The sequence below is a fragment of the Balaenoptera ricei genome, chromosome 1 (assembly GCF_028023285.1).
Source record: "Balaenoptera ricei isolate mBalRic1 chromosome 1, mBalRic1.hap2, whole genome shotgun sequence".
Taxonomy (NCBI): domain Eukaryota; kingdom Metazoa; phylum Chordata; class Mammalia; order Artiodactyla; family Balaenopteridae; genus Balaenoptera; species Balaenoptera ricei.
The window spans coordinates 103,623,367-103,684,314 of NC_082639.1; the positions used below are offsets into that span (position 1 = coordinate 103,623,367).

Below are 60,948 nucleotides of genomic sequence, written 5' to 3' on the forward strand. Positions count from 1 at the left end.
GTAGACATGCCATTTGCTGAATCACACTTGAAACCCCATGCAAGTGGCATTACTAAGAAAGTAAGAAAAAAATACAAAAATGAAACTGTACGTACAATGAGACACTGAAGATAATTTTTGAAATGTTCTTTCTGTTGAAATATTCTTTCTGAGATTTATTGAGATTATACTCTATTCATTTGTGCAAAGAACAATTTATTTCTCACACAGTTCACCTGAAACCTATGCTGTTGTTCTCGTCTGCCCAGAAATCATAAACTCACAAGGTTGGAGGAGGCCTTGGAGATCATCTCGTCCAATGCCCTCATTTGGCCTACAAACACAATGAAATTGCTTCTGTTTTATCTTTATCATAAATTCTATATGCCACAGTGTTCTGAATGCTTCCTATGGGTTCCAAACGTAACCTACTGGGTTTTATAAAACTGCAGGGAAAATTAATACATGGTGATTCTTTGGATAATACAAGACAGAAAATAATACCAGAATCAGTTCTGTAAAGTGGAATTCTGCAAATAAAAGACCACAGACTCAAAATTTTAAATTAAGACTCTGCATGCAGGAAGGATTAATAGGAGAAGAGCCCAACAGCAATGGCTTAACTCCCAGATTCCTCAGCACTTTGGAGATATGCTGATTCTTTCATCCAACTTTTTGGAAACTAGCTTAGTAATTTAATCAAATAGCCAGAGACCTCTTTATAAGATCTGTCTTTGTGGCTGGAGATCTCTTTGTCCAAAACCTTCTTTTTTTCCCCCTGACAATTGGGAATTTCTTACGGCACTGCAAAGCTATGAGCAGGGGCACCTGGTAACACAGGGGAGTTGTCTTCTGGGGTCTCTGGTGATACAGGAGAGTTATGGGTGCTCCCAGAGAGGGGGAGTGGAGTCTTCATTAGGTGGTGGAGAAGATGAGGAAATAGAGGAAGGTGGCAGAAAAGCAAATATATTATAAATGGATGCAGATAGAAAACTATTGAAAACCAGAATGAGAAAATAGCCTCTGGTTCAAACTCACTAATCCCTCCTTCAGCCACGTCAGTTCCACCTTTATCTGAATTCTGTACATGTATTAAGATTCCTTGCAACATTTTGTTTTAAAAAGAGTGGTATTAAGGGGTGTTCAAAAAGACTTGAAAACCATTGGTCTATTTTGATTCCCTCAATTTACATCAATTAAAAGACATTAAGTAAGCATCTGCTACATTTTGTGAATTATGCTAGTTTCTGGGTTTATAAAGATGAATAAGACACACTTCCTGCTCTTCAGAAGTTTATCATCTTGTGGGAAAGACAGAGTCATCAATCACAACAGAGATGATAAGAGCTATGGGTACACAAATGAAGAAGCAATTAATTCAGCCCGAGAGAGTCAAAAAAGCTATAAAAAGATAACATTTGAATTGGTCTTTGAATATGTTAGAAGTTTGTCAGGTGGGCAAAGAGGATAGGAGCACTCAAGGGCAAGTATGCCTGGTGTGCGGTTGGAGTTAGATGCCTGCCAGGGTAGTGGAGGATGCTGGGGACGCTCCGGAGAGAGATGCTGCGGCTAGATGCAGTGAGAGACGTGTTGTCACGAGGTGTTGACAGTATTGTTTTAAGAAGAGGCATGAAAAGATCAGATCTATGCCTTAAATATGCAACTTTGGAAGCAATATGGAGGGTAGAAGACGGAGGAAACCCAGTTGCTAGGCCCGAAAAGAGTCTAATTGGAGGATGATGAGAGCCTGGGCTCTCAGCAGGTCTGGATGGGAAAGAACAAGCACTTCCAGGTGGCGTTGGTTGTAGTTAGTGACAGCTGGGTATGAAAGGTAAGGAAGAAAAGGGAAAAACGTGGAATCATAGGGCTACTTCTTGGGAAAGGGGTGGTTATGTTTCTATCATTCTGTCTGCAAAGAACAGACACTCAGCCTGGGCAAAGTGATAAATATATTACCCTGATAATCCAAGTTTGGGTTAAGACACCAAACTGCAGATGCAGCCAGGCATCTAGAATGAGAGAAGTAGATACCATCTAAATCCGTTCTTTCTCTTGTTTTCCCTCCCTCCTATACATACATTCCTCGTTTGTACTTATTTCTGGGTTAATTTTTCACCTCATCTCTGTCTTATTTTAAAACAGCTTAGTTGAGGTATCATTGACATAAAATGAACTGTACATATCTAAACTGTACAATTTGAAAAGTTTTGGAATATGTCCCCACCTATGGAATCATCACCACATTCAAGATAGGGACCATATCTATCACCTCCAATTTTCCCTACGCCTCTTTGTAATTCCTCTCTCCCACCCCACTCTACCTCTCCTCACCCGCCTCTTCCCAGCAATGACTGATCTGATTTCTGACACTCTAGATTAGTTTGCATTTTCAAGAGTTTTGTATAAATGGAATCATATGGTAGGTGCTTATTTTTGTCTGGCTTCTTTCACTCAGGCTGATTCATGTTGTTGTGTGTATCTGTAGTTCATTCCTTTGTACTCTTGAGTAGTATTCCATCATCTCTGCCTTTTTCCTCTGTGTTGGTTTTATTCCTTCACTGCTGCCTGGCTATCTTATGTAGAAGGAAGTCTGGCCTGTGGAACTCCCAAGGTTTACCTTTTATGGCTGCCTGATTGATTCTCTTCTGGCCCAAGTTCAGAAATTTCAGAGAAGGGCTCTGATTGGTCTATCTTGGGTCAGATGCTCACCTCTGAGCCAAAGGACTGTGGTTGGAGGGGCAGGGACACATGAAGAACATGGCAAAGCTATGAGAATCTTCTGAATGTGTTTGATTCCAGCCTTCAGCCCACATGGGAACATCCTTCTGACCTTCCTCCTTGCCCTACCTTCCAGATTCTCACTGATATTGTAAAATGCATTACACTAGGATCCATTCCAAATGAATCAAATAAGAAGGGTAAAAAATAAAACCTAAAAAGAAAGCTCCTATATAAATTCAGAGTAGAAAAGACCTTCTAACTGTGATATAAAATCTAGATGGCATAAAGTAAAAGATTTAAAACTTAAATTCCATAAAAATAAAAATCATTGCTTGGCAAAATCTCCTTGAGCAAAGTAAAAAGACAAATGGCAAACTGGGAGCAAGTTGTTTATAATTCATTTCACAGACAAAGTTTAATGTCTTTAATATTTTAAGAGCTCCTATAGGTCAATAAGATAAAACCCAATTGCCCAGAAAAAAACTGGGCAAAAATGTAAAGAAACAGTTCACAGGTAAAGGAAATACAAGCAACTTTTAAATACATGAATAACAACCTCTCTTATATTACGAGCAACATAAATTCAAAATACAATGAAATACCATTTTCACTATTAAATTAGTAAGAAAAATAATCTCCCTGGCAAGCCTTGCCAGGAAGAAAGCAAAGAAACAGGTGAGATTCTTGAGGTGCCTTTGTCTCCAGCCAAGGCTCCTGGCTCTCTCCCCGGGGACAGCGTCAGCTGTCCTCCCCTCCCCCACTGACCAAGCCCAGAACCAGGGCACCCTATCCCTTCCCACAAGCCAACATGAAACAAATAGTGAAAACACCAAGCTTTGTTACTAGGAAAAAACCACCCTAGGTATTAAAATTATGATGTATTAATGTACGGTGTTGGCAGGGAAGGGGGAAATGGGCATTCTCCTACACTGCTGTTGCAAGTGTCAGTTTGTGCCACCTGTAGGTGGGCAATTTAGTAATAACCATCAGAATTGGTGGGAGGGAGGTCTGAGAGGGAGGGGATATAGGTATACACATAGTTGATTCACTTCATTGTACAGCAGAAACTAACACAACATCGTAAAGTAATTTTACTCCAAAAATAAATAAAATTTTTAAAAAGCTACATGGTACCTTGAAGTATAAAATGAATAGTGCTTTAAAATATAAAAAAAAAAAAAATGGTAATTCATTGGAATACTGTTTGCTACTGCAAGAAATTGGCAACAATTTAAATGTCTACCAGGACTTCCCTGGTGGCACAGTGGTTGGGAATCCGCCTGCCAATACAGGGGACACGGGTTGGAGCTGTGGTCCGGGAAGATCCCACATGCTGTGGAGCAGCTAAGCCCGTGCGCCACAACTACTGAGCCTGCGCTCTAGAGCCCGTGAGCCACAACTACTGAAGCCCACACGCCACAACTACTGAAGCCCACGTGCCCTAGAGCCCATGCACTGCAACTACTGAGCCTGCATGCCACAACTACTGAAGCCCGCATGCCTAGAGCCCGTGCTCCGCAACAAGAGAAGCCACTGCAACGAGAAGCCTGTGCACCACAATGAAGAGTAGCTCCCGCTCACTGCAAGTAGAGAAAGCCCGCACGCAGCAACGAAGACCCAACGCAGCCAAAAAATTTTTAAAAAAGAAAGAAAATTTACAAACTAAAATAAGTAAATAAATAAATAAAAATAAATGTCTACCAATAAGAGGTTGGTTAAGCCCATTATGATAATACATCCATTCAATAGAATACTCTGTAGTTGTAAAACGAGAATGAGGGCACTTCTTATGAATTAAAAGATTTCCAAGATGGATTATAAAGTGGAAAAAAAAAGGTAAGATGCAGAGTAAAATGCATAGCATGCTCTCATTTGTGTAGAAAGGAAGAGATTGCATTGTAAATTTGTATTTACTTGTATAGTATTTAAAATCTCTGGAGGAATCCACAGGAAATATTAACATGGTTACCAGTTTGGGGAGGTGAAGAGGAATTGGACACATGGAGACAGGGATAGAAAATACATATTTATGGATATATATTTATTTAATTTTGAACCTTATAAATGTATTATCTTCTTAAAAGATTAAGTGATTTTTGAAAAATTCTATTGCCTTGTCTTAAGTTGAACCAAGCCATTTTTTTCTAAACTTTTTGGTTCAAGGAAAGTTTAACTTTCAGATTTGCCTTAGTTTAGCAAAGCAGCATGTTTAGGTTTAGTGTCATGATTTTGGTTTAAGTCCCGGTTACCTACTTATCTAAATCACACAAATACACATATTCACACACACACTGAGGTACACACTAAGCATAGACATTCTTGGACACTCCTCTAGATCAGCGTAAGATCTAAGCGGAGGAGGAAGCATACACAGAACTCCAAAACAGAGTTAAGCAAGTAGGCATCTCTACGGAGAGAGAATACAAGGTGGAGGGAGAACGATTTGGGAGGTAACTAGAGGGGGAAAAAGAAAGTGAATGGTGGGCGAGGGGATGGGATGGTGGGAGATGAAGGACAGGATCAACAGAAATAGAATTCAGTCCCTTCCTGTCTCTTGCTGCAATTGCTACAGGTGCCTGCAGGGAGACAATCGTCTCTGATTCAGCAGATCTCAGAGCTGAGTCACAGCCTTCTGGTGACAACTCAGGGGTTTATCCAAGAGGCCTCGGATGACCCCACCCCTATGAGGCCACGTCCTGTACTCTCTTTAATTCAAGGCACACTCAGCAGAGCTCTGAGGACGGCTAAGAGCCCTCTGGACACATTTGGAACCTATCCTGATCTCCCCACACTTTATTCCTGATAAGCAGAGAGAAGACTGAAAGGGAAGGTCTACTTCAACGTCCCCAGTTAGGGAGGTGAAGGGATTACTGTGTCACCCTGCCAGATTCAAATGGAGTCCTCCCTCCAGACCTCCCTTGCTGGCTTTAAGGCCTCTGGGGCTAGAATCTTCATTCCTGGCTCAGGTACAGATGTGTCTCCTTAAAGCCTCCAACTCATTTTCTGAAACACCTCCCTTACATCACCACTGGACAATGTTTTCAGCCAGGTGCTGGGCTTGCACAGAGTGTGATCTCAATCCTGCTCTGGGTGCTTCCAGCTAACATGAAAAACTCTGACGTACAGGGTCGTAGGTCCCTCATAACAGAGCTATTAGGAGGAGAAATGGGATGGTAATTGCTGACATTTATCTAGCACTTAGTATGCACTAAACAACTTACATAATTATTTAATTTAATCTTCACGACTACCTTATGCATCTGATGTACTGTTATTATCCCATTTTACAGATAGAGAAAGTAAGGCTTAGAGGTTAACCGACTTGCTCACGTTTGCAGGGTTGGTGAGAAGGGAGCCAGAATTTGAACTCAGATCTGTATGAGCCCAGAGGTTTAAGGACAGTGCTTCATCCCAGAACGTTTATGTGAAACACTTTGTAAACTAAGGTTCTGCACACATTACTTGTTATTGTTTCTATGGAACATGATAATAGCTAGCACTTATTGAGGATTCATGGTGTGCCACATATTTTACATATATCATCTCACTTAATCTTAGCAATGCCCTTTGAATATATTACTGTCTACATAAGGTTTCCTGGTCCAGGGTTACACAGCTTTTGAATTTTGAACACTGGCAGTCTGACACCAAGGCCTCCCCTACACTATGCTGTCTTCCCAAAGATTAAAAGATTCATGAAAAATAGTCAATCAGGTGTTAATATTCTGACTGGAAACAATCTGAGAATTGTGATGTCCTGTTTTGCGGCGGCAGCTCAGAATTTCAGCGCTTGCGCAGATCCATTCTGAGGAAGACAGAAGTGGGAGGGGCACACATTTTGTCCGAGTACCTAACTCCATCGCAGTTCTGTGTCTCAGTTACATAGTGCTCTATGCCCTTTCTGTAAGGCCATTAAAGATCAATAGTTAGCACAATTGTTAATTTAAGCTCTCCTTTCCTTCCCCCCTCCCTCAAATAGGTCATTAGTCCCATCTAACAGGTTGACATGTCTTTCTGTTGGATTTTCTTCTGACTCTCCGTGGAAGAGTGCTTATCTGCAAACAAACCTTCAACTCAACTGTGCACAGATAAACCAACCTCCACTCTGACAGGAAACGACATTCAACTGTCTTGAAGAACTAATTTTAATTGTTCCACATGTACTACAAAAATTCTGTTTGCACATTTCATATGTCCACAAAATTACTCCTGAGTAATCTTTAAGATGAGAGAGAGAGGGGGAGAGAGGGAGAGAGAGACTGCTTTTCCTTGACTGGGACTCTCTTGTATCCACCTATATCTACCAACATGCTTTGCACAGAGTACGTGCTCAGTACCTGTTTGCTGAATGAACGTTATTTTCAGATTTAGAAAACACTATTTCAATCAAAGAGTGTTTATTATTTTTCATTGAACTTCCTCTGTACCATCAAAATTTCTCCTGACCAAACAGTGTCGACAACCCGTCCTACGTAAAGCACGTACTATGTGCCAGGCCCTCAGAGGCTGAGGACACAAATGTGATGAAATCTAGTTCCCCCACTCCAAGAACTCACAATCTATGCTTTAGCCTTTTTCCCTGAGTGGGGGTGGGGGTCCTATTGGTCCCTTAAGGACATAGAGATGCTTCTGGAGTACAGAATTCTTTCCTGTATTTCCAGGTCCCCAGATGTAAGCACAAGCTGCAAAACCAGGTGTCTTAGAAAGGAAAAGCCAGCCTGTCACGCTTGTGCTCACAATGCCCTTCTTATTGTTCTGGGTGGAAGGCTGAAGACTGAGGAGCAGAGAAATGACAGATGAAGCCTTTTAATTTGCTAGCAATTAATTCTTTTACTTACTTTAAATTAAAATGTTCAGCCTTTCCCAGTCACTCATCAACAACTGTTAACATCAGTGTCTTGTCAGCATCTGGAAGGCTCTGAGTATAAACAGCCCATTACCTTGCAATGAAAGATGAATTGTAGAACCTTGATTAAGCATAATGCTCTGGGAATGAACTTTGCCAGTTCATTGATTCTTCTACTTATTGGAGACTTGGCCAAAAAACATTAAAAAAAAATGTAACATTCATGCATTCATTCCATCAACTAATCAACATAACATAGAGTGGTTAAGAGTAATCTCTGGAGCCAAGCTGCCTGGATTCAGTCCCAGCTCCGTCACTTGGTTACCTTGGACAGCTGGCTTACCTCTCTGTGCTTCTGTCTCCTTATCTGTAAAATGGAGATAATAACAGTACTTATAGCATATTTATGAAAATTAGATATATTAAAATATATAGGGCTTCCCTGGTGGCGCAGTGGTTGAGAGTCTGCCTGCTAATGCAGGGGACACGGGTTCGAGCCCTGGTCTGGGAAGATCCCACATGCCGCGGAGTGGCTGGGCCCGTGAGCCACAACTACTGAGCCTGCGCGTCTGGAGCCTGTGCTCCGCAACGGGAGAGGCCACGATAGTGAGAGGCCCGCGCACCGCGATGAAGAGTGGCCCCCGCTTGTCACAACTAGAGAAAGCCCTCGCACAGAAACGAAGACCCAACACAGCCATAAATAAATAAATTAATTAAAAAATATATATATATATAAAGTTCAAAGGATGGTGCCTACTATATTGTAAGTGCTACATAACCTACATAATAATAATAATAATAATATTGTTGTCATCGTTGATCACTCCCATATTCTGTCCATGAAAGGGCAACAAGCAGGATAAGTATGATCCCTGCCTCACAGTGAATTTCTACTGTTATAAAAACATTGAAACACTATAGAATCATACAGAGTAAAATATGAAAATCTATCCCCATCTCCCCTGATTCTACTCCCCAGAGGTAACCATCATTAATAATTTTATGTGTGTCCTTCCAGACTATTTTTCTAGGCATATGAAAATACATACATAAACATCAGTTGTTTGTTTTTATTTAAAAAAAAATCATTTTGCTAACAATCTATCATGCACATTTTTGCAGGTCAGCCCATACAGACCTATCTCCTTTGAAGTGGCTGCCTTTGTTTTCGTTATAAGATAAACCATACATTTAAATTTAAGTTTCTTCCTATTGATGCACATTACATTGTTTTCGATGTTTCACTAATGAAAACAACACCAAAGTGAACATCCTTATACATGTAGCTTTGTACATTTGTAGACTATTTCTTAAGCATAAGTTCCTTAAAATGGATGTTATAGCCCATTTCCCCATAATATGAAAGTGTCCACTTTGACAAAGCAGGAATAAAGCAGGGTTGAAAGGACAGCCTCAGAGCCATTATGACAAATTCCCATCCCATCTCCCACTGGGCTGTGGTTGCCACTGTGGGAGAATAGCCAATTGGGTTGAAAGTCTAGCAAAAGCCTAGGAAATTGGTTTTTTGAATGAATCTCTCATAACAGCTTATTTGGTTGCAGTTTTCTTCTCTCTGAAGATGTGGTAGAAACATTCTCATTAATGGAGAGCTGTGAATAGCCAAGTTCCAAGTACTTAAGGCTTTCATCTTCATCTCAGAACCTCCTTCACATCCGTTTTCTCTCCTAGTCCATTCTCCCCAAGGCATTGTGACCTGGCACAAAAACCTATGACTGTATGACTTCCATTCTCCTTCAAATATTTAGAGCACCTGAACAATGAAAGAAGGAGCAAGTGAGCAAAGAGGGAGGAAGAGCTAAAAGAAACGACAGCCAGATGGGGATCATGATACGTTTAAACTGGAAAATCATTGAAGAGAAACCTCATGCTATAACTATTCACAGATAATGACAAATTGGGTAAATGCCTTTGTGGTCCTGAGCTAAGCTAAAGACATCACCCTGGATACGTGAGTTAGGTTACAGGCTTAAGTTCCCTGCAAAGAGATCCAAAATGCAGTGGCTTAATCGAGACAGAAGTTTAATTCTCCCTGTTGGGAAGTCCACAGATAGGCGGGAGTTTTAGAGCAGACACATAGCACTGTTCCCTAAGGTCATCCAGGGATACAGGCATGGGGGCAGCTCTTCCATCCTCAGCGGTGGCTCCCATCTTTGGTTAAAGGTGGCCATTGCAGTGGTTGTCCTTTCCCACACAGTAGGAAATGGAGAGTGGAGTACAAGCCCTTTTCTCTATAAAGAATGTTGTACTGATGTTGTTCACATCACTTCCACTCACATTCCAGTAGCAAGAATGTAGTTATATGTCCCTCCTAGCTGCAAGGGAGGCTGGGAAATGTGGTTGCTTCCTGGATGACAATTTGCTCAGACAAATCTTGGTGTTTTACGAAGAAGAGGAAGAAGGAGGAGGAAGAGAAGAAGAAAGGGGAGGGGAAGGAGGGGGGGATAGACGGAGAAGGGAAAGAAATATGGGGATTTCGTAGAATTTGGAACTAGCGGGTAGCACGAGAGCATGGCAGCAAGGGGTAAAACCAGTCAGGCAAGAGTTGATGACAAGTGTCTTCCAGCTTAAACATCCTTTGGGGGTGCCTTCCTGGGATCCCCAGACTAGATCAGCACCCTTGTTTTACCCTTTGACACCACTCTGGGCTTCTCCTTTCAAAGCTCTGATCACACTTGTAATTGATTATTTGTCCAATGACCATCTTCCCTGCTAGAATGGGAATTCCATGAGGACAGAAACCATGTCTGTCTTATTCGATACTGTATCTTCAGTGCTATCATAGGGCTTGGTACTAGTAGGGCCCAATAAATGTTTGTTTAATGAAGGGGAAACAAAGTCAAGAGAAACCTAGACTCTTCTCTCAAGACAGTCACAGCCTAATTGGAGAAGTGGGGATACAGACACATATGCAGTTACTACACTGGGCAAGTCCTGTAAGAGTGGAATTCAGAAAGTGACATGAGAGCACAAAGAAAATAACCTCCAACTGAGAAGGTGGCAGCTGACACTGAATGTCACAGAGCTGAGGTCTTGGTTCTACTCCTCAGCCAAGCAATGGAGAAATCAGATTGTATCCAATGGGATTGCCAGCCTTGATGTGTGACTAGAGATTATGCCTCAGATAAATGGTTAACTGCCTCAGGCCCTTAACCACACACTGAGTACCCATTCTTTCAAGACTCAACTTTGAATATCACTTTTATATAACAATTTCTCTGATTCACCCTACCCCACCCTACCCTGTTCAGACAGCACAGATCCCTTCCTCCCTATGTCCCCCATTGTATCCTACACTTCAGTCTGTCACAGCACCTACAGCCCTTCAGAGCACTTATGGTTGAGATGTCTGAGACTCTCCCCAGTGAAAGCTTCCTGAGGGCAGGGGCTGTGCTTCTGTATCCTTGTTTCCTAGCATATCACACAGGGCCTGGAGTTCAGAAGGTATTCAACAAATATTGAATGATGGAAGTCAGTCCATGGCTAGGTATCACATACTTCCAGACCGAGGAATCTGTACTCATTAAAATACTTACTGCCTTTACAGTCATTTCTTTACAGATGGGTAGAAACTTGGCAGGTAGTTGTGGGCCCTGATCCTTTGGTTAGAGGGAAGGGGATTCTTAACTGGGACCAGTGGGACTTTCTTATGGTTTCCATTGTCTCCGCATCATTGGCCCAGGGACAATGAGTGGGAAGTGACACAAGTGCCAATGGTTCAGAAGATGCTGTTGCTGCAATGAAGCAGGTGCCACCTGAAGTTCAAGTGGCTTCGATGGCTGGTTTGGGATGTGTAAACACCGCTGTTAAAGAGCTCTTGGATACACCAGGGCATAGTGCTTGATGGGATACCTGGACAAGATCCCATCCTTTCAGAAAACTTGGATGTACATTAGTTGTTAGTGCTATGTTTTGGGATGTGGTCCAAAATGCTTCAGATTCCTCACGTTGTTTTCACTTCCTTCATTATGGGGAGGTCAGACCAATGAAGGGACTCACTCAGGGACTGCTGGGCACTGAATGTAAGCTGTTCTTCTCAGAGTCAGCTGGCGGATCCCAGAGAGGTCACGTTCAAAGAGAGCCAAAGCATGGTAATGCCAAACACACCAATAACCACCAGGACTTGTTATGTTCTAGTGCTAATCTACTTGTTCAAAGTGCTTTCATATAATCATTTTATTTGATCTTGCCAGAAATCCTATCAGACAGGCAGAGAATGTACGGGCCCAGAAAGACAAGGTGAGTTGCTCAAGGTCACCTAGCAAGGTTGTGGTGGAGCAAAGGAAAAACAAAAGCCAACATTCTCCAAGGAAAGGACAGCAGATGGAAAAAAGCTACAGAAAGATCAGTTTTCACTCAGTTCAAAGGGAAAGCTCTAGCTGACAGAGCTGTGCTGTTGAGTCAAGGGGTAACTGTATCCCATGTGCCTAGGTGTTGGTGGGCTGCAGGGCAGGAAAGTTCTGGAGGAGGTGGAGGGCAGGAGTTGAGGGTTCTTGCACATGACGACCCTTAGGTTTCTTCCACCCCTGGCGTTTCTGATGTTAAGGGGGAATGTCATCAGTTGGTCCTAAAAGAATCTGAAGCTTAGAAATAAGCAACCAGCACTTAGCTTACCCCTCTAGGTGAGGTGTGGGACTGTGACCCTTTGCTCTCCACCTGTATGCTGCCCTCTGGGCCTCCCCTGGTACCCCACCCTCCCCTTCACCCCCATGCCTGGTCTGCAGCCCCAATGCTCGGTGTAGCCTGCTCTCACCTGCACACTATTGTGTGCTGCTGGAAAAGCACTGAGCACACTCTGGAGAACCTGTGTCACTAGGAGCAGCCTGGCCAGCTGGCCATGGGCTTATGGCCGCCCCCATCGAGCAGTGGCTGCCTCGTCCAAGCTTGTGTCAAGCCCTCAGCTTGGGCCACACAGTTAGAAGTTCACACTTAGCACCGAAGGGAAGACTAGTTTTCTAGCTCCAAGGGTAGAACTTGAGCAAGTTCTTTCTCTCTATGTGAATGGACTTTGCACAGTCTCAGGTTTCCAAGAGAATACATTAAAAACACAAGCCAGCTTTAATATGGCCTCCCAAGTTCCTGACCCTCATTAGGGAGGAAAAGGAGAGGACCCCTGGCCAGTGAAGAAAGTTGAGATTACAGTTTTTTAGTCTATCACACAAAAGCACTTTAAACACAGTACTGACACCTATTCTATTCTATCTTATCTTATCCTATCCTACCCTATTTTATCCCAATAGACACCTAATCTGTTCTATTACAAGCAAATTGCATCAGTTTTATGACTAAGACTTACAAGCTTTAATTACTCTGGGGGATATTTGAGTAACCAAAGAAAGAAAGTCTTGCTACGAAATGGGACTTATCTGGAGGACTCTAGGCTCTAATGAAAGGATGATCCTCTTAATTAATAGTTAACTTCTTTTCTACAGAGTCCTTGACTGGATGCACACCTCATAGATGCTCTGGCCATCCTTCAGTCTGGCATATGCTCTTTTCTTTTTCTAAACACTTTCCTAATTCCCCATTCTCAGCCTCCTTCACCTGACTAATTTCTGCTCACTCCTCAGGTCTCAGTTTAGGTCCTACTTCCCTTGGAAAGCTTTTCTTGCCCCTCACGAATGAATTAAATGTCCTTCTTATATCTTCCCAGTTGTGTAACCACGTTCAGTTGAGCAACTGTGCACCACAGGATCCTAAGGAAGACCACTGACATCAGAGACGTGTTGCATAGTATACAACCTGCAAAACTGTCTATGGCTGCCCCACTCCCATAGTCCTCTGTACTTCTCCCCAGAGTAGCAACTACTCTTGAACGGTAAGTGCCTGTTTTCTAATGAAGCTTCTTGAGGAAAAGGATCTTGTCTTGAGCACTATCGTATCCCCAGGGCCTCAAACTGATCTTGTCACTTAGTAAGGACTCAATAAATGTTTGTTAAATTAACTTACAAATATTTTTTAAAAACCATTAAACTCACATATACCTCAGACCACACATTATCACTGCTTCCTGTTTCCTTTTTACCTTCTTCCACTTCTTTCCCTGTATCCTGCTACCCGTCAGTCAAAATCTTGCATCTGGGCCCTGTCAACACAGGGACATTCTATCAGAGCAGGGAAAGCCTTTCATGGTTGTTTGAGTTTCCTTGGGCTGCCATAAAAAGGTACTGCAAACTGGGTGGCTTAAAATAACAGACATTTATTGTCTCACAGTTGGGAAGGATAGAAGTTCAAGATCAAGGTGTTGGCAGTGCCATGCTCCCTCTAAAACATGTAGGCAAGAATACTTCTTTGCCTCTTATGGCTTCTGTTTTTTTCTGGCCATCCTCAGCATTCTCTGGCTTATAGATGCATCACTCCAATCTCTGCCATCCTCATCACGTGGCCATCTTCTCCCTGTGCATCTGTGTCTTCATATGGTCATCTTCTTACTAGGACACCTATCCTGTTGAATCAGGGCTCATGCTAATGACTTCATCTTAACTTGATTGAATCTACCAAGACCCTATTTCTGAATAAGGTTACCTTCACAGGTACTAGAGATTAGGACTTCAATATATCTTTGGTATATAATTCAACCCATAACAGTGGTATAGACAGTGGTTTTTCAAACTCTAGCATGCATCAGAATAACCTAGAGGATTTGTTAAAAATACAGATTGCTGGGTCACATATCCAGAGCTCCTGATTGAGGAGATCTGGGGCGGGGCCTAAGAATGTGCATTTCTAACAAGTTCCCACGTGACGCTGATGCTGTTGGTCCTGGTAGCACACTCTGAGGACCACTAGTGTAGGACGTTGCAACTCAAGATGCAGTCCACGGACCAGCGGCATCAGCATCACTAGGGAAGCTGTTAGAAACACAGACTCTCTCTCCGTCCATACCTTAGACCTATGGAGTTAAAATTTCCATTCTAATAAATGATGTGCTCTAGCACAAGCTTGAAAGTCAGTGGGCCCTGGATATAGAGGCAAGGTTCTATAAGGTCAAGCCAGTAGGTGCAGTCTCAGTCAAGTTCACCTCTTCACAGAGGCCTCACGGAGCCTTGATTGGTATCTGGCTCGCAGAAGAGGGCACTTATTTCTTATAGGCGCCCACCCCCACGTCTACCCTCAAACCTGCCGAAGCTTGGGGGACACTGGGAAGTCATACCTGAGATCAAGTTTTCAGACAAGCAACTGAATTTCAGGTTGTACACACCATCTTTGCCAGAGAGAAAATAGGGTTAACTCTGAGAAGCCAGTGAAACTTATACTGAGAGATGCTGACAGGCCAGAGGGAATTACAACACCCCAGAAGTGCAAAAAAGCATGTAAGAAAAATGTATTATGAGGGTTTTTCTTGGACCATGCCTGATCTCTTGACGTATCTTTCTTTCTTTTAGTGCAATCTGTTACATAACTATTTATTTTCATGGCTACTCTAATTCGAGAAATAGGTTTACTTTGTTGTGATAAGGTGTGTGCTTTAAAAGAGAGAGTAGAAAACGATACAGTTCCTGTGAGTTCCTCTGAATGCACTGAAAGATTGTGCAATTCCATCTAATATAGTTCCCAGTGATATTGTTTGGGGTGAGATGTTTGTTCTGGCAAGCACTGTTTTCAGTGATTATTATCATGGTGTTCTAAATAAAGAACCAAGCCCCACCCTGGCCCCTGAACTAACATAAAGGAAAGCTCTGATATCCAAAAGGTTCCAGTGACTCAAGCCACACCTTTTTTCACTGGGCTGGGTCTGTGGCCTCTCCGCGGCTCTGAAGCTGAGCCAGCCAGAGTCGTTTGCTGCTTACCTGTTCATCAGCACCCACTGAAGGCAGTTTACAAAGACTTGTCCACCTCCTTAAGAGATGCTCCCGGGGCTTCCCTGGTGGCGCAGTGGTTAAGAATCCGCCTGTCAATGCAGGGGACACGGGTTCGAGCCCTGGTCTGGGAAGATCCCACATGCCGCGGAGCAACTAAGCCCGTGCGCCACAATTACTGAGCCTGCGCTCTAGAGCCCACGAGCCACAACTACTGAAGCCTGCGGTCCTAGAGCCCGTGCTCCAAAACAAAGAGAAGCCTCTGCGATGAGAAGCCCACGCACCACAACCAAGAGTAGCCCCCACTCGCCACAACTAGAGAAAGCCCGTGCACGGCAACGAAGACCCAACGCAACCATAAATAAATAAATAGATAGATAGATAGATACTCCCGAAGTCAGTCCTCTCATGTGAAAATCTGACTTCCAAGCAGTAGCAGAGAAGAGTTTCAGAGCTGACACCTGTCTTACAACTTATCAACTTCAATCTCTTCCTTTTACAGGTGCAGAGAAAAGTGACTCAACCTGGCTCACACAACTAGCCTGTGGGACAACCTGGAGTAAATTTCAGGTTCACAGTCACTTTCCAGCATTTTGCATGCCACCCCTTCATCCTGCCACCTGCCTTGGAGATGAATGGACTGAAACTAACCCTAAACTAATAACCCGCCATGTTGCTCCAAACCATCCCCAGCCTACATCTGTGTTCTCTGCTCCTAATTGAGGACAGGAGTGTTAGCCCCAGATTCTGTTTCCAAGGCAGTACAACGTCAGGGATAAACCTACCGTCCCCAAACCATGGAAGAGGGGGCTGTGTAACAGGACTGGGCAATTCAGGAGCACATGGGAGTCGCTCAGGTAGGTGAACAGAACCGGCCTGCTGGACCAGGTTCTGTGGAAACTGGGAGCACAGGCCCCATCTAACCGGGCAGCTAACGCTCACCTCCAGTAGATGGGAGCCTTTGGACTGAGGGCCCAATGTTGCCAGACAGACCCATTTTTAAAAAGATGGTAGAATTTTGAATGTGTTTATAAGTGAAATCTCTTGCATTTAAAATATTGGCTCACACTTTAAATGTCTTTCAAAATGCTGGCAGGCTAAACACAACCCAGCCCATGGGCCACCAACACAGCAACCGCAGCACAGCCGGGGGTCCAGGATGGACACTACAGCCAGACCAGTGTGGATCCTGGCGCAGCCCCTCTCTGTGACCCTGGGCAAGATACCTGTCTAAACTTCAGTTTCCTCATCCATAAAACAAGGATATTATTGGTCCTATTTCACAGTATTCTTGGGAAGATTAAGTGCCATCATGTAGATGAAACACTCAGAAGGTTGCCAGGCACACAGTCAATCCTTGATATACGTGAGCACTGCCACTATTATAGCACTGACTGAATCACGACGGCCTGAAGGTCTCCAGTCAGAGCTGCACCCAGAAAGCTCTCCAAAGCTAAGCCAGCACTCATCACCCCCCCACAACCAGTGCAGCCAGTTCCTGGCTCAGTGTCTTCTTTGGCCCCGTGATGCCTGCTGAGCGTCCTTTGTTAACATAACACAGCACCCAGCACGTCGTTCCCGGTTCCTGGTGGGGCTGGAGAAATAGAAAGATCAGACAAAGCAGGCTGCTCAAACCACTGGGGAGTCACCTGGAGGGCGCCAGGGCGTGGCCAGGGGCTGTGAGCATACCAGAGGAAAGCACGGCTCAGGCACGGGGCCCGCAGCGCTGGATGAGGAGCCGAACACGGGTCCAGGACCAGCTCGGGCGATCTAAGAATGAGGCCTCCGACCTGAGAGAGTTTGGTTCTGTTCTTTCTCAGCCCGTCAGGCAGACGCGAATGATGTGCCTGAGACGGGGATCTGGCCTGCGGTGTCTGATGGGGCGCATGAGGGCTAAAATGTGGTTGAAAACTCTTTGGAATGCTGCCCAACTAGTGCTTTGGGTGTTACTTAAATTCCCAGCGAGGATGGGAAGGAATTTGTAAAGAGAGATGCTGGGAATTCCCTGGAGGCCAAGTGGTTAGGATTCTGCACTTTCACTGCCCAAGGGTTCGACGATCCCTGGTCGATCCCACATGCTGCGTTGTGTGACCAAAAAGAAAAAAGAAAAAAAGAGAGAGTGAGATGCTAACTTGACCCTTGATCCCGTGGTGCTTGGTATGGGGTGGGGGTGGTCTCGGGCGGGGTGGTCTTAGTGCCCTTGTGGAAATGCAGGCAAATTCGCCTCTGCTCGCCGAAGGCTGGGAGCTGGACCTCTTCAGGGGATAAAACAGCTGCTGAAGCAAGCAGGGCTTCCGAGGGCACAGTCCAAGGTGGGCACGTTTAGGATGGAGGAACACGTGCCGGGCTCAGGCAGGAGGGATGGAAACACTGAAAACAGCCTTGATAGGATAAACTCTCTTTTGAAGAGGTTTAAAAAATGCGCTAAAAGTTATTTTGCTTAACACTGTCTGCAGAAACCAGAGGTCACTGAAATTGTAAATAGCCCCCTACCTCTTGGGCAACAGATAAGGCCTATTTTCAAGATGCACTGTCCTGTGGACGCTACTGTCTTGAATATTTTATACATTTCTGATGTATTTGAATATTGGAAAAATGCTTCTTATTCTATTTCCAGTTCTTTTCATGGACATGGAAGAAAATAGACCAAGAGGAAGGGTTTAATATTTATGCAGTACCTAGTATCCCTTTTTTTTTCTAGAAAATATATTCACCCTCCTTTTTTTCCAAATCCAATTCTCTCAGTGCTACAAAAGAATTCATTGTTTACAGGAATTACAGGGAAGCATGCTGTAGCATAGTTCCAAGATGTGGTATTGTGTGGTTGTCCATTTGCCAGTTTTTTGGAGTCAGAATTGAGTTTCAGATCTTACCCAGCCTCTTCCTAGATGTGGACTTGGGCAAATTACTGAAACTTTCCAAGCTTAGTTTCCCACAGCTATAAAATGAAGCTAATAGTAGTCTCTACCTCAGAAGACTGTTCCGAAAATCAAATGAGCTAATGCATGTAAAGCACTTAGAAGGATCTGATGCATATTAAGTGCTAAATTAATGGTAGCTATTGTTAAAATTTCCCTCCAAGTTAACTCTTTAAAAAACAATCCACATCTTAAAAAATGGTTTTTCCTTAAAGTGAGGTATGCCTGTACTGAGGATGTGCTTCAGTTTCTGGAGACAGAACACAGAAGAAGTAAATCATTCGCACTACTCTACATAGCTCGTGTTGTAGGTGGGCTTCACCTTAAAGCCATCCAGCTGAGTCATCACAGAGAAGGCCTCAGAAGATTCCCTGGGAGTTTCAGACCCAGACTGACCTTCAGGGTTTCCTGAGTTGGAGCAAAGTGACAAGAGCTTTATACTCACTACTGATCAGTCACTGAATGTGGGCCACCTAGAGACAGGGGTTAACCTGGGAGGGGAGGCTCTCTCAGGGGGGCAGCTGAGGGTCACCAGCCAACAGCATTGAAACGGAAGGGGCACCTGGTGGCAAATCCCAGTTTCCACTACAGCTCAGCTGTACTGTTTTTGTCTTTTATAAAAAACTACATTTTTCTTCCAAAGAGCTCTCAGCACTTCACAGACTAGCACGTTTTCCTCACCCATTTGCAGAAAGCTCTTGAGAAGTGAGGTGCTCCCCGCCTTGCTCATGCCCATTTTTCACATAAAGAAAAGTGAACATGGCAAGCCAGTCACACTGACAGGGCATCACACACAGGGCTCCTGCCATTCGGCCAGGGTTCTGCTACTGCATTATTGCTTGCTTCTTATTTTGCCACCATATCCGGGTGCTGTGAGGCCAAACCTGCATGTTGTTTTGGGTTTTGTTTCACGGGAATGATGACTTCTCAAGGCTCTGCCTCATTTTAAGAGCATCATGACCTGTCTCAAGCATCTTCCACTCCCATACCTCAGTTCCAGGACTAGGGTTGAGTGGGAATGGATGAGGATGTCTCAAACCTCTGCCAGTCAAATGAAGCGAGGGAGCCTGAGGGGAACAGAACTTCTTGCCTGGACACCCAGGAGCCAGGCCTTCCTACACCTCACCCCTCACCCTGATCCCTCAGCTATGTTAGGAACCTGTCCAGTTATCTCAAATCACAGTCAGCACCAGGAACGGCTTCCCAAGAGGGTCACTTACACAGTCCAGGGTGAATCCCAAGTGCACCCACTTGGGGAACAGTCTTGATGGTTGGACGTTGTAGGAGATTTCTAAGCTGGCTGACAGGTATGCAATTTCTGGCCCTAGAAAAATTGCAATTTCAGCATTCCTGGAGGAGTCACCAATATATCCTCTTTTTTGCCTACACAATAAGCATTTGAAACATACAGTGCATTAATTTCCCTTGGAGTTCAGCTGGTCCTCAGGGCGTTGTTTTTACCTCTTTTTGTACATCAGGAAAGGGGGTCCTTGGAGCTATCAGAAGTTCCCAGATTCTCTCTTCAGACAAACAGAAAGAGAGCAGGGGTGACTTATTTCAGACAAAGAGGAGTCATGTCAAAAAGCATTAAATGAGTCAAAGAAAAACATTTTATACTGAACAGAGGTATAATCCACAATAAAGATCTAATAGCTGAACCTTTCTGTGACAATAACAAAGGATGCTAGAAACATATGGAAAAAGTGCTTGAAATACAATGTTTGTAGGAGACTTTTAAATACACGTATCTCAAACTTTGACAGCTGAAATAAACAAAAGTTGTCAAAAACAGAGAAAATCTGAATCATAGATAGAAATTTTCTTTTACAAAGAGGAAATATGACATCTTTTTAAGCTTCTGTGGAACATTTACAAAGAGTGATCATAAATAAGACACAAAGATAAACTCAGTTTCAAAGCATAAAATTTATATGAGCCATTTTATCATATCAGAAAGTGATAAACTGGAAATTAAACAAACAAATAAAACATCCACTTGAAGTAGAGGGCACACTCCCAAACAGTTATTATGGAAAAATGAAATAAAAATGACAGATATAGGCTATTTTAGTTTATTATTTTTAATTAAAAGTCAAATTGGGGTATAATTGACACATAACATGACATTATGCTGTTTTTAAAATAATGAAATGAGAATACTTTTCATACATTCATGTAATAAACACTTATTGATCATCTATTAGATACTAGACATTGTTTAATAGCAGGATACACAGCATTGAGAAGACAAACTCTGTTCCCATGGACTTATATTTTACCGCTAGAGTCGGGGAAGATAGCTGATAAACGAGTACGTGAATAAAATAAGAAAATATCAGGGAGCAATACTTGCTTTAGTAAAAATAAAATAGAATGATGTGACTGAGAGTGACTGACATGGGGTGTTATAGTACTCTGGGTTGGGAAAGCCTCTCTGAGATGGCATTTAAGCTGAGCTTTGAACATCAGGAAGAATTCACCACGTCAGGATCTGGGAAAAGAACATTCCAGAAGAGAGGCAACCTACATTGTGTATCAAAGTTAGGAAACTGGATGCAGCCAATTCAAAAATTGATAACTTTTAAATTTCCTCATTATTGAAGAAAGAATGAAAATAATTGCATTATTGATTCAATTCAAGAAGTTAGAATAAGGATAAAATATCCTTTTAAAAGGAGAAAGGAAAAATAAAGATAACAACCAAAATAATTAATGCAAAAACAAAAATAAAAAAAGCAGCATTGATTTTTAAAATCCAAGATTTATTTCTTCTGAGGGAAAAGTATAAAAGATAAGCATCTAATCAAGATTTTAAAAAACATATAAATATAAAAGTAAATATAGAAAGTTACCCAATTTTTTCACAGAACTAAGACAACTGTAACACAAAATCTGTAAAACGAAACAAAACAAGACAAACAAAAAAAAATGAAGGAAGGAAGAAGAGAGTGGGAGGGAGGGAGGAAGGAAGGACAGAAGGAAGAAAGGAAGAAAGAAAAACATATCAAACTTCAGAGCAAACTTCTTTATGCATCTGGAATCATAAACCTACTAAATTTAATTCACAGTATATTAAATGGCTCATGCATCACAACCAAGAAACCTTCATTCCAGAAATGCGAGGATAACTTGATATCATAAAAACATATTAATATAACATGATATGTCCTTTTTCTTTCAGTGAGTAAAACCTATTTTATAATTACAATGGGTGAATGAAGGCTTTTGATAAAATTCAATACTTTTTCTCATTAAGAGTTTCTGTGGCAACTTGGAAGAATAAGCTAATGTGGACTTCTTGCTTCACTCAACATGGAGAAATGGTAGATAATATGTAAAACATATAATTAAATTAATAGCTGGGCTCCAAAGAAAGAAAAAACTAGGTACATAAACAATGAAGGAACTTAAAGCCAAAATTATAAACTAATATAGTGATGACTTAGGGGATGGGGAGCGAGGGGTATCAAACTCCATTTGGCTCTAATGGCCAAAAATTGGCAGTTTTTTTTTTTTGTCCATTAAGGGATAAGATATATAGTTTGGAGCCTGCATAAGGTGGGAGGCTCTGACTAAGATCATTGTATGAAGTTGGGACCTCAAAGGGTGCTGTCCAGTGAAGTAGGAACAAGAAACACTCCATTCCCTGGACAAGAATAGTGATAAGGAAATTTGAATCTGCCTAGGACTCCGATTAGAGGAAAAATTCTTCCTTTAGAAACTAAAGCCTTGAGGCTGTGCTTTGCATGAGCAAGGAGCTCAAATGTACATTACCCAGGAGCTGTAGGTAAACCCAGGTCAAGAAATTATTGTAAAACTTATTTGGGGCTACCAAGTCCCTGGAACCCTCAGCAGATGGAAGCACACACTTCCAACATCAAGAGTGTGAGAAACTAAGACCCGGGGCCAGATACTGCCCATAACCTGTTTAATGTATGACTTGTGTGTTAAGAATGGTTTTACATTATGAAAGCAAAGAAGAAGGAGAAGGAGAAGACAGATAGACACTGTATGACTGTCTGTGGTCTACAAAGACTAGAATACTTACTGTCTGGCTCTTTACAGAAAAAGCTTACCAACCTCTGATCTAGAGCACAAAGGAAGCCCCAAAGGGGAAAATATCCCTCACTAAAGATCAGCTTACAATAAAAAATTACTATGTGACAAAGCCATCAGCTATATAGGAAAGTCAGTAGACTCAACAATAGTAGAATAAGCAGCCTTGCAAATGTTAGACAATAGTACAACCTGAAGACACTATACAATAAATATTTTTAAATGATTAAAAGATAAAAGGAGGAAGATATTTAAAAGAACTTCTATAAAAGAAAAATCTAGTAATCGGAATTAAAATTCAAAGGAAAAATTAAATAGCAGATTTAAAGACAACTGAAGAAACAATTAGTGGTCTGGAAGGTAAGTCTGAGAAGATTAACTGGAATGTAACACAAAGTTATAAAGGAGTAGAAAATATGAAAAAGAAGAGTCAAAAGAAGTAAACTGAGAAAGAGTAATTAGTTGTAGCTCCAAAAGCAAATGTTAAAGAAAATGACAGAGAATAAATATTTGAAGAAAAAATTTTTGTGAAATTTTCAGAATTGATAAAAAACATTGATTGATAAAAAATATTCCTTCAGCAGGAATATATATATTATAATATAATATATATAATATAATTTTATATTATATTATACATTATATAATTATATTATATATTATATGATATATAATATATTATATAATGTTATATTATATTATAATATATATTGTATATATAATATATATACACACATACATATACAACTACACACTTTATGGTAAATTATAAAGCACAAAAGAAAAAGAAAAAATTAAAAGTAAGCAGAGAGAAAACACAAATTACCACTGTGGCAGAGGTTGTTATATGTCCACCTGAATATATTCTAAATCTTCTGGAAAAACAGAGTTGTAGTTGGGCATACAGATGCTAATGCATATGGATGCTAATTCTATAAATAAAGCATGCCTTGTAGATTTAACTGTATAGTCATGTAATATTTTACATAATTATGAAACAAATTTTAAAATAATTATGAAACAAATTTTAAAAATTAAAAAGCTATCTCTAAAAATGAAAAGTAAAAGGAAACAACCCTAACTTGTGTCCAAATGGTGGCATAACCACATGGAAAGAAACTAGTCAAAGTGACTTTAAGACATAGGAATTTAACTGTTTACCTCTAGTAGTATATAATCTAAGAACAAAACATTACATAAAAAATTTAAAACTATTTACAGTAATCATATTATTAGTGGCAGCAATGGTGTTATTGTGTGTGCATTGTGGGATAAAGCAAATGAGTAATTACGGTACTGCATTAGTCTGCTAAGACGGCCATAACAAATACCACCGACTGGGTGGCTTAATGGAAATTTATTTTCTCAAGGTTCTAGAGGCTAGTAGTCCAAGATCAAGGTGCCATTAGGCTGGGTTCTGGAGAGGCCTCTCTTCCTGACTTGTAGACAGCTGCCATCTTGCTCTGTCCTCACATGGTCTTTCCTCTGAGCACAGGCAGAGAAAGAGCTCTCTGTATCTTTTACTCTTCTTACAAGTGCCACTCTTATGACCTCATTTAACCTTAATTACCTCCCTAAAGGCCCTGTCTCCAAATACAGTCTCATTGGGGTTAAGGCTTCAACATATCAATTTGGGAGGGACACAATTCAGTCCATAATAGGTATACTTGAGAACTGAAATTTCTCATATGGGAGAAAGGAAATATGGATGTAAGATGAATAAGGCTAAATAAAAACTCTGTAGTCCTGAATTCAAATGAAACTATGAGTATCAGCTCATAATTTATTTTAATGAATAATTATTTATAATTGATATTAATTTTAATATAAATATGTTATAATTATATACTATATACAATATAATATATATTACATAAATATGTATACTACATCTATCCATTGAAAAGACATAGAAACAAAGACCAATCCACTAACAATGAGACCACTAGTACCCGAGATTATAGCCTATAAATACCATTTCCCATTAAAATGAACCAGAGCTTCTTAGAGAATGTCTGATTCCAGGCTTGAGAAGAGAAATGTACAAGCTGGGCATAGAATATCTTGTCATCCAGGTAGCAGAGAAGTTATTAAAGTTATTTCAAAGGCCTCAGGAACTGACTTGAGTAGTCTTCTCCTAGACTAAGATGGGATAATTTGATTTAGAAATTGATTTTGACTACAGAATATCTGAGCCTGATTGCCCATTCTGACTAGCAATTTTATGAATCATCCGATGTGTCTTTAAGACAGTAATTTGACTGTGTGTGTCTCATAGTATATACTCTAAGGACAAAAAAAATTACAAAAAAATTCTTAATGATTTCTGCTTCAGCTTCAAAAAATAGATCAGAATTGTTTTTGTTACTTGCAACTAAAGAAACCCAACAGATAGCCTGAGGAAAATTGCCTAGCACAAGGTAGGGCATAACAGATATTCAGTAAATGTTGGCCTTCTTCCTAGGAGTCAAAAACCTACAATGACTTCTTTTCAGATGTTAAAATCTGTACAGGAAATTTCCTCTCTATGCATGAGGGAAATTCTGCCTCTGTTCACACCCTCTGTAGCTCTCCCCAGTTCCTCCAACTCAAGGCAAGAATATCTGTAAACTGATTTTCCGTCCAAGGTTTTGATTGGAGCCAGTTATTAGTGGGGAGGGTCACTATGTTGGCACGTCAGTACCCACGCCCTGTTCTTTTGTACTTTCTACTTCCTATCTGTCTTTAATATGCAGCCATGAGATCTCTTATCTCTTCCTCAACATGGTGCTAGGAAGATAAGTGAATTTAGACTCCTCTCTGGGCCTGGAGCTCTCTATCTACCAATATGCCTAAGATTTTGATTTGAAGAAAAGTAGAAAACCCCACATAGACGTTGAGGCTTAAGCCACGAACTCAAGCTCATCTTTTACCAGAAAACCCTGCATTGAGAATTATCAGGTGCTGACTCAGCTATTGATTCTCATTTGCTGCTGTTCCTTGCTTTGCAGAGAACTCCCTTGGGAATCTAGTGGCAAGAAGGAACTCTGAAAGGGCAGAGCTCATGTATTCCTGGGTTCCCTGGGTCGTGGGAGAAGAGAGGTAACACCATCAAGTAACACCAAAACCCCTCTCTCCTTCTTACAGAACCACTAAGAGGCAGGAAGCAGAAAGTGCAAGAGAGAACAGAGAATGGGTGCTGACATTCAACACAGGACACTCAAGTTTGTAATTAGGGGCTCTGACAGCTGGGAATAGGGTAGACAGAAGGTGAGGAGGAAGCAGGTGGGAGGAGAAGGAAGAGGGAGTAAGAAAATAGTCTCCTTTATGTTCCCCACTCCATTCTCCTTACCTCACTCCCCCCCCCATTAATTCCCACCCACACATCCAAGGAAGAGAGTGATAAAAAGGGTAATGAGGATGAGTCAAGTTCATAGGTATTTTATTGGCCCCATCATTCTCTCGAGTGTACATGTCTTAGGAATTTCTCTTTTGTACCCCTGTTGTGCTAGGAAGGCTTGTAGTAAGTGGCTTATGCTATCTCTGTTTCAGAACTTTAGGAGAAACTTGTTTTGATCTCCTTTCCTTGACATGCTTTCCCTTGGATTCATCTTTTCTTGCCATCAGAAAGCTAAAATATATAGAAACAGTACTGTTCTATACGAGTGACCGATTATGCTTTCTTTGGCCTACATTCTTTATTCTGCAGTGAAGTTGAGGCTTATAAGTCAAAACAAAGGAACTAACTTACTGTCCACCAGTTTATACAGAACTCACAGTATATATGAGTTTTTTGAACTAAGATCTGTTAAAAAGAAATCTGTTTCAACAGATGACCGTGTACAATACCATGTGGTGAAAATGAATTCAGACTTATTAAATGATGAACTTGTTAAAAAAAAAAAAAGTTAAAATATAGAAGCTCAAGAAAGAGGTATAAACAAAAGAAGTATAAACTGAGGGGAAAATGTGCCAAGGAGATCACTTAGCCTACTTTTAATATTGAATTTTGCCTTTAAATTAGGCAAGAAGGTGGTTACTCCTGGCTTCTCAATGGCCTAGAGTAGTGTTTGAGGCCAAAATACCCTAATAAAATACATGCGCTTGCCTGGCCCTGTCCTCTGAGCATGATATCTTCCTTGTGGACCCCATGGGCAAGGGCATAGCTCTGGCAAGAATGGATTTGGTTTTCAGAACCATGGGCCCAAGCCCAGTACTACCCCAAAAGCGTACCATGTCATCCAAAACAAGCAGCACAGGTGATGATAGATTTGCCATTCTAAGACCACTGTGGCTGATGCCTTGGCAGGTGACTCCTCTGATCTGAGCCCAGCTGAGCAGTGGCTGCTCATAGGGATCAGAGGGAGAAAACACACAGCTGTGAGGAGGACCTAGCTCCCGAGAATCGTTGCTGTGACCTCCAGGTCTGCTCTTTCCCTGGCTGTGCCTCCCGGTTTTCTGCTGTCTCAATCAGTCTCTTCCTGATGGATCTCCTGGTGCTCCCCAACTTTAAGGAACCCTATTCCCTATGGAAAGTCTGAGAAATGCATAAAGGTGCAAGGTGATGGCCTCCAACAGTGGGACACATGTTCTGCCGATGATGTGGCTGAAATGTGAATGGATCGCTCTGCTTGGGAGATGATCCTCTCAGGACGAACTCCTGGACTGTTGCTGCCTTGTCTTGGGTTTGTTCCCAAGTCGCAGGTCCTCTGCTTCCCTCTTCTGGTCAATTGGAAGGACTCTTAATAGCCATTTATAGTTCAGGGAAAAGATTAATCTGTTGGTAACTAGTAATAAAACCAAATCATCATCTCCGAATAAACTTTGGACTTTCAACTCACAAAAAGCTACACCCAGGAAGTGGGATAATTAAAGACAACACGATTGCAGTTCAAATACGGTCATGTTAGGCAGTCATGACCTCTACTCTGTTGAGTAGACCTAGAGGGAAGACGTGAAATCAGCAGTTCCCAAATGTGAGGTGCAATGTGCATTTTTTCGAAAAGAGAAATGATCTGTGACCAAATAAGTTTGGAAAAATCTTAGGGTAAAGAAAGTTACACAGGTTTCTGTACTAAAAAAAATTCTCAGGGCCTTTAAATTAGAAACTGTGAATCCCTAAGGGAGATGGCACATACAGTTTTTGAATAACGAATCCTTCATTGAGGAGCACTCCAAGGGCTAGTGTCCCATCGTGCAGATGACTCTGACATTGCAACACTAGACATTGAGGAGATGTACTAAGAAAGAGAGATCTCCCTCCACATTATAAAATGACAGGTGTTATCTCACCCAAGCCAACACCAGGACCAATGATACAAATGGCCACCAATACCTCATGAGTTAACATTAGGCTCAGTTTCAACCACCAAGCTCAGAGTTGGAAGGGACCCTAAGGTCCTAAATGTCTCTTGCAGTCTAATACCTTTATTTTGTATGTAAGGCTGGAGACTCAGAGAGCTATAAAGAAAGTATAGTCTCAAAACCCAATGAAGAAATATAACCACAATATGTCTCTGTGGGAGTCCAGTACTGATGACCATTTTCCCCAGAGGAGCTATCCATTGCAAAGAGTACACATTTTGAAATACTAGACCAGCAGGTAGAAAAAAAATGCTTAGTTCGAAAGAGTGTAAATCAGGCCATCCCCTTCACTGGAAAGATGAACACAAGATGTTGCAGCATTTGGCAAAACAAGACCAGACTTATTATTCATTTATAAACCCACAGAGGGCACTTTTATAAAAGTCATCATCCTCATTCATACATCAAATGGAAAGTCAGGAAATATAGTGTGTGTTAAACTGTAAAGTGCTTTGATGCTTCTTCATAAACGTTAATACATTTGGGAGAGCATCACAGCCTTCTGTATTAGCTAAGACTATTCTGGTTGCTAGTGACAAGAACCAGATTGAACTAACTTAGGCAGACTAAGAAGGAGTGAAGGGAATAACTTATTGGAAAGCTCTCATTCCGAAAGGAAGGCTGGATGTGAGTGAAAGAGCCACCGGGATTCTCATTCTTTCTCTCTTACGTGCTTCTCTCTGTCAGTCAGCGTCACTCACTTCCTCTGTAGATGGGATCAGCCACCCCATGGGGGTTATGGCTGTCATTGGCTCAGAGCCTCACAGGTCCCCCACCAGAAAGGGATGGACTCAAGTTCAAAAGTCCTTCAAAACAGAGAAGGGCTCTGATGTGCTTCTCTTGTTGAGGTGTTTCTTTCTGAGACAAGGGATATAGGGTCTTAGGAGAGGCAGATGGCATGGTGAGTAAGAGGTCCAAACACTGACCCCTCTTCCTGCTAGCTATATAATCTTGGGAGAGTTCTTTAAGCTCTTTTACTTCAGTTTCCTTCTGTAAAATGGTTTTAATAATTGTGTCTACTTTATTAAGTTTCATGTGATGATTAAAGGAGATGAAACAAGTAGTAAAGAATATTATGTAGTACTTGCCACAGGGTAAGCAATCGATAATCATTAGCTATTATCATTACTGGTTTAGCTGGCAGGGTTAGGAAGCCATGCTTAAATCACTCACTATGGCAATTTAATGAAGAGATTAAAAGCATAAACTCTGTGGTCTGATGATTTGGCTTCAAATTCCAACTCCCACACTTACCAGCTATACTTTATGCAAGTTATTCAACTACTTTGTGCCTTTGGTTTCTTCATCTATAAAAAGAGGGGGAATAATGGTTCCTACCTTGTAAGGTGGTTTCAAGGAATAAATGAGATGATAAATGTCAATCATTTGGTATCTGGCCTAGCACAGAGTAAGCATGCAGCAGAAGTTACCATTAGTGTTATTGTGAAGGCTGTGTAGGTGGTCTATGAAAAGATGACAGCTCTCATTTGAACCATGATATTAGAAAGAGTATTTCAGTCATTCATTCAACGAATATTTGCTGGGCTGCTTCTGCTGTGCTAGGTACTGTGCCAGATATGGAGCTCAAGACGCTCAAGGCCTGGCCTCATGAGGCAAACATTCTAGCTAGGCCTTCAGAAGAGGCCTGTCAGTCTGGCCAGGAAAAACAATAGGTGTCCACCACACCTACCAACTGTTAAGACTCCTAACTTCTCTGTCAATAACCAGTCCTTCAGATTTCCTGCCTTCTGCCTTCTCTCAAAACATTTTCATCTTCACCATCATATCTTTCCATCTCCTTGTAAAGAGTACATCTTCCTATTCTTGACAGATAATTATCACACTTATTTCTTGAATGTATGGGTGTACTGCATGTATAAATCCTATTATATATATACTTTCTTTTGGGTATTTTAAAGACCTGGTAGATCACTACTCTTGAGGGCTTGCCACCTTGATTAACCTTATATTTAGGGTATGTAGAACCAAGCATGCAGATGCTCAGTGTCACCAAAAGAGAGCCAAATCCTTTAAAATCAGTGAATAAACTCTTATATCACGCTGTATAAAGAAATCATTTCCAGGTAGATCACAGATCGAATGGGAAAAGCAAAACAATAAAGCTTCCAATAGATAATATAGGAGAATATCTTTATGAATTCTGTGTCAGGAAAAATTTCCTAAACAAGGTACCAAAGCACTTGCCAGTAAAAAAAAAAAAGTTGAAAAAGGTGACTACATTAAAATTAAGAACATCTGTTCATTAAAGTATCCCACTGAAAGAGGGAAAAGATAAGCCTCAAAGTGGGAACAACATTTTGCAATAAGTCTAACCAACAAGGGGTTCATATCCAGAATATATAAAGAATTCCTACAAATCTATAAATCAAAAAGAAAACAAAAATAAACAACACAATGAAAAATGAGCAGAAGATTTGAACAGGCACTCCACAAAAGAGAAACCAAATCAACCACATGCGCAAGAAAGATGCTCAACTTCATTAGCTGGCAGGGAAATGCACACTAAAACCACACTGATATACACTCACTAGAGAGCCATCGCCAAGTGTTGCAAAGATATTGAACGTCAAGGACTCTGATACGCTGCTGGTGGAACTGTAAATTGGCATATTACCATAGAAAAGATTGACATCATCTAGTAAAACAGAAGATATGCATAATTTATGACCTAGCAATTCCCCTCTGAGGTATATGTTCCCAAAAAACATATGCTTATGTGCACTAGTATACAAATTTAAGAATGTTTATAACAGTATTGAATAATAGTCCCAAGCTGAAACCACCTAAATGTCTATCGAGAGTGGAATAAATAAAAATTATGGTATATTCATATTATGAAATGCTATAGAGTGAGAAACTGGGTGGGGGAATACAGCTATATGGTGCATAGAAGATGAATCTTAAGGACATGATATCGAATGAAGACAGCCCAACAGTACAGGGCACATACTGTATGATATAATTTATATTAAAAATTTGTAAAGCAAGATTAAATAAATTTTAGGGACTTCCCTGGTGGCGCAGTGGTTAAGAATCCACCTGCCAATGCAGGGGACATGGATTCGAGCTCGGGTGTGGGAAGATCCCACATGCTGCGGAGCAACTAAGCCCGTGCGCCACAGCTACTGAGCCTGTGCTCTAGAGCCACGAGCCACAACTACTGAGCCTGCGTGCCACAACTACTGAAGCCATGTGCCTAGAGCCTGTTCTCTGCAACAAGAGAAGTCTCCGCAATGAGAAGCCCGTGCACCGCAACGAAGAGTAGCCCCTGCTCACCGCAACTAGAGAAAAGCCCCCACGCAGCAACAAAGACCCAATGCAGCCAAAAAAAAAAAAAAAAGATTAAATAAATTTTAGGACAAACTATAAAGAAAAGTAAGGAAGGAAACGCTGTGAAAATCAAGAAAATATTTACTTCTAGGGGGAGAAAGGGGTTATAATTAGGAAAGGTTTTGGGGGTGTTAGCAATATTCTATATCTTGATACAGGTTACACAGGGATTTGTTTTACAAACTGTTAAATCATATTCTTATTTTAAAAACTTTTCTGTATGTTTGTTATATTACACTTACACGCACGAGTAAATATACTGCAGACATACTGAACAGAGATAGAAATTAATACAGCAGGATGAAGAATAGCATTGTTCAAGTTCAAAGCCACAGCTCTCTAAGAGAGGGCTGAAGGTCACCAGCTTAAGGATGATCACTATCCTAGAGCAAGCACTGATGCAACTTGAAGCTAAATGGGGCAAATGATGTCTTGCCCAACCACATTACATATTCTACTGGTATAATTTATAGAAAGAGATTTAGTTATAGAGAAAATATACAGCAAACATTAAACCCATAGGTTACAAATCATCAAGGCTAACAGCCTCCCAGAATCCCCATCTCAGAGTGGATGTGCAGCTCCATAAATTTACAGTTGGTGGAGGGGAACTCAAATGATGGATGGAGAGTGCCAGTCATCAGAGCCTCTGCTGCTGGGACACCCTCTACTCCTGGCATGCCACTTCTTTACTGGTCCCTAAGCAACTGACCGGCTTCCCAGCAGCAAAAGCTGCACCAGCAGGAACTGCAATCATTTCTGCCTTGCACCATCACCTTCCACACCCTTGTGATGCTGCCATTTTGTATCCTCTAGGAGGGGGGAGGAGGAGGTTTGTTGGGTGGTTGGTTTGGTTTTCACTGGGAAGGCATAAGTTCCTACCATGAACATGCTCCCACATCTTCCCCATGATTTTTTGTCCATGGACTCTTCCTACATCACATTCCTACTGTCCTCATGCTCTCTCAGTGCCAGTAGGAGGGCAGTTTCCAAAAGTTATTGGGCTCATACTACTTTTAATCTTTATAATGACCTACAAGATTAATGCATTTTTATCCCCAAGTGGGTTAGTATCTCATTTTCACATCTCTGCTTCCTTGCCCCTACATGTCCAACAACTTTGAAAAGCTCTATTTTTAATTCTCACTGAAATAATATCATAAAAATATTAAAGGTAATTTTGAAAGTAAATTTAACCTCTAATTTCATCATTCTAGGCCTTTTTAAATTTTTTCAAATTTTTGCTATGTATATAAATAATTATTCTAAATTAATCATAACATATATGCACATCTGTGTTTTGTTACATAACATCAGAAACATTTTTATGGCATTCAAACATTAAATTTTCATTTGGGAATAATATTTAGTATTCTATTGAGAAGGTAAACAATAACTTACTTAACCACGTCCATATTATTGGATATTTATTTTTCAGTTTTAACTGATATCATGTGCAATGATACATTTATTAAAGCTAAGTTTAAAATTTTACATTTAGAGATTGGTTGAAGATGGCAGAGTAGAAGGACGTGCACTCACTCCCTCTTGTGAGAGCACCGGAATCACAACTAACTGCTGAACAATCATCAACAGGAAGACACTGGAATTCACCAAAAAAGATACCCCACATCCAAAGACAAAGGAGAAGCCTCAGTGAGACGGTAGGAGGGGCAAAATCACAATAAAATCAAATCCCATAACTGCTGGATGGGTGACTCACAAACTGGAGAACACTTATACCACAGGAGTCCACCCACTGGAGTGAAGGTTCCCAACCTGGGGGTCCGGCAATGGTAGAAGGAATTCCTAGAGAATCAGACTGAAGGCTAGTGGGATTTGATTGCAGGAATTCGACAGGACTGCGGGAAACAGAGACTCCACTCTTGGAGGGCACATACAAAGTAGTGTGCACACCGGGACCCAGGGGAAGCAGCAGTGATCCCAGAGGAGACTGAACCAGACCTACCTGCTAGTGTTGGAGGGTCTCCTGCAGAGGCGGGGGTGGCTGTGTCTCACCATGAGGACAAGGACACTGGCAGCAGAAGCTCTGGGAAGTACTCCTTGGCGTGATCCCCCCCAGAGTCCGCCATTAGCCACACCAAAGAGCTGGGTAGGCTCCAGTGTTGGGTCACCTCAGGCCAAACAACCAACAGGGAGGGAACCCAACCCCACCCATCAGCAGACAAGAGGATTAAAGCTTTACTGAGCTCTGCCCACCAGAGAAACACCCAGCTCTACCCACCACCAGTCCCTCCCAACAGGAAACTTGCACAAGCCTCTTAGATAGCCTCATCCACCAGAGGGCAGACAGCAGAAGCAAAAAGAACTAAAATCCTGCAGCCTGTGGAAGAAAAACCACATTCACAGAAAGATAGAAAGATGAAAAGGCAGAGGGCTATGTACCAGATGAAGGAACAAGATAAAAGCCCAGAAAAACAACTAAATGAAGTGGAGATAGGAAACCTTCCAGAAAAGAATTCAGGATAATGATAGTGAAGATGATCCAGGACCTCAGAAAAAGAATGGAGGCAAAGATAGAGAAAATGCAAGAAATGTTTAACAAAAACCTAGAAGAATTTAAGAACAAACACCTAGAAGAATTAGAGAACAAACAAAGAGAGATGAACAATACAATAACTGAAATGAAAAATACACTAGAAGGAATCAATAGCAGAATAACTGAGGCAGAAGAATGTATAAGTGATCAGGAAGACAGAATGGTAGAATTCACTGTCACGGAACAGAATAAAGAAAAAAGAATGAAAAGCAATGAAGACAGCCTAAGAGACCTCTGGGACAACATTAAACGTACCAACATTCGCATTATAGGGGTCCCAGAAGGAGAAGAGAGAGAGAAAGGACCCGAGAAAATATTTGAAAAGATTATAGTTGAAAACTTCCCTAACATGGGAAAAGAAATAGCCACCCAAGTCCAGGAAGCACAGAGAGTCCCAGGCACGATAAACCCAAGGAGAAACACACCGAGACACACAGAAATCAAACTGACAGAAATTAAAGACAAAGAAAAATTTTGAAAGCAGCAAGGGAAAAATGACAAATAACATACAAGGGAACTCCCATAAGGTTAACAGCTTATTTCTCTGCAGAAATTCTACAAACCAGAAGGGAGTGGCATGATATATGTAAAGTGATGAAAGGGAAAAACCTACAACCAATATTACTCTACCCAGCAAGGATCTCATTCAGATTTGGCGGAGAAATCAAAAGCTTTACAGACAAGCAAAAGCTAAGAGAATTCAGCACCACCAAACCAGCTCTACAACAAAAGCTAAAGGAACTTCTCTAAGTGGGAAACACAAGAGAAGAAAAGGACCAACAAAAACCAATCCATAACAATTAAGAAAATGGTAATAGGAACATACATATCAATAACTACCTTAAACGTGAATAGATTAAAAGCTCCAACCAAAAGACACATGTTCACTGAATGGATACAAAACCAAGACCCATATATATGCTGTCTACAAGAGACCCACTTCAGACCTAGGGACACATACAGACTGAAAATGAGGGGATGGAAAAAGATATTCCATGCAAATGGAAATCAAAAGAAAGCTGGAGTAGCAATACTCATATCAGATAAAATAGACTTTAAAACAAAGAACGTTATAAGAGAGAAGGAAGGACACTACATAATGATCAAGGGGTCAATCCAAGAAGAAGATATAACAATTATAAATATATATGCACCCAACATAGGAGCAACTCAATACCTAAGGCAACTGCTAACAGTTATAAAAGAGGAAATCGACAGTAACACAATAATAGTGGGGGACTTTGACACCTCACTTACACCAATGGACAGATCATCCAAACAGAAAAGTAATAAGGAAAAACAAGCTGTAAATGACACAATAGACCACACAGATTTAATTGATATTTATAGGACATTCCAACCAAAACCAGCAGATTACACTTTCTTCTCAAGTGCATGTGGAACATTCTCCAGGACAGATCACATCATGGGTCACAAATCAAGCCTCAGTAAATTTAAGAAAATTCAAATCATATCAAGCATCTTTTCTGACCACAATGCTATGAGATTAGAAATCAATTGCAGGGAAAAGAACGTAAAAAACACAAACACATGGAGGCTAAACAATACGTTACTAAACAACCAAGAGATCACTAAAGAAATCAAAGAGGAAATCAAAAAAAACTAGAGACAAATTACAACGAAAACACAATGATCCAAAACCTATGGGATGCAGCAAAAGCAGTTCTAAGAGGTAAGTTTATAGCAATACAAGCCTACCTCAAGAAACAAGAAAAATCTCAAATAAACAATCCAACCTTACACCTAAAGGAACTAGAGAAAGAAGAACAAGCAAAACCTGAAGTCAGTAGAAGGGAAGAAATCATAGAGACCAGAGCAGAAATAAATGAAATAGAAACAAAGAAAACAATAGCAAAGATCAATAAAACTAAAAGCTGGTTCTTTGAGAAGATAAACAAAATTGATAAACCATTAGCCAGACTCATCACGAAAAAGAGGGAGAGGACTCAAATCAATAAAACTAGAAATGAAAAAGGAGAAGTTACAACAGACACTGCAGAAATACAAAGCATCCTAAGAGACTACTGCAAGCAACTCTATGCCAATAAAATGGACAACCGAGAAGAAATGGACAAATTCTTAGAAAGGTATAACCTTCCAAGACTGAACCAGGAAGAAACAGAAACTATAAACAGACCAATCACAAGCAATGAAATTGAAACTGTGATTAAAAATCCTCCAACAAACAAAAGTCCAGGACCACATGGCTTCACACGTGAATTCTATCAAACATTTATAGATGAGCTAACACCCATCCTTCTCAAACTCTCCCAAAAAACTGCAGAGGAAGGAACACTCCCAAACTCATTCTATGAGGCCACCATCACCCTGATACCAAAACCAGACAAAGATACTATAAAAAAAGAAAATTACAGACCAAGATCACTGATGAATATAGATGCAAAAATCCTCAACAAAATTCTAGCAAACAGAATCCAACAACATATTAAAAGGATCATACACCATGATCAAGTGGGATTTATCCCAGGGATGCAAGGATTCTTCAATATATGCAAATCGATCAATGTGATACACTGTATTAACAAATTGAAGAATAAAAACCACATGATCATCTCAATAGATTCAGAAAAAGCTTTTGACAAAATTCAGCACCGATTTATGATAAAAACTCTCCAGAAAGTGGGCACAGAGGGAACCTACCTCAACCAAATAAAGTCCATATATGAGAAACCCACAGCCAACATCATTCTCAATAGTGAAAAACTGAAAGCATTTCCTCTAAGACCAGGAACAAGACAAGGATGTCCACTTTCACCACTATTATTCAACATAGTTTTGGAAGTCCTAGCCATAGCAATCAGAAGAAAAAGAAATAAAAGGAATAGAAATTGGAAAAGAAGAAGTAAAACTGTCACTGTTTGCAGATGACATGATACTATACATAGGGAATCCTAAAGATGCCACCAGAAAACTACTAGAGCTAATCAATGAATTTGGTAAAGTTGCAGGATACAAAATTAATGCACAGAAATCTCTTGCATTCCTATACGCTAATGATGAAAAATCTGAAAGGGAAATTAAGGAAACACTCCCATTTACCATTGCAACAAAAAGAATAAAATACCTAGGAATAAACCTACTTAGGGAGACAAAAGACCTGTATGCAGAAAACTATAAGACAATGATGAAAGAAATTAAAGATGATACCAACAGATGGAGAGATATACCATGTTCTTGGATTGGAAGAATCAATATTGTGAAAATGACTATACTACCCAAAGCAATCTACAGATTCAATGCAATCCCTATCATATTACCAATGGCATTTTTTATGGAACTAGAACAAAAAATCTTAAAATTTGTATGGAGACACAAAAGACCCCAAATAGCCAAAGCAGTCTTGAGGGAAAAAAACGGAGCTGGAGGAATCAGACTCCCTGACTTCAGACTATACTACAAAGCTACAGTAATCAAGACAATATGGTACTGGCACAAAAACAGAAACATAGGTCAATGCAACAAGATAGAAAGCCCAGAGATAAACCCACGCACCTATGGTCAACTAATCTATGACAAAGGAGGCAAGGATATACAATGGAGAACAGACAGTCTCTTCAATAAGTGGTGCTGGGAAAACTGGACAGCTACATGTAAAAGAATGAAATTAGAACACTCCCTAACACCATACACAAAAATGAACTCAAAATGGATTAGAGACCTAAATGTAAGACTGGACACTATAAAACTCATAGAGGAAAACATAGGAAGAACACTCTTTGACATAAATCACAACAAGATATTTTTTGATCCACCTCCTAGTGTAATGGGAATTAAAACAAAAATAAACAAATGGGACCTAATGAAACTTAAAAGCTTTTGCACAGCAAAGGAAACTACAGACAAGATGAAAAGACAACCCTCAGAATGGGAGAAAATATTTGCAAATGAAGCAACTGACAAAGGATTAATCTCCAAAATTTACAAGCAGCTCATGCAGCTCAATATTAAAAAAAAAAACACAACCCAATCCAAAAATGGGCAGAAGATCTAAATAGACATTTCTCCAAAGAAGACACACAGATGGCCAAGAAGCACATGAAAAACTGCTCAACATCACTAATTATTAGAGAAATGCAAATCAAAACTACAATGAGGTATCACCTCACACCGGTCAGAATGCTCATCATCACAAAATCTACAAACAATAAATGCTGGAGAGGGTGTGGAGAAAAGGGAACCCTCTTGCACTGTTGGTGGGAATGTAAATTGATACAGCCACTATGGAGAACAGTATGGAGGTTGCTTTAAAACCTAAAATGGAATTACCATATGACCCAGCAATCCCACTACTGGGCATATACCCAGAGAAAACCATAATTCAAAAAGACACATGCACCCCAATGTTCATTGCAGCACTGTTTACAGTAGCCAGGTCATGAAAGCAACCTAAATGCCCATTGACAGATGAATGGATAAAGAAGGTGTGGTACATATATACAATGGAATATTACTCAGCCATAAAAAGGAATGAAATTGGGTCATTTGTGGAGACGTGGATGGATCTAGAGACTGTCATACAGAGTGAAGTAATTCAGAAAGAGAAAAAAAATATCATATATGAACACATATATGTGGAACCTAGAAAAATGGTACAGATCAACTGGTTTGCAGGGTGGAAATAGAGACACAGATGTAGAGAACAAACGTATGGACACCAAGGGTGGAAAGTGGCGGGGGGGTGGTGTGATGAACTGGGAGATTGGGATTGACATATATACACTAATATGTATAAAATGGATAACTAATAAGAACCTGCTGTATAAAAAAATAAATAAAATAAAATTCAAAAATTCAAAAAAAGTTTTACATTTATGCCTGTTAAATTTAACTTCATTAGTTTTTGCCAATTACTACAACATATCAACAGATTTTTGAATTTTGACTTTCCTAATGTACTGTGTGATTCATGGTTTTGATGTCACTAACTAAGGCATTGGAAATGACAGACCCAAAGGCAAAAGATTGAAGAGGTTTATGTGCCAAAACGTATGCACTGGAATAGCATCAAAATAGCATCATCCATGATATTTTCAAGCTGGTAATAGCCCAAATGTCCATTGGTTGTACAATGGACAAATTAATCATGGTATACTTACAGATGGAGTACTATACAGGAACAAACATGAATGAACTGCACTAGTGTGATTACTTGAATAAATCTTGCAAACATGGTGTTAAGAAGCCAGACACAAAAGAATACATACTCTATGTTTATAAAGTTAGAAACAGACAAAGCCGGGTTTGAGCCCTGGTCCGGGACGATCCCACGTGCTGTGGAGCAACTAAGCCCGTGCGCCACAACTACTGAAACCCGCACGCCTAGAGACCATGCTCTGCAACAGGAGAAGCCACCGCAATGAGAAGCCCATGCACCGCAATGAAGAGTAGCCCAGCCCCGCTCACCGCAACTAGAGAAAGCCCACGTGGAGCAACAACGACCCAACACAGCCAATAAATAAATGAATAAATAAAAACAGGCAAATCCAATTTATGATGCTAGGTATCAATATACTTGTTATCTTTAGGGATGAGTTAGTGATTGGGAAATTGTGTGAGGTGGGCCCTCGAGATGCTGATGGATGCTTCATTCGTAGACCCAGATGATTACATGGGTGAGCTTACTTGGTGATAATTCATCAAGCTGTACACTTAGGGATTGTGAATTTTTCTGCATGTATCTTAGGCTTCAATAAAAAGTTAATTTAAAAAAATAGTGATAGGAATAATGAACTCAAAGGACTTCCCTGGTGGTCCAGTTGTTAAGACTCTGTCTTTCCAATGCAGGGGGCATGGGTTTGATCCCTGGTCAGGGAACTAATACCCCACGTGCTGTGCGGTGTGGCCAAAAATATTTTTAAAATTAAAAAAAATTTAAAAAAGAATAATGAACTCAAGAGCTCATAGTGATGTTATCAAGTATATTTAAATCAATTAAAAATAGTAATACAGGATTGGAGCTAGACTGAGGTGGTAGATAGTGAGTTCAGTTTGAATATATTGAAACTGAAGTGTTGGGAGGATGTGCAGTTGAAAATGTTCAGCAAATAGTTTTATATATGGGTCCAGGGCTCAAGGGAGAGAGCTGGGCCAGAGAGTGATATTTAGGAGTCATAAGCATATTGATAGTAATTGAAACCGTGGGAGTGGATGAGATTATTCACAGACAAGCACAAAGCAACGTGATGAGAGAACTTTGGAAGATTACCAAGACTTAGAGAAAGAAAGCTCATGATGGAGGTGAAGACATCCAGAGAGAGAGAGAAGATTTAAGAGAGGGCAGTGGCAGGAAAACCAGGGGAGGAAGAAACTTTTCAGAGGAGGGGACGGCCAACAGGGTCAAATGCCAGAGACAGAAAAGGGTAGATAGGGACGAAGAGGTCTCCATCAGGTGTAATAGCTTGGTCAAAAGTGACTTTGGTGAGCGTAGAATCAGTGGCATCATCAGATCTGAGATGGGTTGTCTACAAGGTTTATCATCTAGGAAGATGGCAGAGTTTGGAGAAGAGAGGAAAAAATTAAATTAAGCTGGATGCCGAAGTATTCAGTGAAGGAAACATTCTATGAAGTGGTTGAGAGAGTCCTTTTATGATGAAGGTAGTTCTGCTTGAAACTGAAAAACAGACAACAGCTCTCTCCACTTGGCTGCCTAAGCTTTACCTCTTGCAGTCTGAATGGTTGTCTTTGTACCCAGTTATCCTTGTGTCCTCGGGCAGCAGAGTACTCTCATCTCCCACCCTGTCTGACAACTTTCCCTGCCCCTTGTTGTCCAATGACTCTACATTCTGGCTATTCACAATCTTTTTCTAAACTAAACATTTTCCTCCTCCAGCCCCAAACTTCAGATTCCTCTTGGACTTTCTGTTATATTCTAAAGCCAAATCCAGTTTCTCTCTCCTGGGGGAGATTAAGGTATGTTTTATTAACTTATGAACATATCAACTACACAGCAGAAGTCTGCAGAGAGAGAAGCTGTCCCAGACTCATGGGAAAATTGGGATTCTTGATTGGTCACTGAGGTCCTGACTCCAGACGTGTACTGTGTGCCCATAACCACCATGCTCAGAGGTTCCTGTGTTCATGGGACTTATCCTGTCACGTGAATAGAACATGAATGGGTGGGTGTACAGAAGGAATGGGGATCAATGTTTTAGTCCTTTCCCCTAAGGCTTTGATTTTATCCTCCACCTTCTGAGCAAAAGAAAAACAATCCCCAAAACCACTTCTCACTTCCTCTTTTACTTGGTTACCGCGTTCTCTATCCATTCCTCCTTTTGGGGTTCACTCCAGTAGGTGGCACAAGCTAGATTGAGAATTCAGTGAATCAGAGTGTGGGAAAAGCCTAGGACAATGTCTAACATGCCCCACATGTTGGTTTCCTTTCTCCTGAAGTGGAAAATCTGGCATTAGGTTCTGTCCAATCAGTTCCCATGGGTGTATCTTTCTAACTTTGGGACTCATTCCAATAAATGTTTGACCTAATTAAAGAAGCATTTATAATCTGTCTATGAAACAGAAACAGAATCACGGACATGGACAATAGACTGGTGGTTGCCAAGGGGGAGGGAGGTGGGAGAGGGATGGAGTGGGAGTTTGGGGTTAGCAGATGCCAACTATTATACATAGAATAGATAAAACAACAAGGTCCTACTGTACAGCACAGGGAACTATATTCAATATCCTGTGATAAACCATAATGGAAAAGAATATGAAAAAGAACATAGATAGGTATAACTGAGTCACTTTGCTATACAGCAGTAATTAACACAACATTGTAAATAAAAAAAAAGAAGCATTTATAAAGCACCTATTGTGTATACACAGCAACATGGGAAATATACAGAAGCAAGTATAATAGGCTGAACAATGTCCCCCAAAGATAACAGGAACTGGTAATATTACCTTATTTGGAAAAAGGGTCTTGGCAGATGTGGTTAAATTAAGGATCCTGAGAGGAAGAAATTATCCTGCATTATCTGGGTGGATCATAAATGCAATTATATGTATCTTTATATTAATACCTGTACATGCTTATACAGGGAGGATGAGGAAGATTAGACACGTACACACAGAGGACAAGGCAATGTGAAGACATAGCAGAGAGATTTGAAGATACTGGCCTTGAAAACTGGATGATGCAACCGCAAGCCAAGGAACGCTGCCAACCACTGGAAGCTGGAAGAGGCAAGGAACAGATTCTCCCTGAGAGCCTCGGGAGGAAACACGGCCCTGCAAACACCTTGATTTTGGTCCAGTGCTACTGATTTCAGACTTCTGGCTCCAGAACTGTGAGAGAATAAATTTCTATTGCTTTAAGTCACCGAGTTTGTAATACTGTGTTACAGCAGCCACAGGAACTAATACATCTAATAACAGACTGGTTAACAGCCCAACAATCTGGAACAGAGACAAGAATGGAGTGTGCTGACTTAAACACACACACACAAATAAAACCAACAATACAGGGTGACGGGGTGAAATCTAATGTTGAAATGCGCTAGTATCTTATGGTGTCGATGGCTTAGTTCCTGTGGAATCGTTGGTGGTCTTTCAATGCCTCTAACTCAGCACTGAAAGCTTACCTCACACATGACATCACTTGTAGTGACAAGACCCAGCACAGGACCAAGCAGAGCCTCAAGCTTAACAAAGACAGGAGTTGTGTTGGGGCTCTGGGAAGGAAACCATTCTCAGAAATATTGCTGAGGCTGGAACTCTTGTCAGGAGTGAACAGAAAAGGAGTAAAACTGACTTTTTGTTTGAAGTACCCAGCTGGATAATGTGCAGGTCCAACGGCCTAGGGTAGAGCTGGAGGTTACCCAGCAACAGAGAGGCAAGTGGGCTCCGGGGGAGTGACCTGGAGACTGAGGAATCCCGCTGAATGCTGGCAGGTCGTAGCTCTCTAGTTACCATCAGAGCCCTGAGGATAGTGATGATTTATTGCATCTTTAAAAGGTAAATATTATTTAATTGTAGAAAGGAAAGACTTGATTGAATTTCATTGGCACTATCAATAAGAACATGAGAAATGTAACCCTAGGTGATGAGAATGAATAAATTCTCTCAGCATCACTGACCAAGATGACCAACAGAGGTACCCATGGAGGTTTGTGGGTGGACACTCTCAAAAGGTTGGGGATATGTACTTCTCCCCCCAGACGCCTCTACCTCCCCTAAAGAATAATCCGTTGTTAATACCATTAGCATCCATTCATCTTGTGATCCTTTGATTTGCAGATTTAGGACAAGGACTCTGGCTATTGTGTTTTCTGCTTAGATGTTGGAAAAGGCAAGGCTTCCATTCAGAACTCAGGAATGGTCCGTGGTACCTTCATAACGTACTTCAAGCAGTCCCAGATTGAGGTCCCTCTTAGCGCAAGCCTTGTCTCCATGACAGCTTATTTCCTGTTGCCCTCTGCTATTGAGAACAACGTGAGCTGTTCCAGTGGCCAGTATATTATACCACCTCTGCTTGTGATTGCGTAGCTTGAATTAACCTTCCTGTGATTTAGAACCTGATGGGTCTGAATTTCATTATAGATATTGACTTCCACGCTCTTCTTCTCTGCTGGGGCACAGGGATTCACTTGGAGGGATGCTGTAATTACTATGTAGATTGCTTTCCTATCATTTGATTGAAACTTCAGGAAGAAGGAAGGTCATTAATGTAACTTCTTCTTCAATTTCTCATTTTAGGAAATCTGGAAGCAGAGCCAGGTATAATTCAGCCTACTGAGCCACTCTCCTTGGAAAGCATAAACAGAGCACAGAAGTTAGTTCTGAAATGGATTGTAACCACGAGTCAGAGAAATTCTCAAAAGACCCATTTCTTGGAAAGAAATTTGCCAAATGGAGCAGGATTCACAGCTGCTCTTTAGGGTCTGTATTCCCCAGGGGACTGTTCTCACAACCCCACCTGCTTTGTCATCCAGCCAGGGGTGGCAAGTAGAGGGAGGCCTTTCTCCATCTCATGGCCGGTGTGAGGGTGGGCACTGCGGAGGCGAGTGCATGGGTCACCCTATGGTTCTCTTTAGAAAGAGAGCTGCAGGGGGCTTCCCTGGTGGCGCAGTGGTTGAGAGTCTGCCTGCCAATGCAGGGGACACGGGTTCGAGCCCTGGTCTGGGAAGATCCCACATGCCGCGGAGCAACTAGGCCCGTGAGCCACAACTACTGAGCCTGCGCGTCTGGAGCCTGTGCTCTGCGACAAGAGAGGCCGCGATAGTGAGAGGCCCGCGCACCGCGATGAAGAGTGGCCCCCACTTGCCACAACTAGAGAAAGCCCTCGCGCAGAAACGAAGACCCAACACAGCCATACATACATACATAAAAAAAAAAAGAATGTAAGCAGACAAGAACCTCATTAAAATATTAAAAGAAAGAGAGCTGCAGTTTGTGTCAGACCCACGAGGAGGAAAACATGCATTTCCAATGCACTGCCCATGTCCTTCTGTCCCCAAAGCCCACTCAGCGTCAGCCACTAACAGTAAGTCAAGTCTGTAGAAGGCAAGAGATTTGTCAGGCCAAATTCTCCACTGCAGCTTTTGGTCACAATACACTGAAGTGGGCATGGCACTGTGATTTCACTTCATTCTCCTCACCCAAGCAATATACCAAGGATGATATTAAGGACATTTACTGAAATATCAAGATAGAAAGAGATCAGAAAGAATCGAGATATCCAATAACAAAAACTGGTTAAATAGAGTGCATCTACGTAATGGGATACCATATAGCCAGTAAAAAAGAAAGAAGTTGGTTAACATACACTGATATCAAGTTACTTCAAAATACATTAAGTGAAAAAAGCAGGGTGCAGAAAGTATGTATAACAGGAACATTTTATGTAAATACTATACATCCTAGTACATTCATACAATTTTTTCTAGAATGTTCAAGAAAGTGTCAACAGTGGTTTCTTTTGGTGAGATAGAGATTTTTACTTTTATTTCTTTCTTTATATTTTTTTAATACTAAGTATACATTGCTCTTAACTTTATAACATTTTCCCCAAGTTTTCCTGGCCATCCCTCAGAGGATCTTTCCAGACTCTTCCTCTTGATTGCAGGGTGACCTTCTAGGGTTGTACACAAGCACCCAGCCCAGGGGACAAGTAGGGGCTGAAATTCAGCCTGAGGTGTCCTTGCCTGGCTGTGAATCCCGGCACCAGGTTGCATACACACAGAGGCCCATCTTTTCCTAAGTCCCAAAATGCCACCATACAGGCTGGTGCACACAGCTCTTCATTTTACCTTTCACTGCTGGCAACTCTTTATTTGTCACACAGTTTGATTTGGTTCTTGCTCCTAACCTGTCCCCCTCAACTTCAGACCATCCTTCACATCCTAGTCTCCTACCCCCTAGTCTAGGGCTCAGTCCAACTCCAGGCCCACCCACTGCCATGCCCAGCCCTGAACTCAAGCAGCATTCAGGGCTATAAAACTAGCTATGTGCACAGAACTTTCTAGGGAGAAAGTTACCTCAAGCACAGGTGTGCCCAGGCACAGTGAGAATTGGGGGTCTGGAGCTCAGGTGGGACCGTGTGTGGCAGGCAGGTGTATGCATGTGAGGACAGCAGAAGGGCTTGGGAGTGGCAGAAACATTGCTGGGGCCATCTGCGGGCTTCGAGCAGCTTGGCTGGGTGGCCTCTTGACTCACCTGAAATAAAGTCAGGCGAACATATTCATGTTGCCCCAACTTCTGCATGTGAATGTGCCAATATTTATCACTCACAAAGAGTCAGCTCTTAATCATCCACACAAATGGCAGTGAGCATTGGCACTTATCATTCAAAATAGCAGATGATCACAAAATTAGGGCTTTGGAGAGCTCTCCTTGGAATGTAATTGGTGATTCTTTTTAATGTAGATTTTTTTCCAGCATAGATTTGCTTGAATTACAATTAACTTGTGTTCTCTGTTTCATATCTACTGAATATAGTAGGACTGAAGGAAGATAGAGCAAAACTACCAGAGATTAAATAAATTAACCAGAGATTAAAGATTTGTTTTGGATGATCAGCATGGAAGGGCTGAGTTCACTCTATTTAAAAACATACTTAGGTTTCTCTCTCTGTTATAACATAGCAGCCTTTCTGCAAAACTAAATATTCAACCCAAGGCCAAAGAAGCATTTCTTCAAAATGTTTTCTTATCTTTAATAAAATTCTTTTGTGTGTGTGGTATTAGCAAATATGATTTTATAAAGCATCCAAAACCTTCTCTTATTTTAGTAGTAATCACTTGAATCTCTAATAAGTCAGCTTCAACCCACTTTCTCTGGTCTAACCTTCAGAGGGAAGCATCGCTAGCTTATGAACTTTTAGGATGTTGGCACTAGATACCACTAAGTAAGGCTTGCTGCATTGTCATTAACTACAAACATAAACGGAACTTCACATTTTGCCTGTAGATTTTCAGGCTTAAGGTATCAGGAGAATGGGGTTTTCCAATACATTGATTACGTGCTCTATCTGTGTGTGTATGTGTGTATACTCATCTTTTGTGATAGTTATACCTGATATATAGAATATGGGCACATTTTATCAGGTAACATATCCACAGACCAATACTGTTCCTCACATGACAGAATTAAATTCACATATTAATGAATGGCACTATCAATATGACCCGTCCTCTAAAAAGTATAAAATAGATCATTGCTTTCTACAACTATCAGAGTATTGAGAAGCAGTAAGTTTTCCTTCTTTCTCTTTCATATTTTCATGGGGTCTCTACTGCCCCACACCCAGCAGTCTATTTACTACAAGTGACCCCAGAGTTTATACCTCGGGAAGGGATAAGCAGTGTCAGCCTAGGCCATATACAGGCACATGACTCAAATACAAGCTGCAGCTTGGGGCTCGCCGGATGAGTTGGTCAGGAGAGAAATGTCAATTTGAGCAGATGTGTTTTCTGTTTTTATAATACAGCTTAGAGAAATGGAATGGTTGTCATAGTGTAGGAGTTTTAGCGAGAGTTTTAAATTCAATAGAGAAGGAACCAAGAGGCACATAAACAAGCAAGGAATGAGAAAGGCATTGCAGAATTTAGCAAGAAACTGATGCTTCCCCCTCATCCTTTACTAAAAAGATTTTTAAGAAGCAGTGATAATAGCTCCAATTGCTACCAGCAAATGCCATGCAGAGACGACCAGAGTTGTTTTTTTGATTAGAGGAGCCTGGCTTGTAAGCAGCTTACTGTTTCATGCTTGAGAGTAAGAATGGCCGAGTCAGGTTGGTCCGGGTTTACAGGCAGAATTGGCCACTTACTGGCTAGGTGACCTTGGACAAGAGGTCCATTTCCTTATCTATAAAATGGGGTTAATAATAGCACCTATCTAATAAGGTGTCTAAGAGGATTATGGCTAATAATACATGTAAGGGGTTTTGCATAGCACCTAACACATAGAAAGTGCTCAATAAAAATTTACTCATCAATATGCGTAAGTATTTGAAGACAGTATGTTCTCTTAAGTAGGCTAATCCACCCTGAATCTTTTTCAACAAATGCTCTCTTCCTAGAATATATACAAGTAAACGCCAATCAAGCCCAGGTGAAATGATCATAAATTCCAAATTAGTGGTGGCTTACATAAATGTGGTGTCGCTCTTTTCTATTATCTGTGTTAATACTTCCCTCCATTTGTATAGCTAATTGAGAGCTGAATGTAGTCTCCATAAAATGTTAGCGCTGTAATGCCCAAGTGGAACTTATTTAAGGAACAATTATGGCTAGAAAATGGTCTGTAAAAATAGCTCCCGTCCTTGCATCACATTGCTTGTTCCCAGCGGTGCCTTCAAGCCTTCCTGACAAACAAGCCTGCCCTCCTGCAGACCCAGGAGTCTATTCTGCTTCACACGCCCCAACAAAACTGCCAGCTGAGGTCTAATTGCAGAACCTTCATTACCAGGGATGATTGATACTATAAAAAGAACCCAGCTGAATTTTTCACATCCTGCTGGGTGAGCACAAGGGCGGCTTTCCTGTTCCTGCGCCCCGCCCCCCTCCCCCCACCCCAGCAATTATCCCTGGTACCTGTGTGGTCTGGCCTCTGCAGGAAGCTCCTAGCAGTTGACAAATGTTACCTCCCTTCTGCTCGGATCCTCCCTCCGCAGAAGGCGGGCTGATGACCATGATAGATAAGCCTGGCCTTCCTTCACAGCTGCAGACAGGATCTTCATTTCTTAACCTCCCCACTTAAGTATCTTGCTTAAGGTCACCTGGAAGTGTGAGACCAGAGAAAGATGAGACATTTCTCCTGTCCCCGTAGGCCTTTGTGACAGTGTATCGGTGACTCTATCTGTAAATCAGCCTTTTCCAGTTACATTCTTTCTGTTAGTCCATCAACAAGCATGTGTAAAGCTCCTACTCAGTGTTCAGTACTGAGTTAATGACAGTGAAGGGAGATATTCAGAAGCAAGAGGACACTAAGGAATTTAAAATCTAGTTGGAAGGCAGAATTAGGCAGGACTGCTCCTGCTTCTATAGCTAATAACTTTAAGAAGAGAGTGATTTATGCAAATTTTATATGAAATTTATGAAAAACCTTTTTTCCATCTGTGTGTGTGTGTGTGTGTGTGTCTGAGAGAGAGTGGGAAGGAGAGAGAGGACAGAGCACATCTATCTGTATATCTCGAAACAAAAAGACAGAAAAAGAAACTTCTGGAAGGATGTTCACCGAATAAGTTGCATCTCTAAGACCTGCGTAGCAAAGTGCCTGAGAGTGTAGTCTCTGAAGACACAAGGTACATTTACATCCCAATTCTGCCACTGACTGTGTTATCTTGTCCATGTTATATTTAGCCACTCTGAGTTTCAGTTTTCTTAAAGCGGGATAGTAATTGTTGTATCTCATAGGGTTCTCATCAGGATTAACTAGAGCATTGTGTGGTGCCTGGTGCCTGGCATTTAAATATAAGTGCTCAATAAATGTAACTTACAGTGATAAGCTATTGAAAGAGAAGAGGATGGGAGGGGAAGCCTTAGAAAAGGCAAGACTTGAAAGGGTCTCTGGAGAACAATGAAGATTTGGCTAGCTAGAAGGGAAGGCTGGGTGGGGCCGGGGGTGGGGGGGGGCGGTGTTTTCAGGGTTAGGGAAACATTCTGAGCAGAGGCAGAGGCAGGAAGGAGCCTTATTTGTTCTCCAAGAAAGAGAAGGCTTGTGTGAAGTGAGAAACAATGTTGCATAAGAAGGGGACCCGAGATAGTGGAGGGCCTCAGGGATTTTGGATGCTGTCCAATAGGGAAAATAAAGCTCTTAAATGTATTTGAGCCACAAAGAATCTCATCAGTTTAGTGTGTCAGAAAATCACCCTGTCATTGAGATGAAAAAGTGAAGTTAGAAGAGGAATAGAGGCAAGATGGTGGCTAAGATGATGTGATTTTTAATTTTCCTTACTCCCCCCAACAAAAATAGGGATGACCACTAAGATAGTAAAACTACCAGACTGGAAGGCAGCGAGGGAAGACAGTTCTAAGAGCCAGAAAACCTAGAGATTACTATTAAGTACTCACCTTCACAAGGAGGGGATTTCATAAAGGTGTAAGTTTGACAGACCCAGCTGAGACTGTAAGGGGGGGCTTTCAGGCTCCAAATGGTGGTATAGTTGGCATGTGGCCAACTCCCCTTGAGAGGAAGAGTCAAAGCAAAGAACACTTTTCTACAAGATTTCAAAAGAGAAGTGCTCTGAATGGGTCATTGCCCGCCCCAACATTACTGAGAGACAGGAAAATAGAATGTCAGGCCAACAGAGGGTTGGTGCATTAATGTTATGTGAGTCTAGAAGCCTCGTGTGAGGAGGAGGGAATGGATGGCCATGGGAGCAAAGGTTAGACCAAGGTGTCCCTTCCTCCTGCCTTCCTGTCAAGTAAAACTCTTGATAAAAAACAAAGAAACAAACAAACAAACAAAAACAGTGCCAAGGACAGAAGTATGGGGACTCAGGCTATGCGGACAAGATCGTCTTATGAGGAGGCAGCAATGGGAGATGGTCAAACCCAGACTCTGATCTATTGATTCTATTCCCTGGGGGGCCATCTCTATCCTCCTTTAAATCAGCAGGAATGACACAAATAAGAGGCTGAGTTGAGGCTTCTCTCCACTAAGGGCACATAAACAGCCAAATAGCTGACACCTAGAAGCCAAAATGAAATTGCAGAGAAAAGTACCCTGATAGCTGAGGAATGCAGCCATTAATAAAAGAAAGGTAATAAACTGAATTATTCATACTAGATGGGATAGACGGATTTTAAAAATTGAAATAGGTATAATATATACAATCAAAGAGGGACAAATAGTACATTAACATGAATATAACAATTTTTAAAAAGATCAAATAAAAATAGTAGGTAGGAAAAATATAACAGTTTAATTAAGGAATTCAAAGAGACAAAAAACAGAATGGCTACAAACAAATTTGAACCAGTGAACAAAAGATTAGGCTGAGGAACTATCTCACTAGGCATCAGGAAGAAATCAAGTGAGGAAAAATAAACTAGAAAAGGTAAGAATAATGAAAGCAAAAAGTAGGGACTTCAACAGGAGTTCCAGAAGGAAAGAAAAAAGTAAACAGAGGGAGACGTGGTAGACTGTAGCACTACACGATCTCCAATGAGCCATACCTCTCACAATGGAGAGTTAGGCCCCCCTCTCACACTGATGCTGAGCTTGATCATGGGCTTTACTTTGACCAATGGGGTATCCATAAAGCAAGTAGAGATGTAAGTACATGTGCTGGGGGCACATGTGATCATGTGAATTACCCTGACTACTTTGACTAATGTAACATCGGTAAACTTGGAGCAAGCAGAGACTTAAGAAGCACTTGTGTACACTGTCCTGACCGTGTGAGGAAGCCTAGTCTAGCCTCCTTGAGGATGAAGGACCCCATGATGAGAGAGGCCTAGTCATCCGAGCTGTCCAGAAGAGCCTAGTTCCCTGGATTCCCTTCAGCTGAAAGCAGACATAGGAGTTCGAGACATAGGAGACATAGGAGACATAGAACCGCCCAGACAACTCAGAACCTTAAGAAATCATTGTTGTTCTTTTAAGCCACTACGTTTTGGGGTAATTTATTATGCATGCAGCAATAGATAATTCATACGGGAGGTATAGATAAATAATGACCCAAAATTCCCAGGGTAAAAGATTTTAGACTGAAATAAAAAATATTTGAGACTGAAAGGCTGATACAGTGCAAAAAGGATAAGAAAAAAAATTATCATCTAAGATTTATAGTGGAATGTAATAACTTCAAATTCCAAAAGGCAATTCTAAGAGCATGTAGAAAGAGAATATATATCTTACAAAACAACATGAATTCACTTGACATCAGATTTCTAAATTGAGACCCTGAAATCAAGAAGTCAATGGAGTATTATTTTCAAGGAGAAAAAAAGGACTTCTAACATAGAGTTAAACTATCCCATTTAAACATGAGGATTCAATAAAGATATTCTTAGGTAAACAAGGCTACAGGAACTTTAACACACAAGACACACTCCTAAAAATATTCCTGGACCAAAAACTAATGAATTAAGTTAACAACTCAAAAAGTTAAATATAATAAATAAAAACAAATGTATTTAAACAAATATATATAATATATAAAAACAAATATATATAAAAAATATAATGAAGAAAAAAATCTTTTATTTGAAAAGATTTATAAGGTAGACAAACTTCTGGCAAGAGTGACGAGAAAAAAAAGTGAGATGATAAAATAAATAAAACAGAATAATGAGGAAAAAATACCTAAAGACACATCAAGGATCTTAAACATAATCAGGGTGTCATGAAGATCTATATGATAATAAATTTGACAACATAGATGAAATTGCAGTTGGGGGACTCCTCAGGCAAAATTATTGAGGCAAGAAGAAATAGAAAGTTGGGGGCGGCGGCGGAATAGGCCGGGGCAGGTCGCACTCGCTGCCTTCTACCCTGAAGAGAGACGCGGGGGGAGGCGGGTGTGGAAAGCGGCTCTGCGCTCTCCCCATCGCTCCGCTCGCGCCCCAGCGTAATGGGGGCCACACCCTGCCCCCAGCCGGCCCGGGATGGGGCGCGGGGCATGGTTGATGCTGGCTCAGGATGGATCAGACTTGTGAATTACCTAGAAGAAATTGTCTGCTGCCCTTTTCCAATCCAGTGAATTTAGATGCCCCTGAAGACAAGGACAGCCCTTTCGGTAACGGTGAATCCAATTTTTCTGAGCCGCTTAATGGGTGTACTATGCAGTTACGGACTGCCAGTGAAAAATCCCAAAATGCTTATGGACAAGATTCTCCATCTTGTTACATTCCACTGCGGAGACTACAGGATTTGGCCTCCATGATCAATGCAGAGTATTTAAATGGTTCTGCTGATGGATCAGAATCCTTTCAGACCCTGAAAAAAGTGATTCAAGAGCTCAGTCGCCAATTGTTTGCACTTCCCTGAGTCCTGGTGGTCCAACAGCACTTGCTATGAAACAGGAACCCTCTTGTAATAAATCCCCTGAACTCCAGGTAAAAGTAACAAAGACTACCAAGAATGGCTTTCTGCACTTTGAGAATTTTACTTGTCTGGATGATGCAGATGTAGGTTCTGAAATGGACCCAGAAGAGCCAGGCACAGAGGATGAGAGTATAGAGGAGATCTTTGAGGAAACTCAGACCAATGCCACCTGCAATTATGAGCCTAAATCAGAGAATGGTGTAGACGTGGCCAGGGGAAATGAACAAGACAGCACACCAGATAGTAGACACGGTGCAGTCAAATCGCCATTCTTGCCATTAGCTCCTCAAACTGAAACACAGAAAAGTAAGCAAAGAAATGAAGTGGATGGCAGCAATGAAAAAGCAGCCCTTCTCCCAGCCCCCCTTTCACTAGGAGATACAACCATTACCATAGAAGAGCAATTAAACTCAATAAATTTATCTTTTCAGGATGATCCAGACTCCAGTACCAGTACATTAGGAAACATACTAGAATTACCTGGAACTTCATCATCATCTACTTCACAGGAATTGCCATTTGTAAGCAGTTTTTGGTACAACTTAAATATATGCATAAATGTATATATACAGGCAACTTAAAGGGAAACTATAAAAACCAATTATAACTAATTGGTTTTTGGTTGTTTATCAGTTCACAGATGAAAGCCTATTGCTAATGATAAGCTCTTTGGGGAAATTTTACTTTGATTTAAAAAATTTTCCTCTATTGTATGAGTTTGGTTCTTTTTTGATTTTTCCCAGTTAACTCTCCATTGAGGACTGGCTAAGAGTTAAACTTTTAAGGGCATTTGATTGAGTTCAGATTTAAATGTTCAAGATGGAGGTATACATTTGTTTAGCTTTTTCTTTTTTAGTGGGCTCGGCTTTGGTTTGCTGGTATTATGAGTACAGGTGAACCAGTTAATTACCTGGAGTCCTGTTTCTGCATAAGGCATGGCTTATATTTTTAGTTGATGGGGTGACTTTTGCTGCAGGTTGAAATGCATTTTGGGTAAACATTCAGAGTAGCTAAATGAGAAGGCCTTCTTGGACATCAGTCAGAATTTAAATTAGGCTAATTTTCCTGAACTACCTGTTCCTGAACTAAAGCATCCTATGCTTTAGGTAACTACCACCATCAGAGTAGGCTCTTGAACCTTTCCTAGTTTTAAATTTTGAAGTGTATATAAATGTGTGGTATGGGTGTATGTGTATATAAATGGAAAAAAATGTAATTTGAGTTACTCAATAGTGCTACATACTACCGTTAGATTGTGGTAAATGATAAAGTTTTTTAAAAGTTTGATCTTATGCAGAATTTTTTGACTATTCCTAGTTGGCTAAATGATCAGTTGACTTTTCTTAGCCTCAGTTTAATCACCTTTAAAATCTGATTGTTTTAACTTGGTTGTTAAAAGATTCCTTTCAGCTTTAAATATTTGATTCTGATTTTGTTTCTGTCCAGACACATTGTCATGGTCACCTGTAATGTCACCAAAGTGGATCCCATTTCCTCCCAACATACCTCTGAAATACTATGTAAAGATTAAATCAGAGAAAATTCTATGGTGTGTGATGATAGTTTTGAGTGCATTAAACATTCATTTTACTGTAAAAAAGGAAAAGAAGAAACAGAAAATGGGAATCAAACACTGTAAATTGGGCTTCCCTGGTGGCGCAGTGGTTGAGAGTCTGCCTGCCAATGCAGGGGACACGGGTTCGAGCCCTGGTCTGGGAGGATCCCACATGCCGCGGAGCGACTAGGCCCGTGAGCCACAATTACTGAGCCTGCGCGTCTGGAGCCTGTGCTCCACAACAAGAGAGGCCGCGATAATGAGAAGCCTGCGCACCGCGATGAAGAGTGGCCCCCGCTTGCCACAACTAGAGAAAGCCCTCGCACAGAAACGAAGACCCAACACAGCCATAAATAAATAAAAATAAATAAATTTAAGAATCCCTTCTACTTGCTCATTGAATAAAATTTAAAAAAAAAAAAAAAAAAAAAAAACACTGTAAATTAAAATAGTCATCAAAAGCTCTCTGCCTAAACACACACATACACACACACACACACACACACACACAAAGTAAATTTTACCAAACTTTCAAGGAATGAATAGTCACTATCATCAAAGATGTTCCAGAAAATTTTTAAAGGTTAAAAACTCCCTAACTCATTTTATGAAGCTTATAGGAACCAGGTTCTAAAACTGGATAAGAAGTACAACAAAGCATCTTCTATACCAGTAAGATCCAGCTGAAAAAATAATATAAGATACTATTTATAATAGCCAAAAAGCAATAATGGAATCTAAGAATTAACCTAAGAAAAAAGAACTTGACCAAGAAAAAATTTAAACTCTATTAAATAACAAGTGAATTTGCATAAATGAAAAGATATGCCATGTTCATGGATAGGAAAATGCAAAATTATAAAGAAGTAATTCTCCCCCAAAACTATGTACCTAATATAATCTCAGTAGTACTTTCAAAATAATATTTTAAGATACTAAATGTTATATAGAATAAAGGTCTATAAGTAGTAAAGCAATTTTGAAAATAATGAATAAATGGCAAGAGGGAGGCATGAGAGGAGAGAAATAGGAGAGGGCTCACTATATCAGATATTAAGTTTATAATATAAAGCTGTAACAACACTATCCACAGATGAATGGATAAAGATGATGTGGTATATATACATACAATAGAATATTAGCCATAAACAAGAATGAAATAATGCCATTTGCAGCAACATGGATGGCCCTAGAGATTATCATACTAGGTGAAGTCAGACAGAGAAAGACAAATATCATATGATATCACTTATATGTGGAATCTAAAAAAATGATACAAATGAACTTATTTACAAAACAGAAACAGACTCACAGGCATAGAAAACAAACTTAAGGTTACCAAAGAGGGAAGCGGGGGAGGGATAAATTGGGAGTTTGGGATTAACAGATACACACTACTATATATAAAATAGAAAAGCAACAAGGACCTGCTGTATGGCACAGGGAACTATATTCAATATATTGTAACAACCCATAATGGAAAAGGATCTGAAAAAGAATAGATATATATGTGTGTGTGTGTATATATATATCTATTCAGTTATATATATAACTGAATCACTTTGCTGTATACCTGAAACTATCACAACATTGTAAATCAACTATACATCAATAAAAATAATAAAAAATAAGGCTGTAACAATAAAAATATTGATATACTGAAAAAAAAAAAAACTCAGTGAAGGTAGACTGGAAACAGTGGGATCAGTTGCAACCTTGGATGATTACAAAAGTGCAGGCAAAGAATGATGAGGCTTGGCATTATCCTGGTGGAAGAGCAGTGGGAACAGCACAGCAGGGGTGGGGTGGCTATGAGGTATATGTCATAAAAATGTCAGGAGGGATTTCTGACTGGATGGATATGGGGGTTAAGGAAAAGAGAAGATCGGGTTGTGTGGCAGGAGTTGAGCCTGGCTAGATAGACCAGGGATAGACTGTGTAGATCCTTTACAGGAAGTTAATCTCAGAAAGGTTAAGTTTAGGGGCAGCAGAGAGGATGATGAACCAGAATAGAAGGAGACCAGTTAGGCTAACTGGAGAAACACCCATTAAACTGTTACAATAGTCAGGTTGAAGGACTGAACTAAGACAGTGGGAATTGGCAGGGGAAAGGGGAATTAGAGACAGGAGATATTTAAAATGTTGAATCTGAGTGACTTGGTAGATTAGCTGAAAGTGGATGGTGAGGGAAGGGGGTGGTTCAAGGAAATTGAGTTGTCTAGCTTTGTTAGGAGGTAAGTGGCAGCAGCATTAACCAAGATAGGAAATTTGAGGTGCACTGTTTTTGCTAGAAATTAATCTAATTTTGAATATGTAAGTATGGATGCTTCCAATTACACATGTCCAGTGGGTAATTAGAAATGTAGGTTAGGGCTAAGGATGTAGAATTGAGAATCACCAGAGTTTGGGAATGTAACTGAAGCCATGGATATGCCTAAGATTTCACAGAAAATCAATATGGAAGGTAAATGTCAGGTGGTCGAGTTCTCCAGGAGACTGTGGTCTAAAGGCGGAAATTAGTTCTGCCTTTCAGAGGTGCAGGGAAAAGTGAGAGTCACATTTGGCGACTGTCAGATCACATCTACTCTCTGTGGTGTGTTTTCCTCACTGACTGACAATCAGAACACAAAAAATATATGCAACACATCAAACAGACAAATCCACTCTGCGTGGATCTGCCTAAATATTTAGACACAGCCAGGAAGTGACAGAAATTATTAAGAAATTGAAATTCCAATCACTAAAGGTGATCAGTGAAAGAGAAAACATCTCTCATTCCACCTTGACTGATGATCTCATTCGTCATCAGACCAGTGGTTGATTTGTCACATCGAGAATGGGGAAAGGACAGTTCAACAAATGTGGAAGGTTCTCTATTTAACTGATTGTTTATACCTCATCCCTTAATTCTCCTTTGGTGAATTTTCTTCTTATGACGTCCCAACACAAAAGGGTAGACTGAGGAAGTGAGCAAAGGGCAGGGCATAGGTAGGGTTAAAAGGATATTAAATTTGGCATCAGTAGATTGAGCTCAAGTTCCAGCTCCACTGGTTACTACCTGTGTGACCCAGGCTCCCTGAACCTGTTCTTATCTATAACATAAGAATATTAATTCCTGACATACCTACCTCACAGGGCACATGAGAGTCAAGAGCTAATGGATGCCAGTTTTCAAATTGCATTCTTCTGGGTTCCAGGCTTCCTCAGTGGTCCCTCAGAAGTCACAACTCCAAGGGGAAGGGAGGGGAGGAATTACCCACAGGGGCAGGGCTCTGAAGTCTTCTGGTCTGGCTACACCAGAGCAGCTCTACTTTTATCTGCTTTATATCACGAGGTGCCAAAGGAGATTTTGTTTGAGACTATGTATCTACTGCTAAAAACATCCTTGAAACTCACTCATACATATGAAAGGTCCACACATAAACATGAACTATTATCATTAGAGGGTAAATTCACTGCCCTGGATAAATGTTGGATGAAAAAGAACATGTATCTGAAATTAGCTTTTTGGATTATCTGTGCTCTGCAATTCTGGTATCCTCTCTTGAACTTCATTATCAGATAATTAAGAGTTCACTGGGTGTGAATTTTTATTATAATAATTATAACTTGGCTCCTAGTACTGCCCTGAATTACATCTCCTATGACACTCCTGACTTATTTATCTTGATTACATCTGTGGACGGGGTGCTGGGCAGCTGGGCGAGGACTGTTACCATCTTCCATTTTCCTGGTTTAATCACGATTCCCCATCCTGCAGCCCAGGAATTTCCTCACTCTGCAGTGAGGAAAGGCTGGGACACTGCAGAAACACCATTCATGAGAGCAAACTGCCCCCCACCACCCAGAGTTCCTGTGAGAGAACTCAATTTCCCTCCAAGTTTCGGCACATTATTGCACACCATTAGACAAGGCTCTATCACAAGGGAGGGTACCAAGGTTGAGAAGCAGAGCTTAGGTTTTCTGCAGGCAGATCATTAATGACTTCCCTCTGGTGTGTCTTAATAGGATTCCCAGGAGCTCAGGCTCTGAATGGTCTGTAGTGCTGATCTGCTGAGGAAAGGGAAATGGGTTAACAAAGGAAAAATTTCAGAGCTGCTCTAGTTTTCAAAAGAGCCGCATAAATCCTGATTGGTTTAGTGACCATGGAAGCTGGAGGTAGTTAATTATTATTCATGGATAAGAATATCAAGTTACCCACAAGTCTCTCCTTTTCAGCAATAACATCCAAGCAACGCCAGTCAGAAATAAAGGGAACATTTAATTTAAGAAAGCTCTTAAATTCTTAATTATCTTAGCCTCTGAAAACGGCAGGCCTTTCAATCAACATCTCTCGAGGCAGTAGCTTTTGTAGTCAACTTTTTCAAAAATCTGCTTCCACCTCCTCAGGGATGTGTCACACAGCAGCTTGTTCTCTTCAAGTGTTGCTTTCTCTAATGCCACCTGGACATCCAGCCAGGACACCAGGAGGAAGCATTGCAGGTTTTTTTTCCATTTCTTCTCAACCCGAGAAAAGGGAGGATTGGAATAGTGTTTCCTAAAGTCATGTTCAAGACCTAGGTGGCCTCTGTCACAGTAGGAAAATGAGAAAAGTTTGGGGTCTCTAAATGGGAAGCAAGGAGATCTTATGGAGGCTGAAGGGAAATTCCAGAATCCTTCACTGGCCCCAAGCTGGAGTAGGAAAGGGACGCAGAGCCCTGTTGGCCCCTAGAAGAGCCATAGGATCCCAGCTCCCATCAGCTTGTTTCATAGAGGTGAGAACAATGATAACTAAAGGGTAGGGAGCAAAGAATATGGTCTACATGTCAGAACTCATTTGGGAACTTCCAGAACCTTACCAGGAACTGCTGATTTCTTCCTCAGATAACAGAAGAACACAAGAATTGCCATATGAGCCCCAAACATGATCCACCCAGCCTAGAAGTTGCTTTATCATGAAAACCCCGGAGGTATATTAAGGGAAGACACGCTGGCCCCAAAGCCTCAAATCCCAAATATTTTCAGTGTCCAGCATGAGCATCTCTAAGAGCAAAGTCTCCATAATTCAGGAGAGCTCTTCTGCAGTGTGGGCCGAGGAGAAGAAAAGGAAGCAGAGAAGAAAACCAGTCTTTGTGGAAAATCTATCTTGTACAAGCCTCTCTGATAGGTGTCTTTACACTGAGCACCTTTAAGGCTCCCAACAACCTTATGAATTAGATATTACTAATCCCAATTTTTTAAATGAGGGAACTGAGAATTGGAAAGGTCAGGCACTGTGTCCAAGGTCACATCAGTAATACGGGGTAGAACGGAGTTTCTCTCTCTCATGCATTTCATTCAATTAACTAATTGCTAAATCCTATTGGTTCTGCTGCTTAACTGAGTCTCAGATCAGTCTCTGGTCTGACTGACCGGTCTTATTACTATGAGTCTAGTTTAGTCTGGACCATTGCAATGACCACTTAACTGGTCTCCCTACTTGTCTCAATACCCCTGCCTGTCCCCCTGTCCCCACCTCTGGGCCCCCACGTCACCCTCCACTGGCCATACTTTCCCTTCTAAAATACAGAGCTGATCCTATTACTCTATGCTTAGAAGCCTTTCATGACTCTGACATCTACATGATAAAGACCCAACTTTGTCTTTGTGTGACTTACGAGCCCCTCCGTGGCCCGGCTCCTGCCAGCCAGCTCCTCCAGTCTCTTCTCTGGCCACACCTATTCTAACCTTAAACTCCACATACATTAAGTTCTCTTGCAATTCTCCAACATGCTGTTTCATGTCATGGTACGTGTCCCTGAACTAGGATGCCCTTACCACCTACCCTAGACTGTCTTGGTAAAGTCTTTTTGCTCCTTCAAGTGCCAACTCGGAAAATCACATCCTTTGGGAAGCCCTGATACCCACAGGCTTAGATGCTCTTCCTCCAGGGCAGTAACTTATAAACAGGTCCTTTATAGCAGTGATGACATTATATCATAATTGGCTTTTTAAGGCTATGTCTGTATCCTCACCAGACTGAGCTTTTTGTGGACAGGAATTGTGTCTCTTCATCCATTTACCTCTTGTATTTAACAGTGTCTTGCCCATAGGAGGCACTAAATAAGAACTTGTCAAATAAAATGAATTGATTGATTAATGAGGGGAATTTTTAAAAACTCAGAGTGAAAAAAATGAATAGATGAAATTTTAAAAAAACAGGTTATCTGACTCAAAAGCTGCACTATAAAGGAATTTTGAATCATTACTAGAATGTTAGATTTCTTCTGTAAACGCAGAAGGAACAAGAAAAATAACTATAGAATAAACTTGATATGTAAAATTTGGATTTAAAATAGACAAGGTAATATTATTACTCATTTCAATTTGCAAAGAGTATACACAGAACTGTGATAAATTATATCATGTAATATAGTTTTCAAAGGTTATTTATATATTCTACTTCATTTGAACTTAGTGGCAACCCATGGGGTAAAACAGAGGAGGTATTTACTACCTCCATTTTTCAGGTGAGGAAACTAAGGATCAAAGAAGAACTAAGGACACATCCAAAGTCATACAGAGGCAGAGAGAGAACAGAACCCAGGAATTCTGAATGCAAGTTTAGAATTCCTCCCTCGCTACGGATGACCTCTGATAGCAGGCTTTGATCATTTGACTGACAGTGAAAATGTACTATGATTTTCTAGTCTCCTATTCTGACAGACTTCTTTAATCCCTTTCAGACAGTAGGCAATTGGGTCCCATGCCCCTCAAGACCCAAGGCAGATAAATTCCTTCAAGGTCAAGATTCTACTCCCTTAATCTTCCTAGCAAACAATTGGCACTGTGATTGATTCGGTGACCTCATTGTCTCAAGCTTTAGAGTCACCTTTCTGAAGACTGTGGCCAGAGAGGGTATAGGCAGGGCAAGGACAGAGCAAGGGTGGGAACAGAGAGCAGAGAGGTAGTGAAGGGATATAGAAGGAGGCAGACAGACCTAGGGTGTACAAATTCTACCTCTACCTACTCACTTTTCCATATAGATGTCCAGTTATTCCAGCATCATCCAGTGAAAACACTTTTCTTTCTTCATTGGACTATTAATAGTGCCTTTGACTGTATAAATGGTCTATTCTTGGGTACTCTAGTTGGTTCCATTGATTTATTTTTCTTTCCTAATAGTACTCTGTCTTGATAGTGTAACTTTACTGTAAGTATTGAAGCCAGTGTAAGTCCTCAAACTTTGTTCTTTTTCTGCAATTCTTTGAGCAATCTAGGTTCTTTGTATATAGATGTGAGAGTTGGAGAAT

General features: G+C 40.9%; 1 protein-coding gene across 1 annotated transcript; it reads left to right on the forward strand.

The window, feature by feature from the left end:
* Positions 1-51,717: 51,717 nt before the first annotated feature.
* LOC132351531 (histone-lysine N-methyltransferase, H3 lysine-36 specific-like) lies at positions 51,718-52,703 on the forward strand. Its single transcript, XM_059901366.1, is given in 2 exon segments — positions 51,718-52,006; positions 52,009-52,703. Coding segments are annotated over 2 exon segments (984 nt in total).
* Positions 52,704-60,948: the final 8,245 nt, after the last annotated feature.